The sequence below is a fragment of the Macrobrachium rosenbergii genome, chromosome 47, assembly GCF_040412425.1.
Source record: "Macrobrachium rosenbergii isolate ZJJX-2024 chromosome 47, ASM4041242v1, whole genome shotgun sequence".
Taxonomy (NCBI): domain Eukaryota; kingdom Metazoa; phylum Arthropoda; class Malacostraca; order Decapoda; family Palaemonidae; genus Macrobrachium; species Macrobrachium rosenbergii.
The window spans coordinates 41420776-41492864 of NC_089787.1; the positions used below are offsets into that span (position 1 = coordinate 41420776).

Consider the following 72089-nt stretch of genomic DNA (forward strand, 5'->3'; position numbering starts at 1 on the left):
GTTAAAATGAATTATTAGATTAGGCAGACTTTCCACTGTAAACAAAGGCTCCCCTTTCCGTTCTTTTCTGCCTGTTGCTGGTTTTTATTGCCTGAAAAAACATACTTTAAATAGGAACATCCAAATATGGTATATTTGCAATTCTTTACCGCGCTGGATTTGCTGCAACCCATGATTTTTATATGATTGAATTTAGCAATGATTGCAGAGTCAACTTTTTTTGTTCAAATATACATACATACATACATATATACATATAAATGTGTGTGCTTACGCGCGCGCAAGCATGTTTTACCGTATGCTAGTTTTCCTTAGAGGGAGTGGCCCCAGAAGTACACACACACACACACACACACACACATACACACACCCACACACACACCCCGTAATCGACTGCGAAAGTTACGAGCTGGCATGCACAAGATAAAGAATTTGAAAAATGGAAACAAAGAAAGCACAGTCATGTATTAAATGAATCGTTTTACACACACACACACACACGCGCTTATATATATATATATATATATATATATATATATATATATATATATATATATATATATATATATATATATATATATATATATACAGTATGTATATGTGTGTGCATGCATGCTTATGCTTATGCAACCAAAGTGCAGTCAGGTGAAGACTAATGAGGGACAACGTAGATCAGGACTTAGACAAGGGAAACTTACTAATTTCAGCGTCTTTTATTCCAAAGTTTAGTGAACATACTTTTTTACATCTCTGAATTTGTTAAATAATAATTACAAAAAAATAATCTTTTAAGTGGTAAAATCATAAATGGGTAAAGCGACTAAAAAATTCACGGTTATAGAAATACTTAAAAGTTTTAACCGTCAGCCAATCTTTGGTGACGCGTGAGAAAGACTGAATGACCCTGGGTAAGGCGTGAGTCAAGGTCTATAGATTTTTTCATATCTATAGACCTTGACTTGAGTAAAAGTGTTATCTAAGATAAAGTTCGGCTGAGGAGGTTGAGGTTTTCAACTGGGGAACCGAGTGTTTGACGAACTTGAACTCCAGATTAGGTAGTGCGTGTGGATTTTTTTGTTAGACTTACAATACAAAAATCGTCCTTTCCGATATGAGATCTTTCCTAGGTAGTGACCCCCAAGGGTTTTCTAGAGTTGTTATCTAGGACTAATATTTCTTGGAGGTCATTATCTTTATGATATTTACAGCCTTTTGTTTATGTTTTTACGGTAATCCCCAACGGGCTTATACTAAACACGCCGCAAAGGTGGATGCATACCGTCTTAAAACCCTTGGGGGTCACTATCCAGGGAAGATCCTCGATATATTTTACAAAATGTTTAATTGCTCCTAATTTTCAGATGTCTGGGTTTAAGAGCCTGCTTCCTGTGCGAAGCTTATTCCTCGATGGGAGTCGATTTTGACTCCGTAACCACTTTCTGGATCCGACATGTATCCCCAAGTTGCACCTTATGCAAGTATACACCACGTTTGAGGTTAAGAAGGACTTAACCGATCTTTATAATTGCAGAAGGAACCAATGGTTACAAGATTTTTTGGTATTCATTTTAAATTGACCGCACCATAATGATTTTGTGTAATTTGAATAAACAACTCTCTAAAGGATTCATCATATAGAATGGGAAATTTAGCCGTAAAAACTAATTTTGGATCCGTGGGAGATTTAGTAATAGTATATTGATTATAAAGAATGCCGAGCTTTTCATAAAGTAACTTTTGCGCGAAACACTTATTGTTAGAATGCTCTGAAACGAAATTTATTTCATGATGTAAAGAATGCCAGTTAGATGTAATAATAAATGCCTTATGGAGGAGAGTTGATAGCGAGTTAAGCTTAAAATTATAAAAACCTGAGCTGCAATAAATAGATTCTAAACCTGCAAGTTTTTTTTTTTTTACTAAAAACGGAGGTATTAAAAGAATAATCCTGTCTTGCAAGGAGTACGTAAAAAAAATCAGTTGACCAGTCTCGTTTTTTCAAATTTAAATTTAATATTTATGTGTTGGGAATTAGCCTATATGCTAAATTAAAAGAGTCAATATCAGAATCTCTTCTGGCGATACTTTCGCTTTATTCAAAGGCTTAGAGGCCTACCTTCTTTCATTTGTTATTAAGGTATTCGATCTCAAATGGGAAATGAAGTTGCTGTTACCTTTACCTGGAAACTGGAATGGATCAGGAAGTTTTGTAGGCACTGGGGTATGAGACCGAATTCCAGCCGAAGTCATGACTCGATTAACGTTCGCCTGCTCCGAGAATTTCTTGTCATAACTAAGACGAGTACCTAATAATTCTGAATATTTGACATTACTTGGTGTTGCCTTTGGACGCCTTGCTTACTTTTTACAGCACTTGAGGTATATGGCGTCTATCTTTGCCGTTGCCTGCTGCCGGAAAGTTAAGTAGTACTCGTAAAGTGTCCCATATCCAAGGTCTAGACCTTGCCCATATCCACATGCATGATGGAATTACGCCACATGCTTCAGATACCGTTCTCTTTAAATGTCAGCAGCTTCACGGGGAGGCAGTTGCTTCAAGCGTTAGCTTCCGTTTCCCAGAAATGGTATTGCGGTTTAGTCCATCATCGGAAGAGATCCCGTTTAGCCATTCGCAACAAATTCTTACAAAAGGGAACTTCCATCAGCGGCTTCATCACTTTCGTCCCGACTACTACAGAGGTCTTCTGGCTTCGCAGAGCATCAACGCCAGCACCTTTACACACACACACACACACACACACACATATATACATTATATATATATATATATATATATATATATATATATATATATATATATATATATATATATATATATATATAGATCAAACGTAACCACACAACCCAACACCAAGAAGTGTTTTATCCCCTTTTACCGCAAGACCGTGGGGTGAGAGACTCCTGGTTGTATTATTGATGCTGATGTCCTTAAGTTTGAGAGTTGTAAGATTGCTTTGAAAAGGCGGGCACCATTGCGTAAAATTTACTTAAACTGCATTACTGTTGTTCGTAAATTTGTCATTATTTATTTATTTTCCTCTCGTTTACCTCTTAAAATTTTAATTGATTTTGAATATATGTACACTCAACCTTTTACACGCTTAGTTATTTTAGTATAGTTATAGATAGTAGAGATTGCATCATACCTTCACCTAAGTTCTCATTAGGTCAAGTGGCTTTTCATTTTATTACTTGTTTCCATTGTTACATTTCAGTTTGCTTCTTACCCCTTTACCGAGACGTTATCTTGCTCCCTAGGCTCTTTCATTTAAAGAAAATACGTAAAACCCGGTTGTCTCAAGTTTGTTTCCTGGATACGCTCTCGTGGTATCAGAGTACTGAACAGTCTACTGTGTGTGTTTTTTTTTTTTTAAGTCTGTGAAGGACTGACATTTACAGTACCTCACTTCAACTTCTGCTATACTCAGTCTACTAAAATGTGTTAAATATTGCTGACTTAAAAAGAGTGATAATGAGTAACGAGAAAGGGCTTTTAACCTTGATTTTGAAATGGGCGCAGAAGTTTTTAATCTTCATTTTCTTAATTTGACCTGTTAGGTGCCAGTCATATTTGAATTCATACTTAGACTTTTTAGTTTTTATTATACATATATATATATATATATATATATATATATATATATATATATATATATATATATATATATATATATATATATATATATATATATATATATATATATATATATATATATATATATATATATATACATACACATATAAGTTGCAGTACGAGGATACATTCTGATTTTCCACGTCTACCGATTGATTTGTTGCTCCGTTTGTTAATACCTTTTTTTAATATATTGTGGAACCATGTCATATGCTTTAAGCTAGGATAAGTGCCATTAATGCTAGCTGGACCCGCATGAAATCGCGTGATATAAGGATGGCGGAGTTTCCATGCATTCATATTCTTTACCTGTTTGGGGCTCGGGTTTGCACATAAATGGAACTGTTAAGGGATGTTTATGATTACGACTTTTGTAATACCTCAACGACGTAAGGTATATAAGTCTGACTTTTGTTATTTACTTCATTTCGTATAGGCAGTTCATCCAGAGACATTGAGAAGCATTACAGTCTTAGCAGACGTTGAAGTAGATCTCTGCGCACGCTTCTTGTATTTGACAGTCCTACCACTGCAGTGTTGGTATGTCTTCAGACGTTAGAGGTGTATTTGCACTTAATCGTCCTTGGGGTCCGCGTCAACATGCGACGGCAGTGTGGTTTTATTTATTTCTGAACTGCTCTTTCTTGCATTTTGACCCGGTTCTGGTCAATATCATCATGAACTATATTATTCAAAGAAAATATACGCGCAAGCCCAGTTTGTGTGTAAAGGCAACTTTGTAAAGCCCAACCCGAATGAAGTGATAGCAGTGAAACGAAAACATAAATTTATTCCTTCAAAGTCCATTTGGTGGTAAGTGGTGAAATAATACATAACAGTTTTTACCATTCATTTAAAGTCAGTAATATTACCATTTGTAAGGAAGTCAAGCTGCTGGTACTCGGATGTTCATGTTGATTGTTTTCATTTGGTTATCTGCATGTCTGACCATTCGCCATCTTGAATTTATTGGCCAATAATTATTATTTTTTTGAAATGTAAGTAGTCGATGAATTGAGAAATAAATATGGTTCCCTTTCTTCTGTTGTGAAAGATGAATGGTCTTCCCTCACTGATGATACTGATCATTGTTTAGCAAGCCTATAGCATTTACCCTATGGTAAGGTTCCAGATTGTATTGTCTTAAGAATGTATCTTTAGGCAATTGCTTGACGTGCTTTACCTGCGTTTTTGAGTTGTATGTACTTAGTATGGGTGCATCTTGTGAACAGGCACAAGTTTTTTTACAAAGATTGCTTGACACGCTTTACCCACGTTGCTGAGTTGTATATACTTAGGCTAGTATGGAAGGAGCAAGTTTGTTTACAAGGATTTGTTGCCCAAAGACATGCGTCTTTCTTCCCTCTCTTACAGAGTAACCACCTTGCGTGTGTGCGTGTTGGCTATCGCATTCACTTCAAATTGTATGACCAATGACAACTCATTTCTTTTATTTGTACACTTCACATTTCCTCAATATTGTCACGCATGAAATGCTAATTTAAAGTTTCAAAAAAAGCTTCAATATGCTCTGGAATCCCCTCCCCGTTGTATTCTACAGTACAATTATGAGGAACTACATTGGGAATGTAGGAATTAGGTATTTAGCCTGACCCAGGGTCTTTACCAAGCTGGAGGGCAACCCTCCACATAACCTAACCAAGAGTATTGTAAATTGAAATAATCAGGGTTGCGACTAAAATAACCTGACCTAACCTTGGGTACCAGGGCTTTACCTGGCCAGGGACCTTGAGCTCCCAAAGATACCCGCCTAACCTAACCAAGGGCATTGTAAATTGAAATAAACAGAGTTCCAACTTAACCTAACTTGTGGCGCCAGGTCCTTAGCTGTGTATGTTCAACTGTACAACCACAAACTTCACTTTTCGTGAAAACCGACAGCTCTCACTTATTTTGTTTCTACCTTTTCCATTTCTCCCAATATTTGCTACACCAATTTTAAAGTTCTAGGATGCCAACATTAAGCATGTTTTTGCGTTTTCAGTATAGAACAGATTTTCAGTATAGTCTTAATGTTTATAATTTTGAAAACTATTCAAATCTGATTATATCTTTAAGTAAGAGATTTAAGAATAATGGCTATCTAACCACCCAAAGATATTACTTTATTTTAAGGGAACTGGGCGACTTGGCAGTTTCATGAAATCAGGAATTTATATAATTAAATCAAGTACATAATACAAAACTTGTAGTTTCTGCCTTTTGAACTCTCTTGACTGGGCACCTATGCTCTCATACTCCAATTAAACAAATAGGAAGGACATTAACCTAACAAACCTATTTAAGAAGTCATGACAACACAACAGTTTAACCTCAGATAGCAGAGTTTTATTTTCATTACTTTAGTGAAAAGACATAAAAATCATATTCAACAATTTCAAGGATCTAAGAGAGTCCTGCCAATAGTTAATGTGGTAAATGTGATGAAGATAGGCAGGCGGTATCATATTAAAGTAAATCAGTACAAATTGTAACATATGACCCGATAAAAGCTAAAAGACCTGTGTTGTTCTTTCCCTTCCCCCACAGAGCTAGTGACCCCCTTGGTCTAGATAGCAATGGTAGTAGTAGTAGTAGTAGTAGTAGTAGTAGTAGTAGTAGTAATGTGTATGTATGAATGTATGTATGCATGTCCATGGATTCACACCCTTCACCTTTTATGACTACTGACAGCTCACACTTTACCTTTTCTATTTCTCCTAATGTTTGCTCTCACACAGCACCAACTTAGATTTTCAAGGTACTGATTTTAGCTCATGTCTCCCCGTTTTTCAGTGACTTAATAGTTTCAGCCAAAGCTGGCAGTGACATTGGGTTATTGATTTTTATAATTTTGGTAATTATGCAAATATTTTAATTTGTCAAAATAAGTGACTAAAGAATAAAGGCTTCCTATCAACCCATCGTAGATAATTTTTTGATATGATGTATACAGGGGGGTTTGTTGCTGGAGTATCAAAATCAGTGATTTATGTAATAAAAACCAAATACACAATATAGATCACGAAGTTGCTTAACTTTAATATATATGCCCCATATCACAGCTAAACATAAAAGACCCCCTCCTTAAGCTTTCATAACCTAACCTAACTTAGGGAGTCATACAAACACCATAATGGAATATAAAATAATGGAATTATATTTTTAATATTTCCATGTCAAGAATCAACCATCGCTTAATGACCACATAGGTCCAGTGCTTGGCCTTTGGCCTAAATTTTGTATTCCAATCCAGTGACAACAATAAAAAATCCTGGTAGAACTGGACAAACTATTAAATTTAGACTAAAGATACACTGATAAAAATCAGATCCAACAAATTCAATTACCTGAGAAAGAATTGTCGTGAGTTAATGTTGTAAATATGACAAAGATAGGCAACACCACATTAGAGTAAAATCGTGGATAGATACAAATTCATTTACTGTATTTCTTACACATGAATGGTTAAAAGCCCAAAGATTAGTCCATGCCCTTCCCCTACAGAGCTAGTCACCTCCTTGACTGAGATAGTATGTAGTAGAATGTGTGTATGTGTTTGTATGCCCACACACTGATGTTCACATTTTATGACTACTGACAACTCTCCTTTCTTTTATTTGTAGCCTTTCCATTACTCTCATCGGTATCTTTCTTACCATGGTAATTCAGGTTTCCAAGGTACTGACATCAGAGATTGTCCCATTTTTTCAGTGACTTGTATTGTCGGCCAGAACCGAGTTTCAGCAGAGATCATTTTTATCTTTTTGAGAATTATGGGAGCCGGATTATAATTTGTTGAAAAGTGTTTTAACAATGAGGACACCCTATCTACCCACCCAAGAGTAATAGTTGATGTGATAGGAAAAAGGAGATGTATGTAATAACAACCAAAATACTTAACTAACGTTTCGAAGTATCATGCTATCTGACTGGATGCCTGTTCTTACATACCACCAATTACACATAATGACAACCACCTTAAAACCTAGCTTTCATAGTCGAACCTAACCTAGGTAGTAATGTTAACACCATAATGTATCTTGGAGTGTGTGGATATGTTTTAAGATTACTTCAAGGTTTCCTTACAGGTAGGCAGAAGCAAGTTGCTGTTGATGGGATCTGTAGCAAAATAGGAGACCTATTATGTCTGGAGTTCTACAGGATAGTGTTTTTGGTCCACTGTTATCTTTAGTGTATGCAAGTGATATGGTTGTTGGCCTGGAAAACAAGATTGTTCAGTATGCTGATAATGTAACACTTGTGGGTATAGTTAAGTCTCCGCTTAGCCTATGAAAAATGAAGCTCCCCTTTTCCTCAGTGGCCATGGACCGGATCAGTGAATGCTGTAGTCGGTGGGGTATGAGGCTGAATTCCAGTAAAACGAAAACCCTATTGATTAGCAGATCTCGTATAGATTTTGCATCCCCATCTTCCCCTTTAGGTGGATGGGACTCTGCTGAATGAATATGAAGCTTCAACTATTATAGGTGTAACTTCTGACTCACATACTACTTTTGAGAAACATCTAATGAAAGTTTCAGCACATCCTGCACGAAAGTTAGGTGCTGTTCGTAAGGCCTCATATATTTATAACAGTGATAAAATTAGTGCAACCTGATTTAGGTAGTTTGCCCTTCCTTTATTGGAATACTGTTCTCTGGTTTGATGTCTACTTCTGCCAGAGATTTATCTCTGTTAGATAAAGTGGTTCGTGGTGGTAAGATCCTGTTTCCTAATATTTGCATTTATGACTTGGACCATCGACGGACTGTCTTGTTTGTCAGTTTTCATAAGTTGTATTTTAACAGAGATCTTTCACATTCACAATTGATCGCTGATCCCCTTTTCCTGCCGAAAGCAACCAGATTCGCAGAACAGCAGCGTCAATATACAGTAATTGTGCCTCACTGTCGAATTTCTCAGTTCCAGAGGTCCTTTATTCCTCACACCAGTGGACCGTGGAACAGCCTCACTGCGGATGTCGTGAATTGGAACCTCAAAAGTTCAAGCGAAGATGCAATTCATTGCTACTCTAATACAATTCCCCTTGTATTTTAATCGTTTACCAAAATTTTTATTTACTTTGTTAATTCATGTTTTTTTACTTATTGTTAATTCATGTTTTTCAAGTAAAAAGTTAAGTATACCTTAGTTCAACCAGACCACTGAGCTAATTAACAGCTCTCCAAGGGCTGGCCCGAAGGATTAGACTTATTTTACGTGGCTAAGAACCAATTGGTTACCTAGCAACGGGACCTACAGCTTATTGTGGAATCCGAACCACATTATACCGAGAAATGAATTTCTGTCATCAGAAATAAATTCCTCTAATTCTTCATTGGCCGGCCGGAGAATCGAACGTGGGCCTAGGAGAGTGCTAGCCGAGTACGATATCGACCCATCCAATGAAGAACTAATGTTATTCAAGTAACTGATATCCTCTTTCTATATTTCCCATTACCTTCTGTTGTTCATTTCTAATGAACACCATATTCTTTGGAAGCTTGAATTTCGATTTAATGCACCCTGGGCGCTTGTTCCACATTAATAGGGTTCATCTTCTGAATAATAATAATAATAATAATAATAATTGTAACCTCAGATAGCAACATTTTTTTTCATTATTTCTGTGATAGGAGTCAGGAGTTTTGGTAGCCAAAACAGGACACAACAATAGACTAAATACACATTGATGAAAATTTTAAGCCGACAAATTCAAGGATCTGAGAGACCATAGCCCATAGTTATTGTTTTAAAAGCAATAAAGTTACACAGCACCAAAGAGTAAATACAACGTACAAAGTGTGCTGCACTATACAGTATGTGGCTTCATAAATAAAGTTTTATACTGTATCATATACTGTATACATATTTACATATATGTATACATTGTTACAGAAGTCGTAAAAATCTGTAAGAAATGCTATTTATTTTCAGACGAATACTTGTAAAAGTAACCCAAATTTAAGTTTTCTGGTTCTGGTTAATACTAAAATTATTGTAAATATATGATGTGACTTTTGCGTCAGTGATGTGAGCAATATATTTTTCTCACTGCTTATGTACTTTATGAATTTTTTACCATTATTCTGGGTGCAGCCCACAGTTTTGCTTGTTTCATGTCCCCAGTGTATTTCAACAATTATGAGATATCCTAGTGGGGAGTTAATAATTGGAGATCAGCGTGGAAATGTAGTTTTTCCGGCCTTGTGATTTTGTTAAATTTAACATACGTAGTCTCAAGAAATGCTTAGTTAACCCTTAACATTCCTTCCCGTATGAGGAAAGAGCATATGAGTAAAATATAGGGATGCATCCTCATCTCACCTTCACTAACTTAACTCAGAGTGCTATGTATTTACCTGGTCAGTGCTTGAGCCCGTGTAGCCCGAGTTAATAAATGAAAGAAAGCCAAAGTACCCCAACCAAGTCTTATATTTGTAATTATCACACCTAGCTGTATTGAGGTAGACGAAGCAATAATCGTTTTCAGAACAGTCTCAAAATTAACTCGCAAACTAGCCATAAATATAGGTCTTCAAAACAGTCTCATAAACTAGCCATAAATATAGGTCTTCAAAACAGTCTCAAAATTAACTCACCAAACTAGTCAGAAATATAGGTCTTCAAAACAGTCTCAAAGTTAACTCACAAACTAGCCATAAATATAGGTCTTCAAAACAGTCTCAAAGTTAACTTGCAAACTATCCATAAATATAGGTTCAAAACAGTCTCAAAATTAACTAGCCATAAATATAGGCCTTCAAAACAGTCTCAAAGTTAACTCAAACTAACCATAAATATAGGTCTTCAAAACAGTCTCAGAATTAACTCACAAACTAGCCATAAATATAGGTCTTCAAAAGTCTCAAAATTCTCAAAATTAACTCAAAACAGTCTCAAAGTTAATCGCAAACTAGCCATAAATAGGTCTTCAAAACAGTCTCAAAGTTCTTCAAATATAGGTCTTCAAAACAGTCTCAAAATTAACTCGCAAACTAGCCATAAATATAGGTCTTCAAAACAGTCTCAAAATTAACTCGCAAACTAGCCATAAATATAGGTCTTCAAAACAGTCTCAAAATTAACTCGCAAACTAGCCATAAATATAGGTCTTCAAAACAGTCAAAATTAACTCATAAACTCTAAAAAATTCAAAACAGTCTCAAAATTAACTCGCAAACTAGCCATAAATATAGGTCTTCAAAACAGTCTCAAAATTAACTCGCAAACTAGTCAGAAATATAGGTCTTCAAAACAGTCTCAAAGTTAACTCACAAACTAGCCATAAATATAGGTCTTCAAAACAGTCTCAAAGTTAACTTGCAAACTATCCATAAATATAGGTCTTCAAAACAGTCTCAAAATTAACCCGCAAACTAGCCATAAATATAGGTCTTCAAAACAGTCTCAAAATTAACTCGCAAACTAACCATAAATATAGGTCTTCAAAACAGTCTCAAAATTAACTCACAAACTAGCCATAAATATAGGTCTTCAAAAGTCTCAAAATTAACTCGCAAACTAGCCATAAATATAGGCCTTCAAAACAGTCTCAAAGTTAACTCGCAAACTAGCCATAAATATAGGTCTTCAAAACAGTCTCAAAGTTAACTCGCAAACTAGCCATAAATATAGGTCTTCAAACAGTCTCAAAATTAACTCCATAAAAACTAGCCATAAATATAGGTCTTCAAAACAAGTCTCAAAATTAACTCGCAAACTAACCATAAATATAGGTCTTCAAAACAGTCTCAAAATTAACTCGCAAACTAGCCATAAATATAGGTCTTCAAAACAGTCTCAAAATTAACTTGCAAACTAGCCATAAATATAGGTCTTCAAAACAGTCAAAATTAACTCGCAAACTAGCCATAAATGTAGGTCTTCAAAACAGTCTCAAAATTAACTCTGCAAACCAGGTCTTCAAAACAGTCTCAAAATTAACTCTTGCAAACTAGCCATAAATATAGGTCTTCAAAACAGGCAAACTAGCCATGAATATAGGTCTTCAAAACAGTCTCAAAATTAACTCGCAAACTAGCCATAAGTATAGGTCTTCAAAACAGTCTCAAAATTAACTCGCAAACTAGCCATAAATATAGTTGAACATCCTTATAGCAGCAGCAAAGTTCTAGCAAATGAACACCGTAATCTGGGGCTAAATCGAATTAGAAGATAAACCCCAGCAGTAACCAGTGTAGAAGAATGAACCAGAGCACTCAACTTGCCATATATGGAGGCCACAGAGGTGATAAAGACTGTCTCATCTCTCCCTATAAACTTAAGGGTACTCTAGAAATGTGGGCCACTCAGTAGGTCAGTGACCTCCATTTCCCTTAAGGATTTGACTAGTCAGGTCATGTTTGGAAAACTCAAAATTTATGCAGTTAGCACAACTTCGTAGGTTAGGTAACGTTATGGAAGCTAGATTAATGAGGCTGCCTGTGTGTTTAAAAACCACCAAAAAACAAAACTCATTTTTTACCCAAAGAAACCAACTTTAAAGGCAGTGCCGTTCAAGTGCAGGTTTAGACTGCTAAGACAATTTCAGGAGCAAAATTAAAGTTAAAATACTGAAGTTCCCAAGGGCAAAGGATAGAAAAACAGTGGTTCAGTGTAAAGACTTTGTGTGTGTGTGTGTGTGCGCGCGTGCGGTCGTTCATGGGTATGCACATACATTACCACGGAAATAAAAGTCATTGCCTCTCAAGTGGTTGACCAGCAGCAAAAAGTTTTTATACACATTTTCCCAAATATTTGTCGACAGTATCAAATCAAATAGAGTAGCGAGGTCTTAGGACCCAACAAAAAAGTTGGCAATATCTAGGTTAATTAAAGGACGGTTCTAGAAGATGAGCATCGAGAGGCCGTTGCAATTGAATGTCGAAAGACAAAGAATAAAGGAAAAGTAAATCAGAGCTTAGAAGAATAAATTTTTTGTTGATTGACATGAATTTCAGGCAGTCTTAAACTTGTTAAGTATTGGAAGATAATCCATATTTTTATTGCCGTTTCCCAAAATGCAAACATCGGGGGATATATTTCACACGTAATGTCACCAAGAAGGAAATGCAGCTCACACGCCTGTAAAACATGCACTCCTGATAAACAAAGGATCTCGAAATGCGTCGGAATTTGAAATGAAGACGTGTACTTATGAAATTATATTTGCCGTTGAGTAAAGAAAATTATATACTTGTAAGTACACACACATACACACATGTACACACACACACACACACACACACACACACATATATATATATATATATATATATATATATATATATATATATATATATATATATATTGATACAGTATACTGATTCGAATAGAGAGGGATTAATGACAAGGGAAGCAGGGTCGAATAAAGATCATAAACTCTCGTTATACTAAGATCCCTTTTGCCGATAAATACTTCACAGATTGATGGAACTACAACGGTAGTGAGTGAATAATTGTGCAACGTTTTATTTTTGTCTTTAACAAAATCCAAATGCTTGCGGTCATCATGTTGACTGACTGACATCCTGGAGTAAGGATTTTCATAGAACGGTACAATTAGGTTCTGTAAGAAGCTATGGTTGGTTTCATGGCTCCTTTGGTTGAGATGTGGGAGGAGGTTTGAGTGGTAGACTCAGGAGTCCCGTTTGTTTTGTTCATAGTGTCTTTGGTTTTATTCTGTATTGTCGTGGATATGCGTCACGTTTTTATCTTTGTATGAACTTGGGCAGTGTCGTATTTTCTGCTATATACTAAGAAAAAAAGGCATTTCCATTCATGCTGTCAGTTGAAGGTAGGTGATGACGCCTTGGGCAAATAGCGTTTTATCTCTTCATTAATATTTTACCAAATTTGTTATCATCATAGAGTTTTGTTATGTTGCAGTAATTATTTCTGTTTAAAAAAATATGAAATTGTGTTAAAAGTAATTTATTTTGGTCCACGTTAAAATTTTGAACCACCTTCATAAGATTGATTGATCTTTGTTTGGGAGTCTTTCAACAAGTTGTTAGCTAGATTAAAAGATTTTTTTTTTTTTGCATTTTTATTGTGTTGTTTCTACAAAACTGATCAGTAGTACCATTTGAATTGTTGTCACATACTTTTGTGTCCAAATAGCATTTGTTAAGAGAACTTACCTTAAGTTTAAGGAAATGATTACATTTTATTACTAATCTACTTCAAACTTAAAAAATAAACACAAATTTTATATTTTATAAAATATGGACAAAACAAAACCCATCAGTACTTACAAACTACAGAAAACTTTGGTATCTAAATTCTAATTCATGACAAAACAGCACGAGAGAAAATTGACAATGAATGATAAATGATGGCCTCATACCCAAGATCAGTGGGTCACGTCTACACAACAGTTAAAAAAAAAAAAACAATAATTTGAAAGGTGTAAAATGAACTGGTATTACGAGGTTTTCTCGAGTTCCCTTTTTTTTTTTTTTTGTGCGTGTGCTCGCATGTAGTATGTATTTGTGTTGATTTGACATGTACGAATTAGCGCACTCTACAAGCGCGCACACATTTTTATGTATATATATATATATATATATATATATATATATATATATATATATATATATATATATATATATATATATATATATATATATATATATATATATATATATATTATATACATATACATATATATATATATATATATATATATATATATATATATATATATATATATATTATATATATATATATATATATATATATATATATATATATATATATATATATATATATATATATATATATATATATATATATATATATATATATATATATATATATATATATATATATATCTGTGATCAATTATTACTTAATAGAATTTTGTGTATATTGTCACTGTATGTTTAATAAGCACACACACTCACTATACACAAGGATCTTTCCTATCCATCCATCCACCATATCCCTTCAACTTTCTTCAATTCATTCTGCCCACCTCTTCCATAAACACGAGACGTAAACATTTTTTAGCCATCCCTGTTAGAAGGGCCCGAAGCCCTTAAAACTAATTTGATGTAACAGGCAAATCCACGAACAAGTCGCGTTGCAGTTGGTGGCCGTGACGTTGACCGATAACGCTGCTAATACAGTAGTGAATGTCATTAGCATTTCCGTGGAAGCAATCAATCAAACTGTCTTTTTATAATGATATATGAGAGACAGAGCTCTTAGCCAGAAATCTTTTAACCATGAACACGCGGCCCATCGATAAAACCCCTGCCGTTGCATTAGTTATCCTTATCATACGTTTTTTTTTTTCTTGTTCCTTCTCAAGTTGGGTCAGCAACCGGCGCTTGCTATTAAATATGTTATTCGCATTCAAATTGGAGAAAGGGAAGTTTGTAAAACAATTTGTATACAAGGCACATTTTTCGGATAGAACGAGCGTTTAAGCAGATATGGTGATTGTCGGGGGAAGACGCCAGGTAATACTGTTAGGGACTTGTCTTAGCAATGGTGTAGCACTGTTAGTGAATGAAAATTTAATGTGGTAAGAATCAGATTGGTAGAAAATTTTGTTCTAGAAGGCACCCGTTTTTATTAATATTTGGATAGGGCTACATAAGTTCTCTGAAGCTGCCCATTTTACTGTTATTAAATTGAAGCTCTTTCTGTTTTATTTGTGTCGGATAGTAGAATCTTCACGTGATGTAAAATCAGTGAGAAGCCGGAAAGATCCTGAAGTTTTTATTTTTTGTTACAGGAAATAATTGTTTTTGTAAAGAATTGCATAACTTAAAGTATGAAAGGAAACGTTAAATGAGCCACGTGATATATATATATATATATATATATATATATATATATATATATATATATATATATATATATAATATATATATATATATATATATATATATATATATATATATATATATGTTTATATATATATATACATATATATATATATACATATATATATATATATATATATATATATATATATATATATATATATATATATATATATATATATTTACTGAAAGTTAAATCTCAGATTTCATGTGATAATGAATGGGAAGGTGGTTTGTTACGAAAGCTCTTCATTGTGACACGTGAATCGCTTTAAAAACTTCGCTGTGTATCTTTCGTTATCAAAGCCAGTCTATCAATCTAATTCCCGAACCGATTTCCGTTAAGAGTTAGTTACCGTTACCCATCTTGGAAGTTACCAATAGCCCCCTCCTCTTATAAGTTACTTACACTCCCCCTTCCCCTCCTACTTGCTATGAAATTTAATCAGTTGATGTGGAAGAAAACAACTGCGCATGAACAATGAATTTTTCTGTCTTTTGTCCTGAGGGCAAGTAAACATCATGGGGACTCGCAGACCACTCGTTTAAATACGTCTCCATTGTTCTGATGTTATCGTCACCAAAGTTGATAAGGTGTGTGTGAGCATCCAGTTCCTATCAGACTGATGATCGAGTCGTTTGCTATGTGCGCAGTGATTTGCCCTTTTGGGGACGACCCCCCTGTTTCTAGACGTTTGAACTGATACGTTAGGTACTATTGATAAAATGAGATTTGAAGGACAAAGGTTCGAACAAAGCCGGATCTAGGCAGAGTGCCTGACAGTTTAAGGGAAAACTGCAAATATAATCAAGAGGAAGTCAGACCAAAGACATACGAAGATAACCGCTACCAACTTTCATAGGATAGACACATTTATCTGTTTACTTCTCATTAATATGCAAAAGGGCATATCCATATACAGTATAACTCTAACATGCACGATTACTTAACTTATACAGTTGGTAATGCCATTTTAGAGAGGTATTATGAAATAGAAATTTTTTGTGTATTGTCAAGAATCTTAAGTTTTAACAGTGTGTACTTAATGTCCTTGTGACTCCAAGGTGAGAGCCCATAGGCTCTCTGATATCAATTATCGATAGCAGCGTCGATAGCACGAGCATAGGTGGAAGATGGTGATGATGAACATCAGTACAGTGCAGGGCCAAAATGTGAATAGGGCTCCTCTGATGAGAGTAGAACTGCTCACCGACAGATTGTAATTTGCAACCTGCGAAGAGAAGGGGTTTATATATTACTCTTGAAGACACTGACTCACTTTTGGAACTCTGCTAAGACTGGCATGGGAGACTTGTTATTAGGGAGGTGAACATCAGAATAAGAGTTTAAGACACGAGGCAGCAAGGTGATAAGAACCCAGGGAAAGGGGTGAATATTATATTACTGAATAAGTAAGGTATACCTTAAGTACATCTAATAAACCACCGAACCCCAGTAAGGTTCCAGGATAGCTTGGAGACTAACCAAACCTTGGCATCAATTGGAAAAAAAAATCTCATAGGCAAGCAACTGACGAACCACTTATATTTTTTCACAATTTAAAGGCACTCTCAGTCTCCAATATATACCGAATAAGCAACAACATACTGTAATTGAGGTGTGGTTTTATATCCTTTTAACCCAACCACAGATATTAATTTTAAAGTAATAATAGTGTATAAAGTGAGTTGCTGGATTTGAAAGTCCTGCACAATTGTATATTATAAATATAATTTTCTTTAAATACCAAGCTGAAAAAATCATTAAGCATGTTAATTAGAATTTTTTATTAGATGGGAAAGTTGTGATTAGTTATTTTATTAGATTCATTAGATATATAAAAACAAAAAAATAGATACTGGTAATGACTGATTTTTAGGACAGTTGTGTACAAAATGTTGATACCAGGATAACTACTTGAACAATTTCCTACTACATTTTTTACAAGTGTAAAAATTAGATCTTTTAGTTTTCTAGAAATTACCCGTTTTAGACATGGTGCTTAAAATGTAGCTAACGTATAGTTTCAGCATCCTCTGAGTCACTGTACTGGAATAATGGTTTAGATGCTTATTCAGGTATCTGGTGATCCTAAAGCTATAATCTCAGTTACACTGTAATTGGTACAATTCCATTCGCACCGAATTCCAGGGTATATACTTTCCAATGTTGCATTTTACATTTGTTTATTGTACAGAGCTTGAAGTGACTGTTGGTAAGTTGATGTGGCAATTATCTTTTTAACCTTCCGACTGCTAATTTTTATGGCCATTAGCCATTCACTTGAAAGAGTCACTGTAATGCATTTTTTATGGCAAGTTAAAAGTTGGAGAGATAATTGCTTCAGATCTGCATCTTTTATTTTACTTCACACGCAGCTGTTATATTGGGGAGAAATTGTTTTATAAGCAGATCGCAAGCCCTTGAATTATCCTGCATCTGGTTGACGCGTTTTGATTAGAAAACAAGTACGCAATAAGCTCAGAGTACAGTTCTCAGTAAGGATTAGGCCAATAAGATTCATAATCGTTTTCCTCGTGTATCCGTCTACTGAAGAGTTCTTTGTCCACTTTAAATGCTCTGTCCAGAAGGTTTTATAATCTTTGTTATTTCGGCTTAAGCACTACCTGACGTAATACTGAAATGTTTAAATATTGTTAAAATAAAAAAAGTCGGCATTAAGCACTTTGTATAATTAAGTTTTGTCGTCGTCAGAGTTGAACACATTATTGGGAATCATTAAAATGTTTTTCTTATGGTCGTGCAGATTATTGCATGAATTTTAAGAGGCATACTACTTTATGGATAAAATGTAAATCCTATAGTAGCAGTTCTGACATTTTCATTTAATTATTTGTCATTATTGTAAATAGGAAAATTGCAGGAAAATGTCACATGGCACTTCAGTCTAGTGAACTTTCCTGTTCACTTCGATGGGAATAGTTGTATGACCTTATTGTACAGTATTCCACTCCTAAAAATTATACTATGCACTAAACTATCCGCCACAGGCTATACAAGTTTGCTTTGGTTTGCCCAGCCTTGCATAAATTCCTGGTTGGCAACAGCTTTGGTGAAGGCACTTCATTTGAACAGCAATTATTAGTTTGTAAAGTGTATTTTCAATTTAAATGGTAACGACATCGTAAGGCTTTTGAGTAGTTCCGTTCATAGGATTTGTCCTTTGCATTATCGAACATGGTTTTTCTCGTTTTGCCATCCCTCAGAGTTATGTGGGACGTCTCTCCTGTCAAGGCATGATTTTTTGCAGTTTCTTTTGTGATAACTTGGGAGATAAAGGCTTTTTCGACGAGTGAGATGGGACACTTCCCGTGTAGGACCCATTGGCCCAGTGATAATTACGAAGCTTTTAGGTTTAAGAGCACTACATTGGCCTTTATATTCAGCATTTATGTTAGCAGTTGTTCCTTATCCACGTCTTGGTGACACGTGTGCTCTCTGCAGTGTTTGAGGTAAAGTGATATTGGCCAAGTGCCAAAGCTAACTTTTAGAGTGATTGGTCTGTGAACCGTGAGATGGTCTTCCACAAAGATAATACACTGGAATTTCTCCCTCTGCACGTGTCTTGTGTATCAGTTACACCCTTTATTTCTTGAGTGCTGTATACGAGTGAAACATTGCAATTTTTGCTTTACACGAAGTGCGTAAGTGTATTAGATTTCTCAGGAAAAGGATTTTATGACTCGCGGGCACCAACTACCCTCCGTGGAAATGATTACAGTAATTTGTCACAGTAAGCTAACAACTGACACTGATGGATAAAGTCTTGGAAAAGATGCTTGAGTTCAGCATTTTTGTCTTGTAACCTTTCGGATGAAATTCGAGCATTTGCAGTAGTTTGTATCTGAAATTCAAGATATTCCTCTGAACTTCAGGTATATATTGCTTTTAAGAAAATCTCGGTTGTACCTGTTTGTTTTTTAAATTTTTAGAGAACTTATTCATTTATCATTTAATTCTTTTAGATTTTGGAATTCAATTGATATATATAATATATATAAGACATAGTGATCAGTATTATTTTTGGTTTTAGCATTGCAAGAAGTCATGGCTGTATCGCTACAACAGTGAAAATGTGTGAAAGTATTATGCAGAATGAAGTATCGTACAGGCATCAAGCTGAAATAACCATAACTGAGTAAAGATACCAAATTCAAGTAGCCACTGATCCCGCAGACCTTCATAATGAAACAGTGTCATTAGGTGGTATATCAGTCCTCCAAAGGTTACCTTTTTTCCTCTCTCTCTTTCTCTTGGAGTTTTATGAATGTAAATCTTACTAGTTGTAAATCTTTGGAGGCCCCGTAATTTCATGGTGGTGACAGTTATAAAAAATAGAATGATTGATACATCCCAAATTTTGGTTACGATTTAATAAAGTTTAGCGTTGGCAGTGTTGCAATGATGGGTAGTAATCATTATGATCAGTATGGTATAGACCCCTTAGAGTTTTTTATAGTTGTTTCAGACGCTGTCCAAAGCATTCTTTCATAAACATCCAATTTTTATATTTTCAGGTGATGGCAGGAAAGTTCATCACGCTTCTTCCAAAGGATGATGTGGTTTCTGACTAGAGTGAAGAAAGATTCTCATCTCTGAGCGCGTCAAGTTGTCTGGGCAGCTTTATTAGGAGCATTAGAGCATTAGAATAGGTATGTATCTCAAGCGTTAGTTCTTGGCGCATGATTTCTCATATTTAGGAAAGAGCTATGTATGAAACCCCTCATAGTACTTTGCTAGTTTTATCTAAAGGTTGGTTCATCTACTGCAGAATGACTGAGATGGTTTTGGCTTTATTCTCATATGGATAGTTACAAGTTACTTTGTGGAAAAGTTAATTTTGACCTGCACCCCTCAGTTAATTTGCTTAAATTAGCTGCCAAGTTCTTGGCTTTCCAAAGACCGGTTAGGTGGTTAGCTTTGGATCATCATACTATCGGTTAATTGTTTTGATTTTTAAAAAGTTTGAAGGCGGGATTTGAGCCAGATTCCACAAAGGCTGCTTTACCCATTTAGTGTTGAATTTGCGCTGGCAATTAATCTGGCAAAAGTAATTAGTTCACAAGCTAGTACAATGCAACCGTGCAGGACCTTGTAAGGAAACGAGAGATTCAGAGCCTTTGTCCCGGTGTTTTTCCGAAATAACTTTTTTTTTCTGTGCATTTGACAAAGATATTACTTAGCCATAGTGTACTTTACATCCCTACCTAATTTTCGGCAGCATTCTTTATTATTTTTATGAGAGAAAAGTATATTCATAAGAGTAAAATAAAGCAGCCGAAGCCAGTGGCGGAACACACTAATGTATGGGTTCAAAGTTATACGGGACGGAAACATATGACGTCCCGACTCCTCTCACAAGGTGATGACGACAAACAGCTGTCTCTGAAATTCTGAATAAATATTAGTACCTTGTCAAGGCTTCAAGAATGGCGGCTATGATAAGTCATTGTACCCGCGGTTGCAGGACAGCTTTTGTGATTCGACTTGCACAATTGTTTACGACGAGGCCTGTGGCAAACTCTACGTAAGCTTGAACAGGTAAATGAATAATAGGGCCCTTTTTGGGTAAGGAGTTCACCCGCACATCCAGGGCTACCAAGTTTTCGTCATTTGTTGACTTCCATAAGGTGCAGAAAGATAATTATATATGCTCTATAAAGCAATAGTCGTTGATTTCTTAGTAAAATATAACTTGCGGAACAACATTAAAACTTGCTTTGCCCCAAAAAAAAAAAAATATGGGTTATAATACATCACTGAATGACCTCTATAGGTCCCAGTGCTTGGGCTTAGCCCGAAACGCCATAATCCACCCATTGATTATTATGTCACGCTTTCTCATATGTAATTATGTTAAATAAAGGATCCATGTAAGGGCACGTCATTTCATACGATCGCTCCTGTCCTCTTAGTGACAGAGTACAACAATGGCTGAACTGTAACATTGTAATGAAAGTTGTTTTCATATTCCACAGAATATTACCGGCATGGTAGTGCGATTGTTGGTAGGCTTTCAAATACCAAGATTGCTTGCACACTGTCATATTAGGAAAAATATCAAAGGAGTTACGACGAATGCCAAAGTTTTCTTCACTTTGTTAATTGATTTTTAATTATATAATTTTTCAGTGGAGAAATAATGATAGAAAGTAATTTCTCGGATTACTTGTGAAACCCCTTTTCTTCAAGGATTCTAGCACTCGACCTCATGGCATAAATCCTATATACTACTACTACTACTACTACTACTACTACTACTACTACTACTACTACTACTACTACTACTACAAAGTGTAAACAAGGAGTATTGGTTGTATTTCATTGTTGCCAGAGGTTGAGACTTTTTCACGAATAGCCAATTATCCATCGAGGAGGAGGCAGGTTAATGACGTCATAGGTTACGTCATTATATCTTCGAAAGACATTCTGAGTTTGCTGACGATGTCTACAAGAAGTCGGTGTTACTCTTATAATTACCAGAATTATGCAACTTTCGTAATACAGAATACAGTAAAAAAATTAGGTAGAGATGTAAGATACCCTGTGACAAAGTGTCATCTTTGTCAGGTACGTTGATAAAATTTTATTCCGGAAAAACACCGGGCCACCGGCTGTGAAACTCATAGTTTGGTTACTTGTTTACCTGAAGAAGGCCTTTCTTGACCGATTCCAGAGGACAGTTTTCTTTCTCATATATTAGGAGGGTTGGCACATTAGTTTATTAGGCTATAAACTAAGAATTTTAACAATGATGTCTTGATGTTTGTTAGTAGTGTAAATTGATGAATATTTATTAAAACATTTCCTTGTGAAGCAAGTAATTTCTGAAGCAGTTCAGCAAATGATCTATCAGTACAGCTGTCTTACCCTTAAGTTGAGTAGTGAGTGGCAGTTTTCTCCCCTCATGTTAGTCTGGTTGAGACCTATAGATGCACAGGTTTGCCTCAGTCCTTCTGTCAGTGTACAGGTCACGGCTAGCATCAGGAGTGTTCCCAGTAGAGACAGTATTTCAAGAATGAACAGCGGGATTGTTAGTTTGCCTGACCCTCTTACCTGTGGTTGGAAGAAAAAATGTTGTAATATTTGTCTTTCATTTAATCATGAAAATAACTGGTCTGGATTTGGAAAAGATTTCCGTTATAATTCAAGGCAAATTGCTTCCTTAACGGTATTAAGAGAATTTCAAAAATATAAAGCTCCTTTATGGGAGGATTGGTGATTATAGCTATTTGGAATTTCTAAAATCCAAAAGAATACTACACTTACTGGAAGTCAGTTAAAGAGATTGAGAACTTTGTATTGTATTAATTCTTACAAATACTGTGAGCAATTCGTTTTTATGGATTTACCTACATACATACGTACATAGATATAGATTTTCTTGCAAATAACGCTGAAAAACGACCATTAGCCTAATATTGATTTTTTTTTCTTAAGTATGTTTATTTTTGTTTGGGATATATTGGATTATTTGGTCAAATATTAGAATAGATAATCGCTTCTGTACTTGTGATGAACACGGGGTAGCAGCTGAATTTTTTTTTTATCAAACTTATTAAATGTTGCATTGTTACTGAAATGGTAAGTGGGATGTTGCGTTGTTACTGAAATGTTAAGTGGGATGTTGCATTTTTACTGAAATGTTAAGTGGGATGTTGCATTGTTACTGAAATGTTAAGTGGGATGTTGCATTGTTACTGAAATGTTAAATGGGATGTTGCATTGTTACTGAAATGTTAAGTGGGATGTTGCATTGTTACTGAAATGCTAAATGGGATGTTGCATTGTTACTGAAATGTTAAGTGGGATGTTGCATTGTTACTGAAATGTTAAATGGGATGTTGCATTGTTACTGAAATGTTAAGTGGGATGCCCAGTTAAAACTGTTAGAAAATAATCTTAACGAGAGCGTGTTTAGGTCAGCCATCGAGGAAGGTAAACAGACAAGTGCATGACCCATGGAGAGAATATCGTGGTTCATAAAGGGTCATTGGATATCAAGTAAAGACCTCAAGAGAGAAAAATAGAATAGGGAAAGAAGTTTATAGCGGAACTAAAAAAAAAAAAAAATAAGTTACAGGTGAGAAGAGAAACATAACACTTTTGGAAAATGAGCCTTTTGGGGCCTTGGATGGCTCAGCCTTGGTGGAGGTTTGCGGTATCTGAATGCTCTTGTTATCCAAATAAATGGTATTAATGTATTGGATTAGGAAGTTATGGAGTTAACTCCTGACGTCTGTGATGATGTAGATACTGATGTTGTATTGTACTGTAGAGTCTTTGATATCTCATTTTCTTATTAATTTATAGGTGACGTAAGTATTCATGAAAAGTTATAAATAGTTAGGGACTATTCGAACGATATGCACTATTTATATTCATGTGAAAGGAAATTGAGAAGATACTTACAGCCGCGAAGTAAATGACAGCGCTGAGTACAAGGAAAACCAGACCCGTCACACCGCCATAGGTGACCCATTGGCAAGAGGAAAGGGATCCTCCGAATTTGTAGAACAAGTGGAGGGACTGAGTTGGCGTCTGGAAATGTGTTAGTTAAGATTAGTCATCTCTCTCTCTCTCTCTCTCTCTCTCTCTCTCTCTCTCTCTCTCTCTCTCTCTCTCTCTCTCTCTCTCTCTTTGTCTTTCATTTTGAAATAAGTAGAATGTGCATCAGTTATGTCCATACTAATTGATATATATATATATATATATATATATATATATATATATATATATATATATACATATATATATATATATATATATATATATATATATATATATATATATATATATATATATATATATATATATATATATATATGTGTGTGTGTGTGTGTGTGTGTATGAATGAATTTGATCACATCACCGTGATTCATGTATACAAGCATTAAGCTACAAATGTCCTTTAATATCCAATTCGCTCTACCTCGGAAATAATGTTTTCATACATGTTATCCGAAGGGGAATTTTTAATTGATAATAAGTTCGTCGTCTCGTGATGTGATAAAATTCATTCATACATATATATATATATATATATATATATATATATATATATATATATATATATATATATATATATATATATATATATATATATATAAAACAGAAGTAGTTATGCAAGCAGGCCACAGCATATCTCAGATATATATATATATATATATATATATATATATATATATATATATATATATATATATATATATATATATATATATATATATATATATATATATATAATTATATAAATGTATAATGTATGTGTTTGTGTGCTGATGAACAAACAGACTGGAATATCAAAAATATGGAACTACCGAGAAACTTTTTATACTTCCTGCTTTGAAGTTTGGTGTCTCACCGCCACGAAAACTTGTTTATATTAAACACATGAGATTCTGTGAATTTTTCGTAGTTTGATCGCTGCTGGTTATAGAAAGCGTGTGTGCAAGATGAATTTACTTTGAAGTTCGTTTTAACTTGAACTAGGGAGTCAGTTTTGCATCTGACATAACTTCAGGGGACGTAAATTACAAATGACTTGGAGGGTACATCACACCTGACTAATTTGTTTGGGAAGAAGCGTTACAAATGGCAACATTCACAACACATTACAACAGACATAATTTTTGGGAGCAAGCATTGCAGCTGAAAAGCTTTAGGGAACAGGCATGACAGTGATTGACTTAACTTTAGGGAACAAAATTACAAAAGAAGTAATTGCATGGAACAGGCACTACGAATGAGACAATGAAAAAACACCCTTTAAGGTAATTTTAAGGAATGTACATGATTGTAGGGAACAATCATTACAGTTGATAACATCAGGGAGCAGACATTACAGCTGACAGTATTAGAGAACAGACAGTACATCTGTTATCACTTTAGGTAAAAAAATGAATAATTAATGGAACAGGCATTAAATGACACACTTGAATTAACTTTATGGGACAGATATTACAACTATCATAGCTTTAGAAAATATATTACAAATATTGCAGCCTCGTCGGAGTAGACATCTGGCAAAAAAAGTTTTGAAAATTCACTGGTACAGAAACGTATGCCACAAGGGTTACTATAACCTATGGAAAGAGATGTTGTTTTTAACAACTTAGAAACTGAATCGTCTTAACTGCTCCGTAGGGGAATAGGTTCTTTGCAGCGTCCCTTCGGCCCATAGATGCAACCCCTTTCATTCCTTTAACTGTACCTCCATTCATAATCTCTCTTCCATCATACTTTCCACCCTCTCGTAACATTTGATTCAAAGTGCAACTGCAAGGTTTTCCTCCTGTGGCACCTTTCAAACCTTTTTACCGTCAATTACCTTTTCAGCGCTGAGTGACCTCATAGGTCAAAGCTCTTGCCCTTTGGCCTAAATTCCAGATTCTGTTCTATTCTATTTCTTCGTAACTGAGCGAAGTGAGATTTACAACTGAATAGTTACCGTTGAGTAAAGGTAGCACATGGGAGAACTGAGGTCCGACCAGTATTTTGTGACGATGCCGTTGCAGGTGACAGCGACGATGCCCAGCAAGAGGGCACATAGGTAAAGCAAAGGCATGCCCAAGCTGTACATGACCCGCCATCCCATGCCCATATCTTCGTCGTCTGACAGACGACGGTTTCTTACTTCTGTAGAAGAGAATTGAACTGGATTAGTCATTTGCTCTGAAAAAAGAAATTGGATTACTTTTTTAAAGTAATAAAGCGTAACTGAATTATGAATATGTCATCTTTCATCTGAAAGTTATCCCAGATTTTATAAGTGCCTAGTTGACTGATACAATAAACTTGAGATTCGATTAGGCTTCAAGTCCAAAATTGTGTGCAGTCTTCTTTATCCCTGTTCAAGTAGAAGTGGCAATCATATCTTCACAAAGAACTAAATAAGCATTTTCCTAATCGCTCTTCGTGCGTAAAAATCACTGATCAAATATATATAAAGATCTGATGTATTGAACTGAGAGTGGGTACCGTGCTTGCAACAGAAAAAACATGTAAAATCTTTGACGGAGTTTGTACTGAATTGAATATCTTCGTATATGTATGATATAAAATGATTTGCATTCATCCTCGAAGGAAAATGAATGAGTTATATGAAAGATAACACGCAGTATTCCAAACTGAGGAATTGTGTTCAGAAATATAATAGCTGAAAATCATATTCGACCGTTGGTATCGTTCCTACCAAAATTCTTGCACGGAAAATAAACTAAAATTCGGCCACTCAAAGGAAGAGATGGAAATATACGATTACGCCCAGTATTCCAACGAGATAAGTGTGTATATATATATATATATATATATATATATATATATATATATATATATATATATATATATATATATATATATATTATAGACACACCCACACTTATACATAACACCATTGCTGAACATGTCATATATTCTGTTTTTGTTAACGTTGTGGGAATTCTCTTTCCCCATTATCAGGCTGAGAAATAAGACGAAAACGAAAATTTCATTTGTTTTGTCTGTGTTTGTGTGTCTGTCACGGGGTAGGGGTGACACAGAGGCCGTGTACAAAATTTTGCCTGGGTCTGTCAAGCGGTTCGGATTTCTATAGAATCCAAACAAATATACAAACATTAACTTTTTTATATATACTAGCTGACCAACCCGGCACTGCCCGGAAAACTTTGAATGACATTCGTTAAACTCTCTCTCTCTCTCTCTCTCTCTCTCTCTCTCTCTCTCTCTCTCTCTCTCTCTCTCTCTCTCTCTCTCTCTCTCTCAACACACCCATTCACTATCATAGAATTCAGAAACCATAGGCCATGTATTCACGATCAAGTTTACCTGTCATTTCTTCTGTCAGTTCATTGAAACTGCCGTTAAAACTTACGTGTAGACAACAGTTTTGGGGCAGAGACAGTCCACTCACGGGAAAGGATAAACTGATGGTATTATTACCTTGATAATTTCCGACCAACTGACAGGTTGGCATCAATTTCATGAAAGTTTGCCGCTCTATTTCGTCTGGGAAGTATCGCAGGCTCTTTGATCAGAATATGAATAAATTATGTATAGACATTATTCATTTCACTGTTAGCCTTTCAACGCCATTTGTAGGCCGTTATTAGTCCAAATCACACAACAAAATCTAAAACAATATTTACGTGTGACACAGACAATTTGGTATATTCCTAGGCCAATAATGTGTCTTTATATGTGCTACTATAATAAAAGTAAACTTCATTGTCCAATTCATAAAAAGCTGAACCAACCCCTTAGTTGTAATTTAAACTCATCCATTAATATTGTATGAGAATGTACATTTTCTTAATAAGAAATATTTAGTCTATACTCTATTGTCAAGTGAATTGCTGCGACAGTTAGCCTTCCACCCCTTTATCATATTAAGAAAAAATAAAGGGGCGAAACACTTTCCTTCCTATACGGCTAATTTCAACTCGTGATACGTATTCTTTATATTGGTTTCAAACTTTCAGGGACGTTTTTAACTTAACAGTATAAATTACAACTCATCTATACAATGACATCACATTCCTTAACGTAGAATTAAGTATAAAGTTACACGGATCATTAAAAAAAAAATTACCGCTAAGCATATCCATACGGCATCTATAAACCTGGTCAACTCATACCTTTGGTAATAGCGTAATCTTGAATCAGACAAAATCTTTCCCTTCTTGGAGGAATGTTAGGGATTCGGTTATTTATTGTTTTGAATAAATGTGTTGATAAAAGATAGAAACGAATATATATAATTTTAATACATAACCATAAACAATAATTTTATTTTCCTAAATGACTGGAATACTATTCCTTACTGTGTATGATTACTTTAGCAAAAGGTACAAAATTGACGTGCTGTGTAAGATGTGAGCACTTGGACGTTCCTCGAAGTGCAGTAGTTGCCATTTCTTAATTCAATCCCTATTTGCACAGTATACATTTACCCTCCATACACGTAAATCTGCAAGTGCCTTTCAGAAGAGATTTCCAAATGTAATGATCTACATTCCTGTAAAGTTTTAATCTAGAATTTTCAGTCATTATCTTCCAGGTAATCAGTACCAAGCAACGTGAAAAGAAACTAATCTTACGTAAGCAGTGAAGTGCTGTGCCAATTCGCAAGATAATTAATTCTAACTGTCAACCGATGGACAAACAAATATATTTCGATTATTCCAGACCTCACTTAAACCGGCTTAATAACGAAATACATCACCATAACGTCACGAAGCAGTCGCTATAGCGAATTCCTAAGGTAAAAACGAAGAAGAAACTAACAAATTAATGAGGATATTCGCATTTGTTGGGCTACTAACAGTGGGAGGAGTTTAATGACGTCACCAACAGAAAAGTTGGCGCTTTCCACCCAAGCTACATTACATTACTGAAGAAAGGTGGACTAAAAACGAAAATTTCATTTGTTTTGTCTGTGTTTGTATGTCTGTCACGGGGTAGGGGGTTTGATTTTGAGTTATAAACCTTCCTGGGGTGACAGAGTCCAGGTGCAAAATTTTGTCCGGGTCTGTCAAGCGGTTTGGATTTCTATAGTGGACAAACAAATATGCAAACATTCACTTACACACACACACACACACACACATATATATATATATATATATATATATATATATATATATATATATATATATATATATATATATATATATATATATATATATATATATATATATATATATACATTACATATACATATATATATACATATACATATATATATATATATATATATATATATATATATATATATATATATATATATATATATATATATATATAATCAGTTGTATTGATATCATAAATATTTTAGTCAGTTATTTTAGGTTGTCGTGCTCAAGTGAAATTTTTTTCTTTTATTGAAATGTATTCCCTCCTTTAAGGAATGTCATACTACTCGTCTTGTCAAAAACCGCAATGCTGTGTTGTGGCATTAAGTAATTACAAAAGCTGGATCTCCCAAGCGAAACTTTTTAAAAGCCTTTGACTTTGGAAATCCACAGAAAAATTTGGGTTACGCAGACTGGCATAGCATACGTGATATACTGTCATATCCGCCTGTTATCTTTCATATCAAGATTATGCTTGTTGGGAATGATAGCGACCGTATCTTTTAGAGAATGAAAATATATAATTGAAAAACAAGGTAAAAAGCTGCGATACGATATCTCTCTTTGTCTGTCTGTCTGTCTCTCATATTATTACATGAAATATATTTCATAGAACAGAGCTCATTGCAATAACCGCTTTGTACTGAGCGCATTGCAATAGCTTCTTTTGCATTCGTTCTAAAGATTTCTTTTATATTTAGGAAAGCAATTAGCATAGCCAAATCTTCACAGTACTTGCTGTGACTTTCCTGAGGATATATATTTGCATAACTTTAGAAAAAATTCTTCAATTCATAAATAACTTCATTCGCCGTGGTATCCTTGTTGGTAACTTATTTATGTTTTCTTCGGTCCACCCCAATTTATAGTTATCGCTGTTACATTACAACATTTTTTTTATTATATTTGGTCGATTGTTTTGTAATTGCAGCGGCTACATTATTGTACTCTTACACGTTCGACTTTGACAGTTTATTCCTTTATTTCACTATGATTTGTAAATTTTATGCTTCCTTTATTTTTCCTTCTGTGTTTGGTATTCGTGTGTACAGACACACATCCTATATATATATACATAATACATACATACATACATACATACAAATAATTTTGAAGCCTCAAATTACACATTAACAATTGAATTCCTTATACCTTTTGAATATACATTACACTCAAAGGGACTTATGGTGAGAGCCATGGCAGCATCCTTTGAATGTACGGTATATTCCAAAGTTACACAGAATTCAGTTATTAATGTCTCAATTTGTTGCTTTAGCATCGATATGATATGATATATATATATATATATATATATATATATATATATATATATATATATATATATATATATATATATATGAGTAAATATAAACTGATGGTTGCATTTGCCATGTATGTATGGATTTTGTATTTGATAGCCTCAGTACTCTCTAAACTTCTTGACCTCCTTGCATCTTTTTCTTGGATACTTATCACTGCAAGCCTCTATCCTAGGTGGAAATAAACAAAGTAGCTGTCACCATCCTTGGCAGGATTCAAACCCACGCGCTGATAGGGTCGGCGAGGACGCGCTAACACGCTTTGCTGCGAAGAAGAACGAGTCAATTCGGTTCACACATATAAATATTACATCAGACGATCTCAGATGTCTCTGACAAGAGTTGACCAGATCCATCCACTCCATCAAGTCGCAAGAGTGATTGACTGGAAGTCGAAAGTCGAGATGTTAGTTTTAGCTGTTAAAAGATTGTGTCTGATGAAACTGACCAGTAATTTCTTTATATATTTTCCAGGACAGTAGTGAATAACTGCTAAAACTGTATGACTGCGTAAATTGGTCTTTTCTAGTAAAAAAGTATCTGAAATCGACAGATATGTCTTGTATGCATTAGCTTAACTATACTTATATTTGTCTCTGTAATGAGGTGTTTTAATGCGCCCTTCCTGAACGTCTCGTGCTAGGGTTCGATCCGGCAATGGGAAGTGATAGCTTCGCAGTTTTTTTTTTCGCAAGGATTGACAAGAAAGTGTGATGAATTTGAAGATCATGGTAGCTGTCATAAAAACACACTCATACATATATAAAGTAATATGCTCATTTATATATTTATATATATATATATATATATATATATATATATATATATATATATATATATATATATATATATATATTAATGTTGTGTGTGTGTGTGTGTGTTTGTTTATGCATGTATGGTTGATTTTTAGTCAGAGTAGATCTGGGGATGAATACACATAGTAACCAAGTTATGGAAAAACATGATTTAAGCACGTCATTGTTAGAGAATGTGGGCTGTACGTTGCCCGACAAGAGACCTTATCAGCGCGAGTGTTTTTACCGTAGTGATTGATATCCGTGATTCTGGTTGAAAGGTGATTTGCCTTGTCAGTGATAATAGATAAGGGAAGCCTTAGGTTGTGTATAAATATGTTCTGGTATATCTTTTGGATTCGATATTATTCTATAATGTTATTTAAAGTTCACATCAGTGTATATATATATATATATATATATATATATATATATATATATATATATATATATATATATATATATATATATATATATATATATATATATATATATATAATTGATTATGTTTTCAGTGGTGATGCTCAGAAAAGAGAAGGCACTAAAGCATCAATGGGAGTTTGGAAGCTTGTTTTCGGTAAGAATTTAGTGTTGAACAACATAAATTTCCTTTTGAATTGAAAATTCATCATAATATATGTTGAAATCCAGATACGTATATGCAAAAATCTCGTTATGTATTTTATTATCGAGATTGTTTAATAACCACCTGTCTTATTGAAATATAATTCAGTGTCTTCAGTCATTAAATTTCCTTTTACTAAAGCTTTTGAATTTATATTGTTTGTAACCTAGCGAAATATGGACAGAGTATCCATAGACTCGAATTTGTGATCAAATTAATTTGTTGCACCGTGAGTGTATATAATAGTATTATAATCACATTTAATTAAAGTCAGCGTAACTCAAAATTAACAAGGCCGTGAGATTCAAAAGACGAACTCTTTAATAAGCAAAATAGTTATCAACATTCCTCGCACAGTTCTTTCGTGAATTCTGGTTTCTGATGAGACTGCCCAGTTCCATTTTTATCTGTTGTCAGAAGAATGCTAGTGTCAAATGCCCATCAGGTAATGACGATATTTTGATTGAAGTTTATTCAGTGATGCTGTCGAAAATCATTACTTTTTCATAGTTGTTCAGACACCAGAGACTTGAATTAATGGAAGTATCGTCTGAAGAATGTTGACAACTAAGTTGCCTATATATTGAGGAGTTCGTCTTTGAATCTCACGGCCCTGTTGATTTTAACTTAGGCCGATTTTATGGAAATTAAATGTGCTTATAATAGCTTCGTGCAAACCTTTTCAACTGGATTTAGCCTGATGTTTAGGCTCTTTCTCAAATTTGAATACTTTTTTTTCTAACTGATCACATCTACCAAACTGATACCTAGGGAATGTAATTTTTATTAGGAATTTTGTTTTATTAGGATTTAAATTTGCTGAATCTGAAGCCATTCTGTAATAAGTTAAGTATAGCTTAGTTTAACCAGACCACTGAGCTGATTAACAGCTCTCCTAGAGAGGGCTGGCCCGAAGGATTAAATTTATTTTACGTAGCTAAGAACCAACTGGTTACCTAGCAACGGGACCTACAGCTTATTGTGGAATCCGAACAACATTATGACAAGGAATGAATTTCTATCATCACCAGAAATAAATCCCTCTAATTCTTCATTGGCCGGTCGGAGAGTCGAACGCTGGGCCAACAGCGTGCTAGCCGAGAGCTCTACCCACCCTTCCAATGAAGAACTGTATTCTGTAATAACCTTATGGGCTATTTGTTAGTGAGATGCTTACATGTAGACTGCTCCACTCTTGGGAGTATGACTATCATCATACGCTTTTTGAGAATCAGAATGAGAATGGCAGTTTATCTATTATCGATTTTTAGGTGGTTTATGATTTTCCTCCGCTTGTGCCTAGTGAGTTGCAAATTATCCATTAGGTCTAGATGCCTCTGTCCATGGCCTCTGCTCGATATTTTACAAATTCCTTTGTTCAGTTACTGTATATATATACATATACATATGTACAGTATATACAGATATATATATATATATAATATATATATATATATATATATATATATATATATATATATATATATATATATAATTATTATATATATATATATATATATATATATATATATATATATATATATATATATATATATATATATATATATATATATATATATATATATATATATATATATATATATATATATATATATATATATATATATATATATATATATATATATATATATATATTATATTATATATATATATTGTATTATATATGTGTGTGTAACATTAACCCGTTTTATCTAACGGGTTGATTCCAGAGCAAAAACTAACATAACAATCGTTGGCTTATTCATACTTCTCATTGCTGAATCATGGATGAGTTATTATGCAGAAAATTTCCTTAGCATGAGCCGCTTCATTCGTGTCTACAGAAGGCTCATCATCTTGATCAGTAGTGCCCCACCCCACCCCCACCCCCACCCCTACACAGACTGGGTCATTCACTTCAGTCACGTATTGGCTTGTGCTTCCTGATAGTGTCACTTCATTTTTAACTTCTTTTATTCCTTGTCCAGCACTTTTTAAGTCCTCCTCCATAATTTCAGGTTTATATATTTTTTCCTACCGAATGCCTTCCATTCTTTCTACATATGATCCATCCTTTTACCTAAGCTGACCTTCTTACAACTTCGGCTGTTTATCTCCACTTTTCTCATTTTTTCAGTTCATTTTGTAACACTCCTAATACGCAGACAACTAATTTCACCAGATTTTAACTTTTTTCCCCATTTGCTTTCAACATCCACACTATGCTTCCTTAATGGAGAGTTGGCTCAACGTCCCTTAGCTTCTGTATACACCCTTCCTTATAGTTTCTTCACATCCCGCTGCTTTCCGTGCTTTGCCTGTTCTCTGATTCCATTCTCAATGGTTTCCATTCTTCTCCCATCCACATTAACTTCTTCTGGTTCCTTTTTATATTTTCGGTTTAATTTAATAAAATATATATGAAATGAATGTAGTTTAATGCGCGATTGCAGCTTTCTTCGTTGCAACAACCTGGTTTTTAATGTAATTATATATATATATATATATATATATATATATATATATTTATATATATATATATATATATATATATATATATATATATATATATATATATATATATATATATATATATATATATATATATATATATATATATATAGGAACATATATAATCAGGAACAGCCAAACAAGCGCTATAGTCAACATTTTTATTCTTACAATACCCGTCCTATTATTTAGCGAAATTCTTTAGAAACCTTTTTAAGTACTATAACGGACACTACTTATTCTCTAAAAAATTCAAATGAATTAGTTAATGACTTAAAGTATTTGAATATACCTGAAAATAATTTTTATGCAGTTTTGATATTGAATCTTTATTTACGAACATACCTCATAATGAAACCATTGACATAGGTGTGAATGAAATGTAGAAGGATGGGAACACTTTCAGAAACTTGCCTAGGAATAAGTTCAATCAAGACACTTTTGGAGGCAACATGTAAAGATACTTAGTACTTCATGTTTAATGATGAGTTGTATTTACAACTAGACGGGGTAGAAATGGGTAGCCCAATTTCATGTATTTTTGCTAATTTGTTTTTAGGTTTTCATGAGAAGAAATGGTTGGAGGATTGCCCATCACATTTTAAACCTTTGCTCTATGAGCGATTTGTAGATGATACTATTTTAATTTTTGAAAATGAAAACCAGGCTAATAGTTTTCTTCAATACCTAAATAGCAAACATGAAAATATAAAATTTACTTTAGATGGGAGGTGAATAATAAGATGCCATTTTTAGATATTTTCATTGACAAATCCGAGAGTTCATTCTCTGTTTACAGGAAACCCACTTTTTCAGGGTTAGGTTTGAGTTTTTTTCAGTCACTGTCCAAACATTTTTAAATTAAATGCAAGTAAAACCTTAATCTACAGGGCTTATAATTTATGCTCCAATTTCACTTTGTTTCATGAAGAGATGGAATTCTTGGTAAAATTTTACGCAAATAATGGTTATCAAACCAATTTGGTCTTTAAACATATTAGACTGTTTTTGGAAAGTGTTTACAGTCCTAAAATGCCAGTTGCTACAGTTCCTAAACTAGTTTTTTATTGCAAATTGCCTTACATTGGTGTATCAGTTAAGCAACTTGAGAGGGAATTGAAACACTGTTTTGATAGATTTTATCCACAGATTACTTTTAAAATCATTTTTCGTAATGATTTTGCAATAAAAAGCTTACTACCTTTCAAAAATAAACTGCTTGATTTATTGCGTTCTGGTATTGTTTACTATTATACATGCCCCAACTGCCAAGTGGGGTATTTGGGTAGTTCCATAAAGGCGCTCAAAACGAGGTACTGCCAGCATGCAGGGATGAGTGACAGGACAGGTAGAGAGAGACTTAGCAGTCAAGCAGCAGTCTTCTTCTTCCATCCGTGAACATTGCAGTAGATGCAATCAGGCAAGACTTAGTATAAGGGATTTTAAAATTGTAGATTCTTGTTCAGTATTGTCTGATTTAAGGATTTTAGAATCTATATATATTCACAAACTTAAGCCACAACTCAGCCAAGATCAGTCTTCCTTTCCGTTATCTATTATCTGCTGATTTTGTATCCGCTCTCGCTTTCCAGTCATCAGGCTAATTTATCTATTGTGTCATTTTTCTTTTCGTCTTTGCTTGTCTTTTTTACTGTTTCTTAGTTCTGTGTTTTATTTGATTTTTTTTTAGTTTGTCTTTAGTTTGTTTTTCTTAGTTTTATTGGCTGTTGTAATTCACTGAATTGTATTAGTTTTAAGTCACTATGTTTTCTTTTCTGAGTAATGTTTTATTTTTTGGTAACGCAGTTTATAAAAAATTATTCTCGAGTGTGACCTTTCTTTGATTTTGTATTTTACTAGTTTTAAGTTTTATGTTTTGGTGTTTTGCCTCTATTTTAGGTCGAAAATGGCTTAGTGTGTTGAAGCCGAAACGTCCCAATAGAATAAAAATGTTGACTATAGCGTTTGTTTGGCTGTTCCTGATGAGGATCAGATTCCCTAGGAATCAATTTCTAGCAATATATATATATATATATATATATATATATATATATATATATATATATATATATATATATATATATATATATATATATATATATATATACATATATATATATGTGTGTATATATATATTGGAAAACTATCCCTGCTCTTATTACGCCGATTTAATATATCAGTAAATTAACAAAGTGGGAAGAATTTGGACGTACGACCCAGAAAAATGTTGTTTGAAAGGGGTGTTGATAAATCTTAAATGAGGCCACTGGTTAAAACCGACCTTAGATTTCACCATCTCTTGGTGATAACGCCTTTATGCCCGTTTTATGGCAGCGTTTAACATTTATGGCCCTGCCATAAATGTTTGGGAAGTACCACTATCGACAGCTGATAAAGCTCGGTAAAGAGTAGCATTTTTTCTTCCTCTCTCGTATAGATATCAGTGACTCAGTATTTCAAAATTACTTGTGGTTTCGAACTAGTATACCGGAATAAAAAAAAAACTTTTCAAAAGTCCAAATGTGGCTGCCCTGCCCTCATCTTATACTGTGCGCTATACTTTCCTTGTGTTGTCCCTCTCGCAAAAACATACAAATGAATCTGTTTTATTCGACCAGTGAATGATCTTAGATCCACATTATTTGAAACGGAAACTCCCTAATTAAGTCTCTTTTGGAAATTAACACAACGCTGAAGGTTATGCTTAAGTTGAAGGTATTCATCTGATAAAAGTAGCATATTCCCATTGAGCTGCTACTTCATGGGAAACCCTCACTCTAAAACCAAGTTAAGAAAGGTACTTAAAAAGAACATGGTATCGTGTGAGTTCATTTTGAAATTGACATTGTACGACAAAGCAGGTTTGGTTTATGTTTCTATAAGGAAAAGTAATATGGGCAGTTTGAGTCAGTAAAAATGCTGTTTCTTAGAAACTGATAAATTTCTTACATGTCTTTCGTAAGTGAACGGAGAACAAACCTAGGTCCCAATTGTTGTATCGGTCATATATATAAAAATGGTCGCGATGTCTTGTACTGAATAAGGCTTCTCATTAAATATAGCAACGTCAAGTGATTTTAATACGATAAGTTATTTAATCAGCTAATCACGAATAATGATGGAGGGTCTTAAGTGTAAGATGCCCCCTTTCAAAGTCAAGGTCATGCAACTTCCAACGAAAACCGTGATGGTTTCCCGACGTTGCTGATAAGTGCTTAGGTGATGTGTGTGTTTGAGACGGTCATCGTGATAAAGCAGTGACGTGGATGATTGCACGGAGCTTGGGATATTTCTTCCTTGAGATAAACATTGAACAAAAGTGCCGGTTTTTTCCGTATTTGCTCATCAGGGGAAAATTTTGTGAAATTATCGACGAATAACTTATTCTAGTGTACACCTGTTGGTTCAGTCAGTTTTAGTTTTCTGTAAAAGCAATCTGTTGAAGTGGCCTTGTTTGTCCGTCCGCACTTTTTTCTGTCCGCCCTCAGATTTTAAAAACTACTGAGGCTAGAGGGCTGCAAATTGGTATGTTGATCATCCACCCTCCAGTCATTAAACATACACCAAATTACAGCCCTCTAGCCTCGGTAGTTTTTTTTATTTAAGGTTAAAATTAGCCATAATCATACGTCTGGTACCTCTGTAGGTACCAACAACACAGGCCACCACCGGGCAGTGGCTGAAAGTTTCAAGGGCCGTGGCTGAAAGTTTCAACAGCATTATACGCTGCACAGAAAACTGAATTTTGTACTTGTTTTATATGTTCTGTTAGATTTTATATGCACTTTTATATTGAAAGTTGTTACATACTGTCATATACAGTAATTATAATTTCTTGTATTGAGTGTATCAGGTTACGGTAACATTCATAGTCTTCAGGGGCAGTAAAAGTCAGGGATTAAATATGGGTTAGGTGCCTCCTGAAAGGGTTATCTGAACCTGTGGGACATTCGTTGAAGGGACGTCTCAGTTGCCATCTTGTTTATCATTTGGCACAACGTGGCTTAGATTTTTGTCACCTTATCACCATATTGATTAGGTGGAGTTAAAGACCGAGATTTCTGCTTAGACCGCTCCCCTGATTTCACGTGTGCTTAGCTTTTAGCTTTCCTCATCATTTTACAGTTTTGACTGGTAAGCTGTTACGTAGCTTTTACGTAGATCGCCCTGAAGTTCAAAATTGAAATGCCACTTTGGTATCAACGTGTGTTTAGACAGATGCGATGCACGCCTTGGAAAGAACGGTTCACCTTAACGACAGGAGATAAGAGTCGCCGATAGTTACCCCTAATGAGCCCTGACACACGAGTAACTGAAGTACCCAAATCTCTCTGACGGTGGCTGTTATCTCGACTCTTGTCAAGTGGCACTGTGGACCAGTTCGATAACCTTTCTTATTCTACGAGGTTTGTAACGGTTATCTGACTGGGAAAAGTTTTGTTGAGAGTTTTGGATAGCCAGGCTCCATTTTAATCTCGTGCCAGGAACGAGGGAATTACAAATTAATGAAAGTACTGCTTTTGCCCCTCAACTTTCGTCACCTGAACAGTAAACTGCTTCTGCCATCTTGTAGGTTTGAAGGTGGACAGAGATGGTTAACCATGAGGAAAATGCCTAAAGATTGGGATTTATAAGGCCTGAAAATTTATTATTATTATTATTATTATTATTATTATTATTATTATTATTATTATTATTATTATTATTATTATTATTATTATCATCATATATTTGTTCATGTATTTGTTTTTGCAGAGGTATTTGAATTTGTTCCTGTATTTTTCTGTTGACAATGCCGAAAGTATGGGTCTGTACACCACCCTGCCCTCTAAAACAGCGAGCACTCGGACCACCAACTCTTCAGTGATCCTTCTTGTGGTGCTTATATAATATATTTATATATATATATTTATATATATATATATAAAAAACATATATACCGGATAAATATTTCCGGTACATCGAGTCAGGCTTCAGGTGTTTGTTATTGAAGTTCTGTTTGGCTTAATGTCATTACTGCGCGAGATTCTCTGTAGATAGTTTTATCATGTTTTGAATTCAAGGTCCAGTCATAGAGTCGAGGCAGGATAAGGGTGACATTGATTGATAGGTGAGATTCCCTGTTATAATCATTTAATGGTAGTATGAATAGTAGCATGATTACAAGAGTTAATAATAGTAGCCATTTATATTTTGTACTCTTTGTTTGGTTCGTACAGATACTGTGCAGGATGGTAATAATAATAATAATAATAATAATAATAATAATAATATAATAATAATAATAATAATAATAATAATAATAATAATAATAATAATAATAATAATATAATAATAATAATAATAATAATAATAATAATAATAATAATAATAATAATAATAATAATAATAATGGTGGTGCACAAATTTTTCAGAGTTTAGATACTCGGTAGCAAATAAAATTCATTTTTGTGTACTTGTATGCCACGGTGATTTTTTATTTTGCCAGTTGTATTACGCTACAGGTACGCCATTGGGAATTTAATAATATATCATTCTGAATACATCATTCAGACATAATTACTTCATGGAAATTATACTGAAGGCAGGTTTTATCTCAAGTATTTATGAAATGAATGAAACTATGCTTTAGAAATTATGAGATACAGATTAACGTCATAGAAGAAATGGTCAGTATGTATATGTATGTATGTATGTATGTATGTATGTATGTATGTATGTATGTATGTATGTATGTGTGTGTGGAGGTGTTTTGGTTTTGTAGAGAGAACCGAAGTAGTGGTTGCGAGAAAGCACGTTCGTGGAATAATATCAGTAACTAGATAATGAAAGAGAAGCTAAATCATTGATCATGTGTAGTCACAAAAAAGAACTAGATTAAACAGCCACATCACGGGAAACCATGAAAATCTTCCAGGTAGCCAGGTGGAATAAGGGTAATTTGCAGCCAGACTATGAAGTACCCTGGAGGTGTATCTTTCTTACAACAGTTAAGAGATCGAAAGGAACTGCTTGTAAGTTCTCAGAGGCTATTCAGATGCACTGTTTTCCTTTTGTAAACTGTTTATTGTTGTATTAATTTTCGTTTTTAATACATTTATGCAATGTTTCTTAAACATGTAGATTCATAGTCCTTTAGTATCTCGGTCATTTCCTGAGTTGTTGGAGTCTCCTCTAGATTGTTTATGTTAGTTGATCTATTCTTATTCAGTTTCTCTTTTATTTGAATATCTTTATCAACACCTTTTTGTATTTCCATCAGATCACAATCATTTTATGGGCATTAAAACATTTTTTATTTTTCTGCTACTGGCACATTGCACATCGTTGTTATCCAACTCTTAGCTATTGCATATCGTCTCATTTGATTTCCTGAATATAGATCCTTGTTCTTATCGGCAAATGGCCCTGCTGTGTTTGTTCCCATGGTTTTAAAAGTGACCTTGGCATTCAGAACACTTTTACAAGGTGTTCGTCATTAATTTGGTTTTAAGCCCTGTCCACACTAACGGGCACTGCCCGACGGGCAAACACTGTTCCCATAACTCGTTCCACTATACTGACCGACCGAGTATGGAGCCAGAACGATACGATTGTTTGGTAAACTGCTTCAGAAGCGAGAGAAAATATGAACAGCTGGAAGTGCCCGTCGGGCATGCCTGCTAGTGTGGACAGGCCAGTAGCCAAGTATTGTAAAGTATTGATTATCATCAAATATATTGAAACTAAAAAATAAACAATAGCTAGAATATTGGGGCATAAGGATGTAAAAAATGGTTAACTGTGGCTCATCATTACCACAATGCTCGAGGAAAGCCCAGGTGTTAATCCTCAAAGGTTTTTTTCCTGTAAACACAGATGCTCCAAAGTTAAATTGCCCACTTATTTCGTTACGTAAGATTACAAGGGAGAACTAAATGTCGAAATTTACGATAAGATTAGTTACGATGACTACAATCCCTATAATTTGAAATGATTTTGTCGATACTTTTGACACTAACTAGAGGTTATTACGGGATGTGGGTTTAGGTCAGATGTAGTAGTCACACGTTGGTTTTACAGTCACACATTCGTTTCTTTTCCAGGTTCACGTTTGCAATGACAAGAAGATTTCATCTGTTTGTGGATAATTGATTAGCCAAATCAGAACTGATTCTACAGAACAAGGTGAGTTATTTCATTCTATTTAGTTGAAATATTTTGGCAGATTCGTCAGTTTCTGGGTACGAAGATCCAGTGCAAATTGTTCTCTGATGCACTATTTGAGAATACGAGTACATGTAACTCGGTTACATCGTGGCAATTTCATGAGATTGCCTTATGAAGCAACTTGTGTACGCATGTACATGATATAAGTTGGGGTTTTCTTCGGCTATTTTTGCGAGACTGCAAGATCGTAGTCCACTTCAAAGTCAAGGATTTTACCCAGTTAAGTGTTGCTTGATCAATCCAAGAAAGTAACAGACGGAAAATTAATCCTACACAGCTTATCTTGAAGGCACCTAGACGCAAAGTTGTTCGTAAACCAATAAAACGTGATGGAAATGGATGCCAATAAACAACGCCCAAAAGAGTTTCCAGCGTTTGACAGCGCTTTCAGAATTTGCTTTGGTGACATTAAAAATGCTAACTGGATTTCGTATAAATTCCGGTTATTAAAAATGATAATTGATAAAACCCCGCGCAAAAAATATGGGTCGAAAAGTTAAAATTGTCGTTAACCTTGGCTTTCTGGGTCTCATTGTGACTTACTCAATGTCAACCACCAAAGATTCCATGGATCTCTGGCAAGGTTCAGACTAAGGGCTCCCCTTTTTTCAGCTATGGTAAGAGGGTGACGACTCGAGGAGGTATTGTATTACCATTCCAGCCCAAGCATTAATTGAGGAGCCTTAAGTGACAAATGTTAGCAAAAAAGTCGGCCTTACAGTTCACTATTTCTACGAGTCATGTTTCACTTAACCTGAGATATGTTATATCGACGTGTTGTTTTACCTTTTATACTTTTTATACGACCTTGAATTTGAAGATTTGATATCATTAATGTTTTCGGGATTAGAAAGATATTTATGGTCGCTGTACCAGAATGAGAGTGTAATACCGAGTGGTTTTGAGAGAGGATATGGGGATTTTCTTTAGACAAACATTTTTTCCTGCTGTTTGCGGTTTCCTCTGTAGAGTTTCGTGTCCACTGAGGATTGTACGTGTTAGAAGTTGGCCGATTAACAACTTTAAACTGTTCGTAGCCTCTCATGTTTCAAATTCTTCATTGTTTGATGTTCCAGTTGCTTATTGGTGTATGTTATAAACATTTAATTCCCTTTGACGGAGCCTTAATATTTATAATTTTAATACGGTGGAATTCGTTATGAGTCCTGCAAACGTTGGATTAATAACCATATTTATCATTAAATTTAAGTTTTCTTTGGACTTGAGATTGTTTTTTATAAGTTAGTGTAATGTTGTAGTAAATACTTGAACACTTTCATAGCTATTACTGCTGTTGCTCTTGCTAAGGGTGTAACACTTTCATTCTTATTTATTTAGCTATTTAGCCATTAATATATTTGAAAAAAGGTTTTGGTTCTTTTTATTTGGCGTTTGTTAGTCCTTCATGATATTTATTTTATTGTAAGCCTTTTTCTTTGAAAGGAATTTACAGGTTGATGCCAAAAGTATCCTGAACTAATAATGTTATTCGGACACATACCGGATATATTCAAAAGTACGTCTTTTCAGATTATTATACAGTTCATTGGAGGGGTGGGTAGAGCTTTCGGCTAGCACGCTGTTGTCCCAGCGTTCGACTCTCCGAACGGCCAATGAAGAATTAAAGGAATTTATTTCTGGTGATAGAAATTCATTTCTCGTCATAATATGGTTTGGATTCCACAGTAAGCTGTAGGTCCCGTTGCTAGGTAACCAGTTGGTTCTTAGCCACGTAAAATAAATCTAATCCTTCGGGACAGCCCTAGGAGAGCTGTTAACCAGCTCAGTGGTCTGGTTAAACTAAGATATACTTAACTTTTTCAGATTATTATTATTATTATTATTATTATTATTATTATTATTATTATTATTATTATTATTCGGTAGATGAAACCTATTCATATGGAACTAGCCCACAAGGGCCATTGACTTGAAATTCAAGCTTCCAAAGAATATGGTGTTCATTAGGAAGAAGCAAGAGGAAGTAAAGGAAAATACAGAAAGAAGAGATATCAGTTATTGAAAAGGAAAAATAAATTAATAAATAGATAAACAGATAAAAAATCATTAAAATGCAAGAAGAATAGTATTAGGGTAGTGATGCATTGCATTTTCGCTTGAACTAATGAAGTTCCTATTCACGACATCCTCTGGGAGGCTGTTCCACAGTCCAACGGTGTGAGGAATAAAGAACCTCTGGGACTGAGAAGTTCGACAGCGAGGCACATTTACTGCGTATTGGTGCTTCTGCTGTTCAGCGAATCTGGTTGTTCTCGGCAGATAAAGGGGATCAGGGATCATTTGTGAATGTAAAAGATCTCTGTTGAAATACAACTTATTTAAAAGTGGCAAACAAGAGACCATCCGTCGATGGTCCAAATCATAACTGCTACCATTAGGAAACAAGCCTACCGCCACGAACCACTCTGTCTGAAAGAGATAAATGTACCCAATTGTTGGATATATCTCTAAATTTTTTTCTTCTTTCTACAAATTTGGTGATGTAGGCTGAAAATTATGGTCATCTTGATTGAAGTACACTATCTCATTCTATACTGTATATAGGCCCCCGCTTTTTACCTTTGTACCTGCCTATACTCTCTAGTTTAATCTGCACTTGACTTCGGCCCTATTCTGTGTATGTTACCGTGCGCTCATTCCAGTTTGTGGCAGTAGCTTTACCGTAACGATATGGCGCCTTCCATATTTGATATCGGCGTCACGTTGGCGAGGCCGTAGTGGTCGACGCTATGCTAATGATAAAGAAACTCGTTTTTAATCTCAGAGTTTAATAACTTGCTTTGAATTGGTGGTTGAACTCGTGTGTGTAAGCCTCGCTGTGACAAGATAAGATAAGACGCCCTGGTTGTTAGCTTCGTGCTACGAATCAGTAAGCTCATGTTTCTCTTTGTCATATTAATGCTTTTCATATAAAGTTGTGGACTGATCTTTCAGAAGTGGCTCATCGGTTTACTTTCTGGGAGCTTTTCCGAAGGATGGATGAGGGGGGGGGGATTAAACTGGTTCATATATTCGATAATAAATAGAGTAGAAAAAAGTTAGGACAGTTGCAAGATTTCTCCTTTAGGGTCTTGTAAGGTCTAGTTCTTTCGCATTATGGATCTTGAAAGGCTCAGTCTCATCGAATTTTGTGTTCATTTAGCTCCATATGTACGTACTGTGATTGGTTTGTAAGTGGTTGGCTAAGTGATTTTCACATTCCTTGGAAACTGGCTATTTTTCAGACTTCGGCTTGTTTTGAATTCTTTCGAGGATATGGCTAAATGGGCACGTTTCCTGGCATCTTTGCGCATATAGTCGCCCTAGTAGTCACACGAGAGTCATTATGTTGTTGAAGGAAGTGGAAAATATCAGTCGCGGAAGTCTGGTAGTCACATGCGCGAACAAGAGTTACTGTTTTTGCCAGCAATATTGGTTTACCGGGTGTAAATTTTGACGCGAAGTAGTGTACTGGGAATTGTCAGAAACTCCGTTATATGACAATGCATTTGGATAATTTTCTTAAAGAAGAACGAGGGATTTTTCACTGAACGCTTCAGTCCAAGGTTGAGTGGGTTAGCGACCGACCACTTATATTTCTGTAAAAGTGTAAAACTTGCAAAAATACATATGTTTTAGCGTAAGTTTCATAAAGTACCACAAATTCACTTATTTTCTTCTGTTGGAAAGAATTGAGACACGAGTTTTACCACGGTGCTTCTCTTTTTGGGGCAAAAATTCTATATGAGCCCTTCAACAGTTTTTGTGAGGTATGAGTGGTTAGTTTGGGGTCCATGAAACTTTTTCCTCTTAGGTAGGCGTAGATTAATTTTCTCATTAATTTCTGTTACAGGAAGTGAATCCATAAAGGCCCAGCCTTTATTTTATGTAAACTTTAGACATCTAATTGTATAAGGTTGTCATCTTAACCTCCGTTTTTCTGTGCAAGGCTAGCAGTGTACCACCTAACTTATGGTAACTATGCCATTTATTTTTAGAGGCGCAATTAAATCGTTACTTGAATTCTTCATATCCTAATGACTCACAGCGTATGTTGTAGATGGTACTGATGTCTTTAAGGTTTAATGTACTGTATATTTGTTTTCTGACCAAGAGAAATCGTCTTTATGTAGTGGGCTTTCAGTAGACTTCCTGTGTGATCCCACAACGCTGAAGCCCCTTGCAGGACCCCTAACTTTTATTTGGCATATGCACACGTATGCAGAGGCAATAGAAGAATTTTGCGGCGTACCCCCTATTAATTGTTAAATTTACACTATCATATCTCAAAAGTAAGAGTAATTTGTGACAAAGAACATTACATGTCTCAGACTTTTGAAGTGCCTCCTGAGACATTATTGTAGCGTAATGTTAGTGTCTGTAACAGCAAGAACAGGAAGTGATAGCACAGTCCTGTTTCCACAAGAATTAAGACGAATAACTTATTTTTAGTGGCCTGCCGCGTGCTGTGTTTCATGTAATCATGAAAATAACCGTGTAAACTTAGGGAGACAGGAACACTTAGATTAGCATTATCATGTTTTTCACACATTGCAGGATTATAGTCATAAAACGAAAGCACTGATAAACAATGTGAGTTTGGTCTGCTTTTCAACGGACTAAATTTGACATACAAAATCCGTAAGGATCATACCACAAGGTTACTCTAGTTTTCCTTGGTCACGTCTCCACAATAGTCGTAACGTGAGTTCTTTTTTCGTGCTTTCATTTGATAGCATAAGTCAAAGTGATTATCTCCGGCGTTGCCGTGGCCCTATTTTTGGCAAAGACAAGAAATGAAGAAATTAGGAATTTCCTGATAAGCTAAAAGTGTGCGTTCACTTATCCGTATGTATGTCCGCCTTTCGTCATACCATCGGCGTTAGTCACTAATTTTCAAGAACCTCTCGTGTTTAGCTTCCTTGGAATCTTTAATCATTGTGTTAGTTCATACTTCCGGCGATGATTCTGTAGTTTTGAAATGCAAACCTAATCACTGCATGAATCTGCAAACCTTGACTTCGATATGAAACACTATTGATGCGAAGTTAATTTATAAACCATTTAGGTATCTTTTCAAGACGAATAAGATTAATTGTTCGCGTATTGATTCACAAAATCGAGTAACTAATAGTTTTTGCTCTTTTCTGTAATGTAGATAAAAGATTCAACTTTTTCTTTACTGCCATTAATCCTCGTTCGTGTTTCTAGAAAGTTGTTTAAACAAAGTGCAGTATTTTTTATTAATGGGCCAGTCGGATGAAATTATGGTGTATCCACACTGTAATATATCTCAGACCTTAATGTATAAATGCCATTAATTGATATTTCCACATTTATTTTCCTCATAGGCAGTGAACGAAAGTTTTCGTGGGCTTGCCGGGTTAGAATAGAGTATTGGAAATGCTTCCCAATATAAACTATTTTGTTTTTCCTATTTTAGTTGCTGTTCTGTTTTTAGTCCAAGAAACGTAGAAATTAAAAAGGAAGCAGAAGCCGTATTAGAAATTAAAAAGGAAACAGAAGCCGTATTAGAAATTAAAAAGGAAACAGAAGCCGTATTAGAAATTAAAAAGGAAACAGAAGCCGTATTAGAAATTAAAAAGGAAACAGAAGCCGTATTAGAAATTAAAAAAAAAGGCCGTATTAAAATTAAAAGGAAACAGAAGCCGTATTAGAAATTAAAAAGGAAACAGAAGCCGTATTAGAAATTAAAAAGGAAACAGAAGCCGTATTAGAAATTAAAAAGGAAACAGAAGCCGTATTAGAAATTAAAAAGGAAACAGAAGCCGTATTAGAAATTAAAAAGGAAACAGAAGCCGTACAAATAAACCTTATGCCATATCAATTAAGTTTTATGGCTAAAACCTGTTTGTTGTAATACATAAGTGCCCTGTGAAGGTTATAATTCAAAATAAACCTATTGGTTTAAAAAAAAAAATTTTTAATGGCTCTTATACCGCATCAAAATTTCAAGTAGTCTTTTTATTGTTTTTTATTATTTTGATATGAAGCTGAGGTGTCCATCCGTTTATTTAAACAAATGAGTATATTTTATTCTGATATTTTGCAGAGAAGAGGAGATGGTACGTTATAAAGCAATTCTTCTTATTCGAAAGCTAACAGATAACAGTTCTGCTGTCACTTGTAGAAAGAATTTCTGGTAGAGTTGCATAGGTTTTTAAGAAAATATGAAATTATTTGGTTCGAAGCCACCGAACTAGCCGATGTTCTGTACTGAAGGAGAGCCGAAGGAAAGCGTTATAGAGATCAGAAAAGTAAAAAATTTGTTGCAGCAAAATAGGTTCTCCTTTAAAGAGTAAGTACCGAGGGGCACCACCTAGAACAAAAATCAGCTCGTACGTGATTTATGGTGTTGAAGCCTCATGTACCCAATTCCCTTCTAGTATTGATGGGGGCCACCTTCCAGTGTAACCCAGCCCTGTATGGATATCGTGTATTCTGTCAATATAGTACCCGCCTATCCAAGTTAGAATAATGTCTATAATGTGTTACGACTCATCATACTGTCAAGTTATTTAAAAGATTTTCTGTACATAATACATCTAACTATCGTTGTCAACACGATACTAGCAACAGATGCTTTCAAGTTATCTGAGCTCTTTGGATGTTGGTTTTGGAGCCTTCAAATATGCAGCCCCAAGGAACTTCCATTTGGTATTAGCACTGAAGGTATCAAGTCTATAAAGAAAGAAAAAAAAAACTTACTTTCTGAGTGTCAAGATAGTGTGGATTTGAATATTGGTATGAAATACGCCTTATAGTTCTTCAAGTGTCTGCATAGGTTTGTTTACGACAGATAACTGTTTTTCCTGCAGGACACCATTGGTGGAGTACTGTCAGACAAGTCTACTTTCAATAAGTCTAAAAAAATAAAAAAATAGAAAAAATAGAAGTGCTTTATTTCTTAAGGCATTTTAGCAGATAACCGAATTATATTTCTAGTAACGAATAACTACGTTGGAAATCTCCTGCTTTACAGATTTCATAACTACGACTGAGTTACAACCCCACCTCCTTTCATACATGTATCGTAAAATTAAGGCGGTTGTACCGTTTGCAGTTAAACTACGGCATTTTTTTTTTAGCCACAGCGCGAGAGCGACGTCGGACATACTTTTGAAATCGGCTGAAATTTTACGTTATTCGTTTTTTATTAATAGGCAGTTTATTCTTTTTAGCCACCTTTTCTTGCACGTTCCAAAATGCGTACCCGCTCACACCACCACGCTTTCCTAGGCGGCCCTTGTTTTCGCACCTCGAGTACATTGCTGGCCTTAGATAGGAAAATTAGAACAAGCTTCTCAAAATATTTGCAGGTGAATGCACCTATGACAGATGCATTTGCCATGTTAAGGTCCTAATTCAGTTTCGTTAGATACTGGACCTCGAGAAAGAGAATCGTTTCCCGCGAAGCCTTTACGCTTCAAACATACACGGTGATGAGTATATATTACGTTTCTGCATTGGAATCTTTAATGTGCTGTAGTAGGATGCATAAAAACTCATACATTCTATTATAGCTATAGTATTAGTTTCAGATACTTCAGTATTGTGAATAGAATCCAATTCTATTATTTTCAAATACGCTTTTGATCCGTGGAAATAGAAACTTGTCGCTAAGAAGTCTGACACTTCGTTCTTGTTTGTAGCGTATATTTGGCATAAAACCTTGCCAACTCGCGGGAGAAGCTTTCATCGTTAAACATTTATAAGCGCTGATTCACTAATTCCGTAATTAAATTATTTCGACAAATGTCATAGTTATATCATTCTTAGAATGGTATATTTCAAGGTAAAATCATACTTAGGGCAAAATTTTAGTTTGGAAAAAAGCTCTCTATCACGAGAGTTCATAAATGTTCTAAAGGGTCCACAATAATATAACTGTTAAGGCTCGTGTAAAACCTTAAAACTGTTATATTATTGTGGACCCTTTAGAACAAAATTTTAATTCTTTCGAAATATATTTATTGAAGCATACCAGACTTTAAGAACGCAAGTCATCACCACGTTGCGTATAAACACAAAGATTGGGTAAAAATGAAATGGAGTTGTGGGACCATAGTTGGGCAAAATGAAACTAAAAAAAAAAAAAAATTTTACCTGATTACCCTGTCCATGATCAGGACTGTTCCAAGATGTAGGAAGTAACTTAGAAGTTAGTGTAATGTAACGCGTGCATTTATTGGATGACTAAAAATTCCGATAAAAATTTTTTCTGCTTAGCTAAGCGTTACCGCGGTGGCTAGTACTCTGTCATTATGGTTTCCTACCGAGATGGGGAATTTGAATGCTATCGAGGGGGCTTCTTCAGAAATATCGGCACACACGGATCACAGTCTAGCAACCTTTTTAGGCATTCATCAAATTTCTTAGTCGCGGGAACGTAAAAACAAAATGCTTTATCTTCAGGAATTATGCAGAACACACACACACACACACACACACACACACACACACACACACACACAGGAACAGAAGTTATTCACGACACAGTGATAAACAAGTAAATAATGAACCGAAGTTTCTTCGGCGCAGTCGAGTTTTCTGTACAGCGTATAATGCTGTATGAAACTTTCAGCCACGGTCCGGTAGTGGCCTCACCCACGGCCCATGAAACTTAGCCATGGTCTGGTGGTGGCCTATGTTGGTACATATAGCGGTGCCAGAAGTACGATTATGGCTTACTTTAACCGTAAATAAAATAAAAACTACTGAGGCTATAGGGCTATAATCTGGTGTGTTTGAAGGTGGATGATTAACATACCAATTTGCAGCCCTGTAGCCTTAGTAGTTTATAAGATCTGAGGGCGGACAGAAAAAGTGCGGACAGACAGACAAAGCCATCGCAATAGTTTTCTTTTACAGAAAACTAAAAGTTGAAGGCAAGCAAAATAATCAGACTTCAAACCGGAATTCCTAATTATATCAAGAAAGAATGTGCGCATACCCATAAATTTGTTTGTTGAGCGCATATTAACAAATTGCGTGTATCGTTTCATTCGTAGCTTCAGTACCTGAAGCTGAGTCCGTCATTCCAATATCTCTAATTGTCATAACGTCGGTTCCCTTATTCCTTGTGCATTTTAGGTAATGTAAGTATGTATTGTGTGTTTTATGTATTGATTGTATGTGAAGTACGTCAGTATATTTTGTCTATAGAGTACCATTAGATCGAGCGAGACCTAACAGAACCCAAATAGAGGTAGCCTCCGACCGTCCAGTGAAGAACAAGAGGAATTTGTTTCTGGTGATAGAAATTCATTTCTCGCTATAATGTGGTTCGGATTCCACAATAAGCTGTAGGTCCCGTTGCTAGGTAACCAATTGGTTCATAGCCACGTAAAAATAAATCTAATCCTTTGGGGCCAGCCCTAGGAGAGCTGTTAATCAGCCCAGTGGTCTGGTTAAACTAAGATATACTTGCCTGAAAATACTTGAATGCTAGGAAAAGCTATCCAGTGTCTGCGAACTGAAGGGGGTAACATTTATACTGATTGCATAAAGTTGAAAGAATATATGCAGCAATGCACAGCCCCTGAAGTTTTTTAAATTACAGTTTTTATTCGAAGGATAGCTTGTTCGTCAGTGATTTTTTATCTGCCTTCTTGCTAATACGTGTAATTTTATGTTCGATTTTCAAGTGTGTATGTCAGCTTCTTTGTTCTTTTAAAGCCCTTTGTAACCCTTACCGTATCGTTGACACAAGGCTCCTCAGAGATTTAAATATTTGATAAGCGCCATTTTGTCGTTAGTGGCGGTAGCCTCGTCTAACATCAACATTTAGAATTGCAGACGTTACCATATTCTCATTGTGTCGTTGTTAGTCTCATAAAACTTCAGCCGTTTTTATATACGTTTCATACTCTGGTTTTCAGGCTCTGGCAGAACACCAGAGAAATTCGAAGTTCAAAGTAATAAATAGTTAGCACTTAAAACGTTAAGCAAACCATTTTGGAAAAGATTAATTAAACTTTAGCCATTTTAGAAGATTCATTAAGCTACAAGTTGCCAAGTTCAGGCGGTCGAGGACACTCGCGTGGAAATTAGCGACATGGAAAAGTAACATTAGAGGTAATGTGAGCACTGTTAAGTAAAATAAAATGCACCAGTTTTAAAATTAACATTTCTACTTACTCCTGTTCATTGGGTCCTCCATGGCTGGCTAGGTGTTTCTTGGATTGGTTACTGCCGAGCCGAACCTCCTTGTTTGGCAGTTGACGAGTTGTGTGAGCCGGGAGCACGCTTTGTCTTGGAGAGTTTATCAGCGCTGGTTTGAAACCTCCCTGTCAGTCTGGTATGCCTCAGAAAGTTTGAGTTCGGTGTTCTTCGTGTCGTTGGGCGGCAAATATCTGTTGATGTAGAGAATATATTCCTCTTGATACTGTGCAGGTGTCTCTGTGGCGATCAAAAACGAACTGCTCCCACGCTGGCAGTCTTTGTTATCGGCAGTCTGTTCTTGTGTGCGACCTCCTTTTATCAAACGCTTCACACAAGATAAGATACTGAGCAAACGGAATTTTGACTCATACACATTAGATAAGAACAGGTTACAGGTAGTAGAGTTTGTCAGCGACATACATTTGTCTTGTTTTATATAGCTACGTATCTCTCCTTTTCTGTAATGTAAACTACATAAGGAAGACAAACACCTGAAGTTGAACCTGACCAAATATATTGTATATGTATTAAACTTTTTAATATGTATTGTAAAAGGGCATGTGGTATGTTGTGTGTCACGAGATCCCAGTTTGTCAGGAACGACGACGTTTAGCATAGAGCCAGTATTGCGACATCATTTTGGGGCTGACATGACCTGTCACAAATATTAATTTTTTCAGATTGTTGTTGTTCCTTTTAGAAAAACCAACTGTCACTTTGGAATAGTGTTTTTTCAAGTTGGACATCTGTCTTTTTTGAGACTCGCTTAAAATAACAAAAGAGCACATCCACAACGAACAAAATATTGCTTGCACCAGAATATGAAGGGAATATCTAGAATTTTTTTTTTCAAAGCATGCGTGTAGTGTGTAATATGGATTGCTTGGACGCAATGCATGAAGGAATGATTTACCTACAGTATGAAAGTTTAGTGAAATGTCACTATCATAATTAGGTTAATTGAGGTTTTGTAATTTTTAATATAGTCGCTAACCTATAATTGGCAGAAGATTGTTAGTGTGCGAATGTAATTGCTAAACAGTTAGTCCAAACGCCCTTGTTTTTGTCATACCTCGCTTAATTTCAAGATTGTAGTCTTTTTATGCTTCTTTAACTACTCATATCCCTTCTAATGCATATGCTAGATCAGGTATAGAACTGAAAATAGAAGGAAAATTATAGTTTAGCAACTTGGTAGTCTGAGTTTAGTGCACTAGAAGAAAAAGGAAATGTAGTGTATTAGTTTGGTCTCATTTGTAAGTCAAGGGACACTAACAATAAATTTACCAAAGGTAAAAAATTGTCTTTGACATTATCCCCCCGAACTTGAATTGCGTTCTGTGTATGGTTAATCCTTCCAATATTCCCATAAAATTTGAAGCTCATAGCTACTTAGTTTCAGAAGTTCTCAAGCTTTCTTTGAAGAGTGTAAATGTCAGTAATGTAGAAACAAACGACTTGTCATCCAGTCTTGAGAGATGACGGTAGCAATGTGTAAACAGAGGTGTGTGGCTGTTTCTTAAGTAAACCTGAGAGAAACTGTGTGCAGATCTTTTTCAGTGTGACAGCGGTAGTATTGAAAGAAATGTTTTGATTTTTTTTTTTTTTTTTTTTTTTATTAACGGTGGCAGCACTAAGATGAAAACTGACGGTGTTCAAGTCGGTGCTACTTTGGCTTGTTAACTACTGGTCACCTACTCCGAGGTGCTAGTACTAAACATGGCGTAAGCTCCTTGGGACGCCGTATTTAGTAGTAGTCCCTCGGGGATCCAAGTATTGTATACACCCATTTCTATATTGGTGTGGTCGACAAATTGTATTATTAAACGATATCTTCGTGCGGCTGTCTACTTAACATTTACCATACTGTGTTTAGTACTAGCACCTCGGAGCAGTTGACACTTAGATAACAGGCCGAAGTAGCACCATCAAGTCTTTAGTACGGACATCAGTAATCCGTAACCAAAAAGTGTGTTGGTCTCTTAGGCGGGCTACACACTATCCAACATGCTTGTCCAACAAGGTGTTTGATCCAACAATTTGAGTGTGTGTGGTCAGGTAGGAAGGTTTGACAAGCAGTTCGATACTCGATGGTCAAACAGCCTGTCTGTCCAGCATGTTTGATGAGTTTGTGGCGATGTTTGATCAAACATTCTCAGTTGAAAGACGACAGCCATGGCATCAACACCACCTGAGGGCCAGGAATTCTGGCTAGATTTCATTGAACACTACATTATGGAAAATCAGAAGTGAGGATTATAAAAATAGAAACCTCAAAGCAAATTGCTACAAACAGTTGGTTGAAAAGTTGAAGGAGCATATACCAACTGCAACGAAGGACATAGTAAGCAAGAAAATTAACACTATAGGAGGGAACTCAAAAAAGTTATTAAATTTCAAGTCTTCGAATGAGTCTCCTGTTGCAAGGAAGCGAAGTGTACTTGTTAGTCGTCCACTTGCTGGTATAGCATCCCGAAGTTTAGTGTTTCTCTTCTCAATTAGGGGTCCAGCCATTGTCAATAGATTCATGAAGGTATCATGGTCCATTCTGAGGAAAATCTTATAGTCCTGGGGTGATGTTATCACCTCTTTCAACAGGCAGTCATGAGACAGTTTACTTTTTTTCTTGTACCACTCCTTCATCCATACTCTTTAGTTTAATAGGCTTTTCAGTGGCTATAGCAGGCTTTCTTATGGCTCATGTTGCATGGACGTTGTCGGCAGGCATACTGACGTTTGATCAAACATCCGTTTCAATCTATGGCGATGTTTGAACAAACACGCTGGACAAGCATGTTGATAGTGTGTACCCCGCCTTAGAAGTTATGGCAGTGCCACCAAAATTAAGTTATACAGAAAGCAACTGCTTGCGGACTTTTGTTATATTTGTAATGGTGGCAGCTGGTATACCAAAATAACCGGGAGTCGGCGCGGTGTGTGTGTAGTATTAAGATCACGTGTTGAAGCTGTTAATTCTAAGGGATTTGTAGAGTTAGATAGCTTGAGGTAAAATAACGTTGCACGTTCCACATGTGTGAGATCAACAAAATACAATAGAAATGCAGATAAGAGCGGAATAACAGTGTGCGACGATTCTTTCAAGAGGAACTTTCTCTTTTAATTAGGTCTCAGTATGATAAATATAAAAGTGTGGTCTGCACTGCAGGAAGCATGTGTGGTATACCCCATTCTTTTTGGAGGAGAGAGAAATCATCAAAATTTTGAGAAGTTCAGAATTGAAACACTTTCAAATGAAAACATATATTATCCACCGTAATTAAAACTCTATATCGATCATCATACCCGAGTTTATAGAAACTTAAATGTTTCAAGAAAGTGGTCTTAAAGGTGAGCAGTTAAGGGTTTGAAGTATATATTAATAGAATAATTTGTAATGAATATGAGACGTCTTGGGAATCGATGATAGAAACCCAACTCAAGGGAAACAATAAAGGTCAAACCTTGGGAAATATCGTATAGTTTATTTCTCGTACATTGAATCAAATTTTGTAAAGGCACGATAGATATCGATGACCCAAGTGAAGAAGTAACTTAATTTTGAAATTTTTTTGCTGTAAGGTGTAGGCATCCAACCAGATACCACTTGAAAACATGATTTTCTTTAGTTCATAACTAAAACAGAATGGACATTTTTGCTACCCGAATGCCTGACAGTTAAAGACAGCTATGCAGCATGTACTGTAGCTGCTTTAAGGAATGGTCGAGTGTACCAATATTACTTTCCGGTTTATGATCTTGTGCAGCAGTTAGGGTTTCCTTTGGTAATTTTAATTATGCTTACAATTAAAAATTGATAGAAGGAAGATACCTCTGTAATGGGAAGATTTGTTTTAATAGTAAGGAAGGCCCAAATTTCTAAACCTGAACTAAGGTACTTGCACTTGCCACTTTTTACCAGTCTTGTAGGTTCAGTATAAGTTGAAGATAGTATTTTAAAGTTAAACAGTGAACATAAATTGCATTTAATATTTTTCTTACATGGCCTGACAACATTTTGACCCGTCGAATTTTGCACCATAAAATGAAACCACATCAAAAATGCATATGGTGACAGTTAAATGTAAATTCATATTTTAGAGTTTTGATTCATTTATACCACCCGCTTTTCCTAACCTTTTAACCCCTCCTAACCTCTTTAACCCCTCCCCACCTTATAACCACCACTCTCTCTCTCTCTCTCTCTCTCTCTCTCTCTCTCTCTCTCTCTCTCTCTCTCTCTCTCTCTCTCTCTCAATACACGTACTTATAACCATTGCGTATTTAATATTTCGAGATGACAGTACGCCTCTCCTCTCTCTCTCTCTCTCTCTCTCTCTCTCTCTCTCTCTCTCTCTCTCTCTCAATCTCTCTACTCAATACATGTATAACCATTGCTTATTTAATATTTCGAGATGACATATTTCTCTCTATACACGTACGAGTATTTAATATTGACAGTCGCCCTCTCTCTCTCTCTCTCTCTCTCTCTCTCTCTCTCTCTCTCTCTCTCTCTCTCTCTCTCTCTCAGTAAACGTACTTATAACCATTGCGTTTTTAATATTTCGAGATTGACTCTCTCTCTCTCTCTCTCTCTCTCTCTCTCTCTCTCTCTCTCTCTCTCTCTCTCAATAAACGTACTTATAACCATTGCATATTTAATATTTCGAGATTGACAGTCGCTCTCTCTCTCTCTCTCTCTCTCTCAACTCTCTCTACACGTTCTTATAACCATTGCGTATTTAATATTTCGAGATTGACAATACGCCTCTCTCTCTCTCTCTCTCTCTCTCTCTCTCTCTCTCTCTCTCTCTCTCTCTCAACACACGTACTTATAACCATTGCGCATTTAATATTTCGAGATTGACAGTACGCCTCTCTCTCTCTCTCTCTCTCTCTCTCTCTCTCTCTCTCTCTCTCTCTCTCTCTCTCTCTCTCTCTCTCTCTCTCTCTCAACACACGTACTTATAACCATTGCGCATTTAATATTTCGAGATTGACAGTACGCATTTCTCCTTAGAATCTAAAATTAACTTACAAGAATAAAAGAATGACAGTTCATTATGTCTAAGAATAGATGTTCTTACTATCACAAACGACCTTAGCATTTCCTCGTAACAAATATCCGAGCAAGGTTAAATTGTAACGTTGCGTATTGCAATATATTTAGCTCGGCTGCGTCCGGACGAAATGATAAGATAAGGTCACCTTTAAGATGTTTCTTTACATTTGTAATATCGCAGAATACACCCTCTACAACCTATCTGCATCATTTGTTTCTGGGGGTAAACCCAGGCTAACTTCTCGGTGCAGATTGATGAGAAAATGCCAGCATTGGATGTTCAGTGTTATTGGTTTCTATTTTCAAAAGTGGAGGGTGTTTTGTAGATTTCAAAGTTTCAGTGAGTAGATGAATAAAATCGTCATTTTACCGGCTCTTTGGGCACAGATGGGGTCACTGTAGTAAAAATTTCGTGTTTAGGAACATAATAGTTTAATATATCAGTTGAAAATTATTTTTAGATTATGAAAACGATCATTTTTGTTTTTAGATTATGAAAACGTTAATTTAAAACCTATCTTGTGTGGTGGATTAGGGCCAGTAATGTCAAAATGGAATTTTTAAATACTCATATTAGGTAGATTGGTGATACTGTTTATGGGCCTGTGTTGTATTTCAAGACAAGTTGACTAATAGAAAACCCATTACCGTGCAGCGGTGACTCTGGCACCTTTGGTTTTATATTGGTTAGAATAATTACAAGGGTAATGATTTTCTTGTAAATACATAGGAGTATTTCCTGTAACCGAGTCTCTTGTTCTGTGTGAATAAACTGCCACCCGTGAGTAACATCTTCATCAATGACAGTACAAAGATATACCATTTGAATATCTTTAACATGAGCTGTTCTTGTTCTGCATGATGAACATATCAAAACATTTTTATCTTAGAACAATAAGAAATGTTTAATATTGATCAGTTGTTGCAGTCTTACAGGGAAACTAGTTTTGGAAATGACTCCACTATTGGACACAAAAGAATTCATGGGAAAATGAAACTCAACACCTGACGCCAAGTGCATTGTCAAATTACAGACAAGCTCAGATTGTTTGATTGTTAGGTCTTACCAGTGCTTAGCCATTTTTAACTTGGCAACCATGTTGCGCTGTTTAATTAAAAAAAAAAAAGAAAGAAAAGTACGCAGTTTATAGCTGTAAGATAGTTTTTTCTCACCATCGTTACAAAACCTAATCAGCGCTGGTAAAGGTCTCATTACCTGTTCGATAAGAACTTTTGTTTTGATAGGACTGGCATAACTTCCACATTAACCTATACGCAAGGAGCGTTTTTAGTTTTAAATGTTTCTCCAATATGTTTGTAGCGAGCTTTCTAAATCGAATCTTCTGTTAAGAATTTTGTTGTGCAAATTTTTGGTTCCACTTATGAATCATAACAGGTCTGCTTTAATCGCTTATCAGCCTCATGTTTTGAAATGAAAAGACTAAGACTTTTGCGTTAGAGATGCAGTTAAAACCTGAACAGATTCTTTCCCATACAATCGGATGTAGTGATTCAATTCCGACAGCTGTTATTTGAAAATATCGTAAGCAAGAATTGTTCTGTTTTTTTTTAATATAAAGTATTTTCTGATGCCGAAAATTTTAATTTTACCACATTACACTTTATTCACATGACTGTTGTCAATCAGTCCGACAACAAATGAGAACGCCCTTGTAGGAGTTGATGAATCATGCTTATGTCCGCTTTACGTAAGCGATTAATCTCTTGGTCTTCTTTAATCGAGAAAAAAAGATTGTGCGTAGTGTATATTTAAAGTAATCGTCATTTAATGTTCCCAGATCTTGAACATATTTCCGTTATAAAACGCCGAGTCTCTGTGGCGTTGATTACCTGAATTCTAAATTGCTCATGAGAATCTGTCTTGATCTGTTTCATGTTTTGCATGCTATCAGATTAACAGGGTTCCGTCTCACCACGTATTCATAGCATCTCTTGCTGTCTATCCCCGCGTTAATTCCGATTTAAATTATTGTTATTGACCTTGAGGGATACAGTTTTGAGAGGGAACATAATATCCTGACCTGGTTTCCTACCGATGATTTTCCTAAAAAAAAAATAAAACTTCAAATTTATATCCCCTTTTTCAGTGCAGCTGGATTTGTTACAGCTTTCTCTCCATATGAAGAAGCATTTTCTTCAGCGCTCTTTCACACCTATACAAATGTTCCTTATCTCTGAAGCTGTCTGTCTCTATAATTTTATCCTCCCTTGTGCGTTCTTTGCAGGCAAGGTCCTACTTGAATGTCCCAAAGAAAGTTGACGGTGCTGACGGATTGCTAGTCTGGCTTTTGCAGAGCAATCTCCTCATTTTTTGAAAGTTCATTCAACTTCTCTGCGCCATTATAGGAAATTTCTTGTCTTTTACAGTATTTTCATACCTCAAAAACATTAGGTTGAGTTGAAAAAAGCAAAAGCTGTGATGTGGACTTGTGCCTCCTGCTAATTTCTAGTTCTTTATTTAATTGTTTTATATGTCTTTGATAACGGTAAAATTTGCCCTTCTTTCATACATGATGGTCTTCGTTAAGAGTTTTCTTCTCGATTTTGATCTTTTCCTCACCTTTTTTCAATTTTCCTTTTCATGCTTGGAATAGAATAGAATATAGAATTTAGGCCAAAAGCCAAGCAATGGGACCTGTAAGGTCATTCAGTTCTGAAACGGAAATTGACAGTAAAAGGTTTAAAAGGTGCAACAGGAGGAAAACCTTGCAGTTGTACAATTAATCAGTTGTTAGGAGAGGGTGGAAAGTAAGATGGAAGAAAGAGAATATGAACAGAGGTACAGTAAAAGGAATGAAAGGGGTTGCAGCTAGGGGCCAAAGGGATGCTGCAAAGAACCTTAAGTACTGCCTACAGTACACTGCACGAGGAACTTCACAGCCATTGTTTGGCATTTACTCTCCTTGAATAACAATCACCACAGATGACCTTCAGTATATATCTGAATTTAGAAACTGGTTTAGTAGAGATAAGTGTTTAAAGGGATACCTCTTGCTTTCATGCAATTCTTTATTCTGTTTGATAAAAATTGGCTTATACCACATATATCTTGCGACATTTTGAACATTCAGATTGCAAGTACCTACAAATTGTCTTGAAGAGATAATATAGTTTACATTTTTCATCAGTCTTGGAGAATGCAGTACATTATGTTTTGACAGTTTTCTTCTTCATCATAGTTTATATTGCCTTCAGCCATTTGCCTAGAATATTGGTCATACAGTATATGAATATATAAATAATGAATAATGACATTGTCCTTTCTCTTCATATATCCTTCTCCAATCTGTATTCATTTTGTAGTTTTTGTTTTTTTAACCACCATTTTGCTGACCTGAAAGAGAAGAGGGCACCTGGATGTGCACCAGGTTTGCCAAGAGAAGCTTTCAGCTTCTGTTAAGGGGGTGGTGGGGGGGGGGCGGGTGTTGGGAATTTCAATTTCTAGTAACTGGGATTTTATCTGATCTTCAGTCCCTAGGTAGACCCAATCATTTCTGTTTGTTGTTTTTATTTCTTGAAGCTGAGGTCAAGCCTCCACGAATCCAGTTCTTTGTGATACCATTTGCCCGAGAATTTATCCAATTATTGTTCAGTCCTTTCACAGTTTCCCACCAATTCCGTCAACTACATATCCCGAGATTACTTTCATCCATAAGTCTCCACAACTTATTCTTAGAAGTTCTCCATACTGTGAACATGCTGTCATGCCAAATTTATCTAGCACTGAATGAGGCCTCTAATTTTTTTTATTTTTTGGTGCCCCTGAGAAGGAACATTTGGATTCATATTGCTCAATATGAATTCTGTTTTGTCATGACCATAGGGCATTATATCTTTTCTCTAGTACAGTGTACTACACCTTATACTGTAAATATCGTTTTGAGGCTCTTCCAGAATAGAATATAGAATTTAGACCAAAGGTCAAGTGCCGGGACCTATGAAGTCATTCAGCGCTGAAACAGAAATTGAGAGTAAAAAGGGTTGAAAGGTGTAACTGGAGGAAAACCTTGCAGTTGCACTATGAATCATTTGTTAGGAGAGGGTGGAAAGTAAGATGGAAGAAAGAGCATATGAACGGAGGTACAGTAAAAGCAACGAAAGGGGTTGAAGCTAGGAGCCGAAGGGACACTGCAGAGAACCTTAAGTAATGCTTACAGTGCACTGCTGGAGGCACATTGGTGGTACTACCTACCTAAAGGGAAATACACTTCTGATTCATGTTCGGATTGAAACCAGGCCTTTCAACTGAAAGGCAAGGGTACTACAAACTGAACCACACAAGTCATAAAAGAGGCTCTTCCAGCTACACCTCTATATGTAATTTATTTCTTGACTTCCTCCCTTAACAAACCTATTGTTTTCACCCAGCATGTTGTTAGCACTTCAACTCTGCACATGATGAAGCTCCAACTTGTGGATCATTCTTTGCAATTTCTAGTGGGGACCTCATTAATTCTATACTGTCATTGATGCTGAACCTTCACTTAACAACTTGTGTTATTTAGCTATCCTGTCCAGGGAGCAAGTGCATCATAAGTCATTCACCCATCACCCTCTGCAACTCCTTACGTTCCAGTTGGTAAGTGGGGTGCATTATAGCTTCAAAGCAGTTTTCCATATTGAAAACTAAAGCTAGTATTTGGAACTTTGCTCCTGAAAAGTAATTCCTTCATTACTTACAAGTAAAATCTTAAAGGAATTTTGACAGGAAAAACTATGTTTGGTAGCCACTGTGAGTTCTTAAGGAAGTGAACCCCTTGGTCCCACTGGTCTCCATAAGACAGACCAACTAATACCAAGAATTCTCTCATAGCTGGTCTAGGCCAGGTTAATACCATTGCTGGGTAGAGTGAATGGGATATAAAAGTGATCCAAGGCACAAAGACACTTAATTCTGACTACAGCAACTGTTCTGAAGATTGACTATCCTTCTTCCACAGATGTAGTAGTATGTTATTGGTATGGTTAGGCGAAGACCGAAAAGCCATTAATCACCAGGGCTATGAAAGAAACAACCACCGAAAAGACCTGTGCCCTTTTGTCAGGGAAAGCATTTGGAGGTGGCTTTAAGGATTCACAGCAGCTACTAAATGCAGGTTTTTTCTTTGTCAAATGCTGCTTTTTTTTTTATATTGTGACTGCTTGCTTTCAAAAGAACATATTAAAAGAAATTGAGTGACAATATGACTCGGTTCCTGAGAAGAGAATTAAACATCTCTCATTAGAACGATCCATTTGAGGAGTCACCTACCCTCTTCTTTCCATTCAGGAGGAAAGACAAGTGTTACCCATTCCTTTGTTGATTTGCAGTTTTAAAGGTGAATGGGCAGGAGGTTGGGGCCACCCAGAGGGGGTGCTGGTTCTTCAGGATGGTTTAAGTGCCATAATTGCTGCTGAAATGGAAAATTGTATCTTCGATTGCCTTGGTTGCCATGCCAGCTGGGAGGATGACTGTCTTGGGAAAATGGCTTTGTCCCAAATTTCCACGTTCCTTTCCTCTTTCCTCATCCTGTGAGAATACACATGCTTAGGTGTCATGCTAAGGATTGTTGGTAGTAGAGTCAGGGGCAGAGTAGGTGTCCTGATCCTCCCAGCCTAGTAGTCAGGAAAAACAAAAAACCATATAAAACAGTAGCATATAGGCTGCATATATCCACTGGATAAGCAGAACACAATCTTAACAGACAAGACTATTTTACAAGTACATTACATGCATAATTGCAATGACTTGTTAAAAGAAAAGTTCTTGAAAATTTAATTTTAAGTCACAATACAATATATATATATATATATATATATATATATATATATATATATATATATATATATATATATATATATATATATATATATATATATATATATATATATATACACACACACAGGCAGTCCCCGGTTTACGACGGGGTTCCGTTTTTCCACCGTGTCATAAACCGAAAATCGTCGTAAACCGAAAAATTGTCGAAAATCGTCAAAAATCCTAAGAAAACCTTACTTTTAATGCTTTGGGTGTATTGAAAACAATGTAAACTGCATTTTTATTGGTTTTTCATAAAAAGAAACTCCAAATTTTTATTATTCTGCCGTTTTGGAGCCATATTTCTTCCTTTGGATCGGCGTACAATGCGTCGTAAACCAGGAAATAATTTCTGATGAATATATTTGAAAAGCGTCGTAACCTCGGAACGTCATAAGCCGGACCTGTCGTAAACCAGGGACTGCCTGTATATATATATACAGTATATATATTGGGTGACATTTTACATACTATGTAACATATGAGATCCATGAAAACCTGTGACCACTGTGTAAGGTATCAGGTTGGTTAGACTGGAAGCTGACAGAGGTACCGACATCTCCCAACAAAGCACACAGATCTGTGGCTCTTTAATGAACTGCAACTTTTGAAAATTTTACATTTTTTTAATAGTGTAAGTATTGTTGTTTTTAGATGAAAAAAATTGTCTGTTTGGAGACAGTACAAACTATCACCTTTTATGTAAGCGTATTCCATTTTTTTAATAGTGTAAGTATTGATGTTTTTAAATGAAAAAAATTGTCTGTTTGGAGACACAGTACAAACTATCACCTTTTATGTAAGCGTATTCCGTTTTTTTAATAGTGTAAGTATTGATGTTTTTAAATGAAAAAAATTGTCTGTTTGGAGACATAGTACAAACTATCACCTTTTATGTAGGCGTATTCCTCAGTGTGAGCTGCAAATGGTCATAAAAGCTTAGTAACCAGGTTAATTGGCAAGTAGAGGGATTCTCCACTAATGTGTCATAAGCCAGCATGTTAGCTCATGATCGTTGGCAAAAACAGTGGAACTCACAAAATGAGAATAAAATGAGATTGTGAATAAGATTTCCCCTTGGAAGTATGGCAGTATAAATAAAATATCCCCTTGGAAGTATGGCAGTATGCTCAGAGGATGAGAGACGGCCCTTTGTCATCTGCATTTTGATGACACATGCCTAACAGCTTTTTGATGGCTGGCGAATACCAGCTGTATTCACCAATCTTGGGAATACAGTGCAAGTTATAAAAAATAGTGGAATTTTTGGAAGAAATTCAAATTGTAGCATTCCTCATTAAAATTTCAGTTAAAATATAATTACAGTATTTCTTTTAACTGTTATTTTTTAGAATTGTAAGTCATCTGGAAATTTTATTTTGAAAATGAGTCTGGCATCAGTGACCCTGAGAGTTTTGATGCTAGATAACACCCAATGAACAAGTAAATTAATGAACCCATGGAAGAGCAGTCTTGGTAATTTCTCATGAGGTTTGATAGGCCTCCTCTACTCTCTCTCATCCTATTGCTGAAAATAAGGCACAATAGTCAACTTCTGTCGCATTTGATGGAATACTCTTTGCCTAGTTGTCTGTCCTTCCATTGTTTATTATACCTGTGTTAGCTAGTTTGACAATTACCGATTCTAAAATTTTTAAGACAACTTGGTGCTGGGTGTGAAAACTTCCATAATATTGCAGTATGCTCTGGGAGTTACTAAAAATTACATTTTCTTGTTAAGAGTCATAAATTTTTTTAAACTCAAAATTGCATGTACTTCATGCAGCAAAAGTTAATGGCATGCTTTGCAAAGAGTCACTTGGCTCAGTATCTTAGAAATATCTCCAAACCCAATGCTAGTGTTAGATTTAGAGCTATTGGTGTATGTTGGAATAGTAGCAGACCTGTGTACTGAAGCATGTTTCTGAAAAGGAAACCCACACTACTACTACTACTGATATCAGCCACTTCCCTTTATGCAGAAAATTATAATATTTAATTTTCAGTAATTTTTGTGAAGGAATTTGAGAATATTTGAATGACAATATATTACAGTTTGTTTGGTTTAATTTCTTCAAGATCACTTTTACCCTGAATGAAGAGTTGTGTCATTGTGGGGTGGTCTCTGTAATAAGCAAAAAATATTTCTGATCTGGAAGTGAAGCTATACACCAACATACTCTCAATAGAAGACGGAGAGGCTCCAGTGACTATCCAGATTCCTGGATTATAAATGGTGTTCAGGGTTTTTATTCAGTGTGGAGAGGCAGTACAATTTTGAGAAGAATTAATGCCTTGTATAGTCTTGGCAGCTGTTTTTGGTCAGCATCCCAGGAGGTATGAAATGAAATTCATCAGCTCCTTGGACTTCATATTAGGTCCTCAAGGTCAGCCAAATGAATACAGTAGTTCCAAGTGAGTTTGCCATAAGATATCAACCCAAGGAGTTCTTTGTCCATTTGCTTATAAATCTGGGTCTGGATGGACACTCCTTTTTCAACAAAGATGAGCACAGTTATTGTTGCAAAGAATCTAAAACCACACATTTTTGTCCATTTTATTAATGCTTTGCAGGAGTTGCTCTTCTGCCACTACCGTTTTTGAGGTTGCAAATGATATTGAGAGATCATCCAAATACAGCGTGTAAATTAATGTCCTTTTGGATGACTTTTGTAATGCTATTGACAGTGAGCCCAAAAATTATAATACTTACCATATAGAATACCCCCTTATTGACACTTCATGCTGGATGGTTGCTCCTATTTGCAACTAAATCTTCAAAATTTTCAAAATTATTTAATAAATTCAAAGGGGTGCCTTTTCTTTCCTGTAAAATACCATCCCTCCATGTGGTGCCATATGCTTTTAGCAAATAGAAAAAATTTATGAACATGCTTGGATGCAGATTCCTCTCAGATTGATGATTCGCAATACATCTGTGGAGGAAGGCTCGTTTCTGAACCCACAATGGGTGTGATAGAGGTAATTATTGTGCACTAGGTACAACATAAGGTGGACAATTCCCATACTCTCCATGAATGTACAAAGGCAGGTGGTTAATGCAGTGGGTAGGCTACCTACATACTTACGCACATTCTTAGTCTGGTTATCAGAGCTCTCCATTTGGTACGAAGTTTTCTGTTAGTGTGTGGTGTTGTGTTTCTGCTGTGACAGGCATTTGAAGTATGCATACATGCATAAAAGATAGGTTTGTATGTTATGTAATCTAAACAGTGAACTTACAACTTATGTTGGAAAGACGTTACTTTCCAAATAGTATAAGCATTGATGTTACCTTTGATATAATTATCTTACACAGAGGATGTTACTGGAAAATTAATTTGTGAGCATTTCTTAGCAATTTTGTGCATTCTTTGTTGATATTTTCATTCATGGGCTTTCTTGAAACTTTATATTGAAAATAGCTCAATATAATCATTATTCAAATACCACTATTATTTTTCAGTGTTATTTTCATTCTAATCCTCATTTCTGTTCAGCAGTATTACTTTCTGTGTCACTAAGTATTTTGAGCTATGTGTTAAGAGGGGAAACAAACTGGATATATTTATCAAAATGATATTTATTATATTTTTATTTTAAGGTAACCTAAAGTTTCTCAGGTAAATATTAAATGTACTGTACTAGGATGAAACGATAGCTGTGGTGCTGTAACTCTGTTGGTTGTGTGGACTGCCATAAGAGTATTATTACTTGTACCCTGCATTGTTTACCTATTGTACACTATTATGTCAAGAATAGGGAAATTACTGTACAGTGTACTGTATGTATTTTACAATATTTATGCTAAGTGTTAATTCAAAAGTGTGTTAAGAAACACAACTTGAGCCTTGGCTAATGTATGATTAACTAATTAATATACCCTTAAAAAATGAAATTTTTTCCAAGACCATCTGCATCATAGGTTGTTGAAAAATGACAATTATTAAATATATAATTTATTACAACAAAATTATAGTTTATAGTAAATATTTTATCTCTCACACAAAATATATTTGCAATTACATTTTCATCCACAAAATAGTCTTTAAGTACATAATAAAACAACAAAAATAAATAAACCACTGCAGTAAATATAATGTTAAATCCACTTAATCTGTTCTTCCATGGAGGAGTCTGGGTCAATCATAACTGATGGTGAGTTTTCTGTATTTTTTTTGACATTACTTGAGTCACTATAGAAAAGTGTAGGGACCATTACATATGAAAGGTGGCAGTGCCGTGATGTTAACGATGGATAATACTGCCGATAGCAGAGATAAGCTATTAATAAACCCAACAGAGATCCGACCAAAACATCTGAAAAAAATAATATTCTTAATGCAGTATTTACAAATCTCATACCATACAAATAAGTGCCTCAACCCAGTATCACATGAACAAGTCCAGTATCTACAATTTATCATTACCTTCCAAACTTTGTACCAAGTAGCAAATATTTTAAATGTTTATTCACAGCAGAAGCTGTGTACAGTATACTTATCATTACAGTGACGATGTACAAGCAAGAATTTAGATGTTAGCTTTTGTCATTAGTTTTAATTATTTTGTGGTGCGAGTTCACTCAAGTAAATCAATCAGTTATTGGCTATTTGGTATGGGTGGCAAGATGCTGAAAAAATGCAGGAAAACATGCTTATTTGGCACTGCCACAATAATAGATGATTCCACAAGAAAGCTATTGCATAACTTAAAAAAAAAAAGTTAATTGTCAAAGGGATCATAGCGACTCAAATTTTACCAGGGACTGTAGTATAATACTAAAAAGCTTTTGTATTCACCTTGTATTGTAAGATCAGCTCAGACATTTGCTGTTTATCCCAGTGCTGTAATGGAAGAAGCTATGATGGAGGCCCATGGGAGCTGTTGTATGAGTCTCATGTAGCTCATGTAGAATTAACAGCAGAAATGAAGATGTCATAAATTTTTTAAAGGATGGGCTTCTTTGACCAAGAGCACATGCTGGCATAATGTCAGCTCTATGATAAAATACCAAAGGATGAAAGAGTGAAAAGGAGAGAAGATGACTTACAAACAAGTATATTTTTTGGACCAATCCATTAACTTTGTGTAACTCCTCTGTAAGTTTTGGGTAATTACTCTGTAAGTTTTGGGTAATTAACATTAATTCATTGTACATTTTCATTTTGGGATTCTTTGTCTTTGCAATGTGATCTTTGGGCTACATGAATTCATATGTCTTGTGAATTTTGCATAGCTCAGGTGCAGCTTTATTGTTTCTCCAGTTTTGTTCATAGCAATAGGTTACCTTCTCTGTTAAGTGTTAAATTTTATCAATTCAAAATGTTTTACAAATTCTGATTTTTCTGTATTTATGCTTCTTGCAGTGATAATTTGTTCCTTCACGACATACAAGCCTTTCGGTCTTTATATGGAAATTACTATCGCCGTAGCTGGAACCAGCCATCTTTAACAAGGTGGTATGGTAGTTAAACACCGAATGACCGGGTGGGAGTCCCGCCCGCCCTGTTGGTAGCGTGTCACTTGACTTTTGGCCGCTGTTGTGAGTAGTTGTGCTTTGCTGCCCTCTGCCCTACTTGCTGTTGCTTTTGCTGTGTTGTGTGGAACTTCACTTCTTTCCCGGTGAGATTGTTTCTTTTTTGTTGTTGAGTGTTTTTATGTATTTTTGCTGGACATGGACCAGCAAACCCGTGAGTCGTATGAGCCTTCGGAGCATAAGCCGGTTACCACGCGTAAGTTGTTCTGGTACCACAGGTAAGGCATGTAGCCATTATGGCTTCTCTGTTGATGTAGACCCTCATTTCCTCTGCACACCATGCAGGGGATTTGAGTGTAACCCTGACTCTGTTTGTGAGAGTGCCATGATTGGACTACAGAGCAATGGATGAAGTATTTGTTGAGGAGGAAGTATTGTAAGAAGATCCCAAGTCGTTATCTGAGGGTAATACGCCCCCGATGAGTAATCCTTTGGATGCTTTCATTCTGCCAATAAAACTTCCATGCCTTGCTAACTCCCCTTCAAGAGAGGTTTCCCCTTCGTCGTCTTCTCTCATGTCATCAGGAGGAGATTGTTGCTGGGGAACTGGAAGCCGGACGACCCCTGCGGTGGTCTCCATTCACTTGGGGGAGAAGATTCTCCCCCAGTGCGAATGGAGGTGGCGCCCCCTGACCTGACTTTGTTTCCAGGCGTGGTGGTGGAAGAGCTCTGGGAGACCTGGCAGTGTCTAGGTCTTCAAGGGGTTCCGTCAATATGGGGCATTCTTAGCCACCTTGAGTAACCCCCTTTCCCCTGTGACCCATCACTCTGCAGACTGTCAACTGTCACAACCACCAACTATTTAAGCACCCCACTCTGACCCTGGCAGTAATGCACAAAACCATCGCCCCTGCTGTGGCCTCCGCAGTCCCTGTCCCTGCTCCCCGAGTCTTCCTCCAACCTTGAGGAGCAGATTCCTCCACACCCTCTTGAAGAAGGCGAAGAAGAGATTGAGGAGAGTGTCAACCCAACTCGTCTGCTTCCACCTCCTCCCCTCCCCTTCCAAAGCCCACAGGCAGAGGAAGGAGGAGGTCGCTTTTCCCCTCCTGGAAGAAGCCCTGCTCGGGATCTTCTGAAAGAGTCTCTCCCTCTCTCCCTGGTCTTCAGACTCAGGGGCTGCGTCACAAGTCTCTTCGAGACCCACTAATTCAGGAGCCGAGAGTGAGTGGACTGCCAAGCAGATCCAAGCACCCAGCACTTCTGCTCGGAGATCTGTCTCTAAGGAGAGCGCTGTGCCTGCCTCTACTCGAATCTCCTTGGACTTTCGAGCAGAGAAGTCTTCTGGAACCTACACGACATTGTAGAAGCTTCAAGTAAGCAGACCTCCAAGGAGATGAGCGTATCTCAAAGGGCTGAGGTTTCTGAGAAATCTCAAGTGCCTTCAACCAGTAACGTGAACTCAGTTCCACTTTCTGGTTCAGGCACGTGAGAGAGGACAGGGTCCAAGCATGCAGGTGCTTCCCCTCCCCCTTCTGCTACTTGCCCAAGTACATATCCAGGGCCCCATGAAGGTGTTGCTAACTTGAGGGTCCGCTCACCAGGAGTTGCACTGAGGAGGTACCCCCTTACAATCATCTTGCCAGGAGGCCTCGGCCTTGAAAACAATTTGAGTACATGGTGAGGACCGTGCAAGCTCACGCCTGAGAGTGCGCAACCACTCTCCCCGGGTTCGCTCACCTCCTGAGAGCCTTCATGTATGTTTGCGTGAGCCTCTGCTCTCTCCTTGGGACAGCCCCTCCACATTCACGTGTCAGGAGGGGCTCTCCTGAGACCCGTGAAGCCATCACCACTGCAGGTTGGTGATCACTTTACCCCCTCCCCTGACGGAATCATGGGTTCCAATAGGTCAGGTAAGAGTACTAGCTCCCCCTCTCCTCTCCCCTCAACTTCCTGGGGGTACACCAGGAACCGCGAGTCGGACAGAAGGTATTCCGGACTCAGTGTCCAGTTGGAGCCCTACTGCGAGGACTTATGAAGTGGGCAAGGTTCTCAGACCTACCCGTTTGTACGCCCAAGTGGTTGAGCAGGGAACCACGGATTTTGGCAAGGTTCTTCCACCTGCGGGGAGAGTATTGAGGTAGGACTGTGGATTGGAAGGACCCAAGGGTCCTCTCCCCTGAGACGCAGGTTCTCTTGAGATACAGAGGGCCTTCTCGGAGATCATTGCCTTGATTCACGAACACAATGATCTTGGGGAAGGGACCACAGTGACATCCATTTATTGTCCCTCTGGCCTTGAAATTTACTGGGGTCCTAACAAGCTTGGTCCTCGCTTGCCGAGAGGTGTATTGGATCAGGTTAACTCTCTTGTCTCTTGGGAGGAGAATTCCCTTCAATCTAACCACTTGGCCAAGTTACTTTGCCCCCCCTCTGCCTCCCCAGAAGAAATATTACATGCCCTCGACAACTACACTGCCAACGAAACAGGTTGACCTGGAATTGGTTCGCCTAGCTCCGGGTCTCTTGCTGCAGCAGCTTGGAGCGGAAGACATAGTCTTCACACAACAGGAAGCAGCAATCCTGGAAGCCACTGCACTGGGGGTTTGTGATAAATCTTGAAGTCTGATCTTGTGCCCAAGCAGAGGATGCAGTACCTGGGCATGCTGATAGATACAGCAGCAGCAAGAGACTCTCGTATCAGCAGGTTCAGGGAAACAGCACTAAAGTTCCTGTCCCAGCAGGAACAGCCAGCATGGCAGTGGCAGGTCGTTCTTGGTCACCTGTCGTCTTTGGAGCCTCATGGGTGGCTTCACCTTCACTCTCTCCCGTAGATAATGGAGTTCTGCTCTCTGGTATGGGATCTCCCATCTTTTCCCATCCCTCTCTTGTGGAGGGTGAGACAGGATGCCCTGGTGGCTGGATGACAGGAACCTCGCAATAGGAGTGTCTCAACAAACTTCCCCCTTCCGAGATGCTTCTGTTCTCAGACTCTTCAATTGAGGGATGGGGTGCACACCTGGAGGAGTTGCTGATCTGAGGTGTGTGGAACTGAGAGGACAAGCACCTTTCACATCAATATTCTAGAGTTCAAAGCGGCCTTCCTGGCCCTCCAAGAGTTTCAGGATCAAGTGATGGGACACTGGTGGTGTAGATGAGCAGCAACACCAAAGTAGTGGCATATGTCAAAAAACAAGGTGGCCTAGTGTCTTTTGTTGCCCACTCGGTAGAGCTGTCAGCCAGATACATTCCAGGCAAGAGGAAATGTAGTGGTAGACATGCTCAGTCGCCAGGGTCAAGTGATAGTGACAGAATGGTGTCCCTCCCATGGGAAAACCTAGACACTTACGCCTTCCCACTGTTCTGTCTCCACTCGGTGATCAACAGGGTAGTGATCACCAAGAATCTCAGGATGATCCTGGTGGCTCCCACATGGCAACATGCCACATGGTATACGGACCTGCTAGCTCTTCTCGTCAAGGCACCGAGAGAGATTTCCCCTCCCCCCTACAATCTCCTGCATCAGCCACAGGTAGAACAGTTCCACCAGTCCATGGAGTTGCTTGCACTTCATGGCTAGAGACTATCCAGCATCTCTTGAGAGGGTGCTCGGCAACATAGATGGCTGGATATCTGCTGCAGTCTAACAAGGTGAATTGGCCATCTTCTATGGTTTGTGTCGTGGACAGGATCTCTCTCTCCAGTTGTAGCCACTGTTCAGCAGGTAGCAGACTCCCTTGTCTTCCTTCGCCGAGAGAAGCTCCTCTCTGTTTCAGCTGTTAAGAGCTATAGGGCCGCCCTGGGCCTAGTCCTTCGCTTGAGGGGCCTGGAGATATCTTTGCTGATGAAGAGCTTCGAAAGGTCTTGCCCTCCCAGGGAACTCAGGTCCCCTGCATGGGATGTGACTCTTGTACTTAGGAGCCTGACTTGTGCACCGTACGA

General features: G+C 36.3%; 2 protein-coding genes and 1 long non-coding RNA gene across 8 annotated transcripts in view; 1 reads left to right on the forward strand and 2 right to left on the reverse strand.

The window, feature by feature from the left end:
- Positions 1 to 4218: 4218 nt before the first annotated feature.
- Positions 4219 to 43162, forward strand: LOC136830797 (uncharacterized). The gene is made up of 3 exons (XR_010850749.1): positions 4219 to 4468; positions 20038 to 20172; positions 41486 to 43162. It is a non-coding gene; the product is annotated as an uncharacterized lncRNA (long non-coding RNA).
- LOC136830796 (uncharacterized) lies at positions 15740 to 52083 on the reverse strand. Its single transcript, XM_067090718.1, has 5 exons — positions 51771 to 52083; positions 25971 to 26158; positions 23933 to 24061; positions 22391 to 22576; positions 15740 to 16730 (listed from the first exon to the last, which is right to left on the reverse strand). The coding sequence occupies exons 1-5, from the start codon at positions 51790 to 51792 to the stop codon at positions 16593 to 16595; spliced, it is 663 nt and encodes a 220-aa protein (XP_066946819.1). The 5' UTR covers positions 51793 to 52083; the 3' UTR covers positions 15740 to 16592.
- A 14531-nt stretch (positions 52084 to 66614) lies between these two features.
- Positions 66615 to 72089, reverse strand: part of LOC136830800 (phospholipid phosphatase 5-like) — a 152693-nt gene continuing 147218 nt past the window's right edge. For all 6 annotated transcript variants that reach the window (XR_010850751.1, XM_067090722.1, XM_067090724.1 and 3 more), the window contains one exon: positions 66615 to 66991. Coding sequence is in view for 5 of the 6 variants with exons in the window: in XM_067090722.1 (XP_066946823.1) it covers positions 66774 to 66991 (218 nt within the window). In the remaining variant the exon portion in view is untranslated. The remainder of the gene's footprint in view (positions 66992 to 72089) is intronic.

Bases quoted from the DNA above. Each gene is read 5' to 3' on its own strand.
- LOC136830796 (XM_067090718.1), bottom strand. From the start codon at position 51,792: ATGGAGGACCCAATGAACAGGA. The intron at 26,159-51,770 runs GTAAGTAGAAAT...TCTCTTCTACAG, and splicing joins GGAGGACCCAATGAACAGGA to AAGTAAGAAACCGTCGTCTG. The intron at 24,062-25,970 runs GTAACTATTCAG...ACACATTTCCAG, and splicing joins TGTGCTACCTTTACTCAACG to ACGCCAACTCAGTCCCTCCA.